Source organism: Drosophila sechellia, chromosome 3R, assembly GCF_004382195.2.
Source record: "Drosophila sechellia strain sech25 chromosome 3R, ASM438219v1, whole genome shotgun sequence".
Classification (NCBI taxonomy): domain Eukaryota; kingdom Metazoa; phylum Arthropoda; class Insecta; order Diptera; family Drosophilidae; genus Drosophila; species Drosophila sechellia.
Genome location: NC_045952.1, coordinates 14,686,911 through 14,747,858, shown reverse-complemented (window position 1 = coordinate 14,747,858; position 60,948 = coordinate 14,686,911). Strand labels below are relative to the sequence as shown.

The 60,948-nt window shown below is 43.5% G+C and overlaps 4 protein-coding genes and 1 long non-coding RNA gene across 5 annotated transcripts; all 5 read right to left on the bottom strand.

The window, feature by feature from the left end:
* Positions 1 to 2,443: 2,443 nt before the first annotated feature.
* Positions 2,444 to 6,268, bottom strand: LOC6606472 (vesicle-fusing ATPase 2). Its single transcript, XM_002031239.2, has 4 exons — positions 6,093 to 6,268; positions 5,668 to 5,992; positions 4,067 to 5,032; positions 2,444 to 3,935 (listed from the first exon to the last, which is right to left on the bottom strand). The coding sequence occupies exons 1-4, from the start codon at positions 6,200 to 6,202 to the stop codon at positions 3,078 to 3,080; spliced, it is 2,259 nt and encodes a 752-aa protein (XP_002031275.1). The 5' UTR covers positions 6,203 to 6,268; the 3' UTR covers positions 2,444 to 3,077.
* Positions 6,269 to 6,526: 258 nt separating this feature from the next.
* On the bottom strand, positions 6,527 to 7,926 carry LOC6606471 (vesicle-fusing ATPase 2). The gene has a single exon (XM_002031238.2). It carries the CDS (start codon positions 7,824 to 7,826, stop codon positions 6,801 to 6,803), a length of 1,026 nt encoding a protein of 341 aa, XP_002031274.1. The 5' UTR covers positions 7,827 to 7,926; the 3' UTR covers positions 6,527 to 6,800.
* An 8,535-nt stretch (positions 7,927 to 16,461) lies between these two features.
* LOC116801494 lies at positions 16,462 to 19,023 on the bottom strand. The gene is made up of 3 exons (XR_004362057.1): positions 18,380 to 19,023; positions 17,578 to 18,322; positions 16,462 to 17,438 (listed from the first exon to the last, which is right to left on the bottom strand). It is a non-coding gene; the product is annotated as an uncharacterized LOC116801494 (long non-coding RNA).
* Positions 19,024 to 22,246: 3,223 nt separating this feature from the next.
* LOC6606467 (calcineurin B homologous protein 3) lies at positions 22,247 to 23,422 on the bottom strand. Its single transcript, XM_002031234.2, has 3 exons — positions 23,242 to 23,422; positions 22,916 to 23,185; positions 22,247 to 22,801 (listed from the first exon to the last, which is right to left on the bottom strand). The coding sequence occupies exons 1-3, from the start codon at positions 23,393 to 23,395 to the stop codon at positions 22,533 to 22,535; spliced, it is 693 nt and encodes a 230-aa protein (XP_002031270.2). The 5' UTR covers positions 23,396 to 23,422; the 3' UTR covers positions 22,247 to 22,532.
* An 11,735-nt stretch (positions 23,423 to 35,157) lies between these two features.
* Positions 35,158 to 42,753, bottom strand: LOC6606466 (homeotic protein empty spiracles). The gene is made up of 4 exons (XM_002031233.2): positions 42,275 to 42,753; positions 40,993 to 41,946; positions 36,371 to 36,528; positions 35,158 to 35,814 (listed from the first exon to the last, which is right to left on the bottom strand). Exons 2-4 carry the CDS (start codon positions 41,870 to 41,872, stop codon positions 35,281 to 35,283), a joined length of 1,572 nt encoding a protein of 523 aa, XP_002031269.1. The 5' UTR covers positions 41,873 to 41,946; positions 42,275 to 42,753; the 3' UTR covers positions 35,158 to 35,280.
* Between the last annotated feature and the right edge of the window lie 18,195 nt (positions 42,754 to 60,948).

The window sequence follows — 60,948 nt, the reverse complement described above, 5'->3', positions numbered from 1 at the left end:
TCAGTTTGGCAATCACTTGAAAAAATGGGGCATATAATTAAGGCAAATCTAGGTATCCATAGGAATACATTTAAAAGAAATTATATTTCTTTAACAATATATATATTTCAAATTGCAAAAGTTGGCATTGTAGAAACTCAAACAATGAAAATTATCCATCATACCTGTTTTAATTTGTATTATTTTTTTTAGTGCTTTGACAATTTTCCGTGGGATTTGCATGTGGCGCCAAAATATCTGTAGATCACCACCATGTTGATACAAGCGAATTGATGCTAGGAATCTGCTGGAAAAGCGCATCATCTTCTCTGGACAGCTTGAGATGTCGCAGATGCGAGATGGAAGATCGCAGTTCGCAGTTTGGAGTTCGCATATCGATGATCGAAGATCGAAGATCCGAGAGCGAAAGCACAAGCTCTGCGAAAGAAAGCAGGTGAGAGCGGCGTCCGCTCGTAAAGAGCTCAAAACATGACACCCCAGATGGGCCGCCAGCTCCTCGGGCAAAGGGTGAGGTGGGGTGGGAGCGGTTAGGCGGTCAGGGGGTGGTCGCTGGTGCGAGAGGGCGCAAGAAGCGAGGGGGAGGGGACACCGTGCGAAAGTGAAATCGAACCTTCGCTGCCGGCGTTTGCGCTTTTAAGCAGCAACAAAAACAACTAAGCCGGTTTCAAAGTTTACGAGGGGCGCGACTGCGGCGCACAGTGTTTTAGGATCCAAAAAAAATATGTGTAGTGTGTGTGTTACTTAATATTTAGTATATTTCTAAGAATTTTTATAGCTATTTTAAGTTATTTATTCATTAAAAAAAAAAGAAGTAAAGAATATTTAATAAAGCTGAATAAAGACTTATGTAGCAAAATAATATATTATGACACACTGTGCGCCGCAGAATTGACTTTTCACAAGTGCAGAGAGTGCGCCGCTGCTGCCTTTAATTAATAATAACGTAAAAAAAAAACGAATTTGTAAGAGTTTCGCATTTATTTTTACAGGCGGTGAATGAAAATCCGTTTCGGTTTTAATTTTAATTTGGCTCCTGCTGCCGGCAGCGCAGCTTTGCTTTTTGGCCCGGTCGTTGATCTTTGTCCGACTGGACTTTCGTCACCAAGCGTTTTGCATACGTGAGCGACGGCTCACTGACGCGCTGGCCGGGCCCCAAATCCCGAATTATAATTACCCATCGATTGCCGGGTGGGTGGGTGACTTTTCCTGCGATTCGGACGCACTTGCTAAGTGCTAATTGCGGACAGGATCTCACTCGGTCACAGTCCAATGAGACATTAGACTAACATACCCTAGTAATCATGTTGCTTTACTATAGTTTCAATTATAGGTTGACTTACTAATAGTCCTAACATTTACTATGTATATTTGGCATGTGAAAATCTTTGCGTTCATGATGTCCAGAATTTCCCCTACCCTTTGGTCAAATCATGATTGTGTCGAGCAGTTGCCGGGGCAATTGGCAATGCAAATCAATTTTGAGATCTTTGCAAATATGCAGCTTTAATTAGTTAATAATGGCGCTGGCTTGCAGCTGACACCGTCGCGACATGGCCATGGCTTTGGGTGCTACCGTGACTGGTGGCTATGGCTATGGCTACCCAGGATTCCTCAGACGACTGCCGCTGATAAAGCTGGACTGGATCACAAATGGGCGTCGAGCGCAATTAGCGCCATATATCAATTACCGAGCACTCCGCTCCAGATTACGTATACGCAGACGACGCGCCGCTAAGGTGTTTTCATTATAAATCATTTATTCAAATTGCATATTACGCCGACCGACTGGCTGTGGTCAGCACCTCGGCCAAGCTGACCACTGCTCTGATTGGGTTCCGGCGTCGGGTCTTGTCGCGAACAGCTGATCGATTGATCGGATCGGATCGGGTGAGTACATGGTATGATAACCACTTGACGCCTCCCAAGCGGACAGCTGTCGGGCGACATTCGCCGAACATAAACAATATTTAAATTAATAGGAGTTTTCAAAGAATTCAAGCTGCTACAAGCTGAAACAACCAAGGGAACTAAGCATTTTTTACTATATAAGCATTCAGATAATGTGTCCTGGAACGAAAAGAAAAGGCAATCAATCATTTGCATTATACATATTTTTGACTAAAGATCAGCCGTTCTTATTAAAAAGCCCATAGTCTTTGGGAAAACTCGATTTATTTTTAGCTTTTGGGTAAATTACATAAATTAGTTTGTTGTTATCTCATTGGTACACAGCAAGTTTATATTATCCATAAAAGACATATCCATTTACAAATGATTCACACAAATTTTTTGTTTTTCGAAAAGCTTCGTTTGAGATCCACAAATTGTAGCTAAGACATGCACCTACTGTAGCTAGTTTTGAAACCTAAGTGATCTCACTTATGGATGTAAAGAAAAATATAACAAGAATACGAAAAAGTAATGTAAATAAAAATCACATCTATTCAAAATTGTGCGCTCATTGTAGTATAATTTTCAGAATTATAGTTCTTAAGTATAGGTATAATCGCTATATCGCTTAAGCCTCTTATAAACCTGGTTAAAATATTCAAATGCTTTAATTCAATTTTTATTTAAAAGATCAATCTATTAGGTCTGCATAATCGGATTTTTGTCGTTTTCAGTTATCTTGGTAAATGCAATATGCGTAAAATCCATATAAAATACATAATGTTTGTATCAAATTCTCTATGTAAATTTGTGCGCCCAAACTGCGGTTTTCATGGTGGACATAGACGGATTATCCTTAGTCGCTAATGCGAGTTCTTCAAGTTCGTTGGTACCATAAAATTCAAAACTTACATGTTACTTGACTATATCTCACAAGTTGGTCTCATTTACGCTTTATTATATTTTTTTAGTGGAACTTAAACGGAGTATAGCATAGTTAAGTAAAGCGTTAGAATATTATACTCAATATTTGATTTTATCTTACGTTCCCAAAACAATAAGATTTTTGTAACGACACATTTTTTTTTTGAATTTTAAAGACAAGCAACCGTTTTTCCAGTTTGCATCAATCAAATCGAACCACCCTGCTGTTGGATAATGGAATGTAAATTAATTTAAAGGCGTAGCTAGTGCCCTAGCACCCTATCCATTTCCAGACCGCCCTCCTCCTCCATTTTGCTGAGGAACTTGATAACCCGCTGGTGGGGCTCCGATTGCCGGATCATATCGATGAGGAACAGCAGCTTCTTGATGCCGATACACAATCGCTTACCCGCCATTTTCCTGGCAATGCTCTGCAGCTCCTCGGCACTGAACAAATCCGAATCATCCAGCACGGCAAGCACGTGCTCGGCAGTTGAGAGATTGGACACATGCAGGACGGACGTGAAAGCCGAGAGCATCTCCATCTCCTCGAGAACGTCCCGCCGGCTGGAAGTGCACAGGATCAGCAGTTTTCTACCCTTTGGCGGCTGCTTTTTCAGTAGAACCAGTAGCGCCTGCAGCGTGAGATTGGAGTACCTTGGTCCAATTGGACCGTAGTCTAGCAATCGCTCCACATTGTCCACCACAATGCAGCTCAAAGTGGAGCGATAGGCGTCGTCGAAGATCTTGCGGATGTGCAGGCACTTGGCTGACTCCGTAAATCCTACCATATCCTCCGGGGAGCAGACCTTAACGAACGGGAAGTCGCTCAACTGGGCCAGATTAGCGGCCAGCGCTGATTTGCCGGAGTTGGGAGCTCCTTCGATGAGAACAGACACCAGGCCAGAGCTCTCAGTGGCCTTTGCCTGCTGCACGGAGAGCATTCCGTCCTCCAGGAGTTCGGTGACCGGTGGGCCCCAGTTTATAATGCCGCGTGCCAACAGATTGTCCAACATCTCCTGGGCTGCTCCAAAGGCGGGCTTGATGTCGTTGTCCAATGCGTGCAGAAAGTCGGCCCGCGTAACACGCAGTTTTTCCATAGCCTCTGGATCCACGTGAACCTTGGATCGTAAAAAAGCAAATGATGATTGGGGTAATTTTAGAATTGTGGTATCCAATCGAACGTTAAGCGATTTCTTGGTTTACCGAAACAAAAGTACTCGAAATTATACGAAAACCGAGCATCATATACCTTTGAATCCGCCTTTATTAACCGGTTCATGGCCGTGGATTGGGCCGCTCTAACCAGGCCCTCCAACTCTGCGCCACTGAAGTTCTTTGTCCTAGCCGCGATCTCATTGTTGTCCACATCGTTAGCTATCTTGTTAAAGTCTCGCATACGCTTGGTGTGGATGTTCAGGATCTGGACGCGACCCTGCTCCTTGGGCAAGCTGATCTCCATTTGCACTTCCAAGCGTCCAGGTCGCAGCAGGGCCTCATCGATCATGTCGCGCCGGTTGGTCATTCCTATCACCAGGATGTTGTTCAACTGCTCCACGCCGTCGATCTTGGCTAGCAGTTGATTGACGACCGTGTCGTGGACACCACTATTACCGGCCACGGATCCGCGAGCCTTGCAAATGGCGTCGATCTCGTCGAAGATGATGATGTGCAGTCCACTGTTCGGTCCCAAGCGCTTTTCCTCCTCCTCGGCCTCGGCAAACAGTCGCCGGATATTGGCTTCTGATTCACCCACGTACTTGTCCAGGATCTGCGGTCCATTCACGATCTTGGGTTCGCGGGCATTCAGCATGGTACCTATTTGCCGGGCCATCAGGGTTTTTCCCGTGCCTGGTGGTCCGTACAACAGAATACCCTTCACGTGCTTGATGCCCAGTTGCTCGACAAGTTCCGGCGGAAAAACACGAGAGGCGAAGGCGCGTCGGAAAATCGCATTGAACTCTTTGTCTAGGCCACCAATGCCCATCTTGCCAAAGTCCCAGTCCGGATTTATGATGGACTGCCGCACGATCTTACCCTTGGAGCGACCCTGCAGGTTAAGCACAGAGTTTTCGGCCTTCTCGAACTGCACCACCGTGTTACCGAGGATGCGGCCGAAACGCACGTTCCGGGTCTTCGGGAGGGAATCGCCCACTGTTCGTGGATCCACTGCCTCCAACGTTTTTACAGCGAGGCCCAGGAACTTCTTGTCTTTGAACTGAAAGGCGGTAAACATCCTTATTAGCAAAATAACGATCTACATTAAGGAGCATGTTAAAAGAATTACTATTTTAAGATAGTTGCACTTCCTATAAGGGCAGCCTAACACATTATTTTTAGTTCTTACAAAAGGGGGACATTGTATGCTGAATTATTAAAAAAGATTTGACAGAGAGCCAAACAAATGATCTAAGGCAGGTCCAGAGTTACGTGTCTTTGGGTTTCTAATTGTTGGAGGTAAGCTACCTTGTTAATATTTGCATTAGGTCGCTGTCTAAATGTGGAATATGAGATTCAGCATCTTATGCGAATCAAGACACGTCAATAAATATAATATAACGAATATGGAATAACACAAATAACGAATATTCTCACTACCGTTATGCTATGAACGTATAAATCTTTTTGTAAAGTTAAACAAAACCAAAGTTATTACAAGTGCACACAATAAATGGTGAAATAACGAATAGGCGCGTCCGAGATAAGTCGAGAACCCTCATTGAATTGGCTAGTATTTTAACTGGCTCTGGCATATCACTAATCCTCTCCAGATTTCCACCTCCTTTTCAGTCCTATTGTATTTATTTTTCTATCCTGCATACATTTATGGGGGAGCCACATCCACACCAGTACCTGAAAGACGAGCGTTTGGCCGACGGTCAGCGGCATTCCGGCGAACTGCATGAGGAACTCCTTGGCCATCTCGTCGGAGTCGTAGGGCTCCTGCGTGGTGGTCTTCTTCTGCAGGAAGTCCGTCTCGAAGGAGACCAGTGTTATGATATCGGCGCTGGCGTCGAATCGGTACGGCCGCACGTCTATTTCCTGGTTGATGGAGAGCGTGGCCCACTTGCGCTGGACCAGCGAGAATCCGACGTGGCCGAGCGGCAGCTCCGTCCCGCTGATCTTCTCCAGCGCGAAGATGTAGTGCAGCCCCGGGCCCGGCGAGATGTCCACATATCTGCAGGGTATCAAGCGGTGCGTCATTAGCACAAGCGAAAGTTTCCATAGGCTCGTACGCCCACGTAGGAAGTGGAAAATCAACAAAAACCAACACTCACTTGACCTCCTCCGTGAAATCGGACACATTCACAATCGCCTTGTTCGTCAGGGACAGCTCATCCGTTGGGCATTTGATCGCTCTCATCCGGTGGGCTTTTTCAATTGACATTTTCGTTGCAATTTTATAATAAACTCCCGAAATTGCCTCAAACAGCTGATAGCCCGTTGCCCGAGTGCAACCCTGTTCGGCATTGCGTGTGTGTATGCTATGTGAGTGCGAGCAAAAGCTGCCTGCTACGGCACCGCCAGCGCAAATTTGAATTCAATGGCGCGCATTTGCGTTTTTCAAAAATACATATATCCCCCGCATTCAAGACCTCATCACTTTTGCTAAGCGGCTCTGCAGCACCAGGATTGGTGAAGAAAAGAATCCAACAAATTTGTTGTATCAAAAGCCAAATCCTCTGAGTAAATAACAATAAAATGGGTGGCATTTGCATTTAAAATCGGTTTATTTTTGCTTTTATAGCACAATGTGGTTATAATACTTATGCCAATCACATTATCGAGCTGTTCATTTTAGTCTTAAGAACATTGCAATGCAATGGAAGCAAATTCATACAAAAAATAATGTAATCTTATTTTTACATGGTTTTATATGGTTACGTGGTTCCTTAAAATATTATGCATAACTGAATTATTTAAAATTACTTGGAATTATTTTCCTGGAATTGTAGATACAATATTGCATTTCCTAACCTAACGTCTTAAATGTATTGAGGTACAAGTGGACTAGAATGGTTCCCTACCCATCCCATTGCTTCGCCCAATTTCTTCAGCAATTTGGCAGCTCGACGGTCGGGCTTTAGGGGATTCACCCACGCAATCAGGTCAAGCAACCTTTTGATGCCAATGGAGACGTTGCGGCCATCCATGGCGATCTCAATTTGGCGTAGCTCCTCGGGCTCAAATCGTTTTGAAGCTTCCACTATGGCCATAAGTTCTTTAGGCGTGGAAACATTTGGCACATTGTGAACTGAAGTGAAAACGGATAGCAAGCCCAGTTCCTCCAGGACATCGAGACGATTGGTTGTGCAAATGATGATGAGCTCGTGTCTGTTGGGCGGTTGTTTCTTCAGAAGAGCCATCAGCATCTGCAGGAACTCTTTGGAGTACCGCTTACCCAGGGCGCCGTAACCAATGACTCGCTCGAAGTCGTCAATGATGACGCAGCTGCGCCTGGAAACATAGGCGTCCTCTAGGACTTCCCGTATTCTCTGACATTTTTCGGAATCGCTAAGTCCCAGCAAATCGGCCGACGAGATGTATTTCATAAAAGGGCAGTCTGTTTTCAAAGCCATTTGAGCGGCCACCGTAGTTAGGCCTGACTTGGGCTTACCTTCGACCAGATGGCATGACCATCTTGGGCGTCCGGTGAACAGGAGATCATTCGGATCGAAAGCGGTACGATCCAGATATTCATATGGCATGAGCAGCTGGAGAGTCTCCTCCTGCCGGCCAAATCGTGGCTGAATGATATTTACCGCGGCCAGGAGATCGACCTGAGTGACTTGAAGGCCCTCCGGGCATCTGGTGACGTGAGTCCGGACAATGGCTTCATGGAGGGCTTCTCGGACCAGTTGGCACAGCTCGTCCTCCGTGAAATTTTTGGTTTTCATTGCAATTTCACGTGCGCAAACATCGCCGGCCACCCTAACGTCACCCAGCCTGTTGATGCGCGATTTCAAGAGGTTCACACGCTCCTCAGTCTTCGGTAAAGTGATGTTGACCATCTTGAAGTCCGTGTTGGCTTCTTTTATGGAGAAATGATATTGTATAGGAAATTGTATATCAGCTGTTCCTTACAAAATGGTTTTGTATATATTATGTTATCCACCTGAAATCGATTACGATATCTGCGATCGGTTTTAAATTTCAGGGACGGTCGAAGTTTCGATAAGACGGTGCTTCAAACCAATTCAAACCATTCTGTTGTAAGTTTTTATTATTTTATAAGGTAGCTTAAAATTAAAATAGTATTAATATTTTAAATTGCGATTATTTTCCGAACCAATGTCTTATCAGCTTCGTATTACAATAGTGTAACCAAATTTCCATTTGAAAATACTGCTTTTCCACATGGCTATTACAAAAGAGCGCGCCACTTTTTTAATTTAGCTAAGCTTAAAATTAGTAGAAAATAATTGCACACTATATTATTGATCAAGTATTTTAATGCCTTGACTTTAACTACATGAAATACAGCAAAAATCTTATCACACTAACATGTTTACTAAATTCTTTGTCACTTTAATACAAATATTAATATATTATTGTTTGTGGCTAATAAAAATACCGATAGACCGATTGACTGGCGGTTTCGATGTACTGCAACCGTTACAATTTAAACGACTTTGCTAAAACCTAGGCACACATTATGAATTCCCGCTTTTCGGCTCTTCTGCTGGGTTGGCTGTGCAATTACTTGCAATATCGCATTTTTCTTCTTTCCGTTGACCTCGAGCAGTTAATCATGCGCTCGATAATTGGATAGTGGATGTCTCTATTCGTTCTGGGTTGCCCCACAAATTTATAGCGTGCATTATAATCGGACAGTTTAATTGGGTATCGACATTTATTAATTTATCCGGTCGGCCGGCCTTAGCGTAATGCCGGTAATTTCTTGTCCCATCCGAATTTGACCACTCAAGGCTTTCAACACTCCACATTCGCACAGCATCCTCCTTCCCACTCCTTGCCAGCCCATTTGCATGCTCCCTCCAAAGGGCCGAGACTCGCGTCCGCTATGCACATTAATTAGGCCGCTTCATTAGACACATGTCCATCAAAAGTGGTCCAGTTCAAGATCCAGACTCGAAGCGAAGACTGCGCCGCCGGCGAGTGCACATAGTGCATATATATCCCGATCCGAGCCTGACTGCCTCTCGTGTTGCCTGTTTTGTGTAATTAAGCCAGGCGCTCACTATTTAAATTGCAGCCGGGTGGCGAGGGGATGTCGAGAAATCCAGGAGCGACACTGAAAAGAATTGTTTGCAATCCTAAAGTGATTGTAATATAAAGGAAATACAAGAAGTTAAGAAAGTTAGTTAAGTTAGGAAAATAGTTAATAATATAGCCACCTGTGAAAGATTGGTTAATAATAATTTTTTTAGCAACTCATACTTTGTTCGTTCGTTCAGTTACTATTTGTTACTGCAACTTTAAGAAATTAAATTCGTTAAAATGTATATAAAACAGCAGTAAGTCGAATGCTATTTGTGATGACCTGCGCTGAATTTCTCGCAGTGCAGCCCACATGCGCCCGGGTGTATCACGAATCGGCAATTGCCGGCCAGCTGAAGTGGCTCAAAGACGGGGCCATGGCCAAGTGCAATTTGCAGGCAGGGCAGCAGCCTCCGCCGCATCGAGATCCGCATCCTCGCGAGAAGATCGAGAGTCTCAAACTCCAGACGTTCGCTCGTCAGCGCTTGAGCCAATAATTATGGTTATTAATCGGCCTGGGAATTGGCTGCTAATTTGCAGTTTAGTTACAAATTCTGGCCGCCAGCGTGCAATTACCCGCTTAAATTATAGCCTCAAAATAAACAAAACACCGCAACGCCAACGATGGATGGTCAGTTCACTTAACTCCAGAACAGTTCAGCAGTCGGGAAAAGGTCACAGCACCAAAGGGGCATCCACACGGAAAAAATTGTGGCTTAAAAACATTGCATTTAGTTTAAGTTAGTCCAAGATTACGTGGCATCCTAAATATTCAAACAGCAAAGATACACTTTTTCGAATTAGTTTTATTAGTCAGATCAATATCAATATGAAGATATGTTTTTCGATTATAATAGTTAGATTTAGATAAATTACACTTGTCTTAATATTTTGTGCGTTTCTATTTTGTATTTTTTGCGAATTTTTGAATTTATTTTCCTGTGCAGCCATTTGGCTTATGCGTGTTTGCTTATCACGAGTCTTATCGCCGATTTGGCCGGGTCAATGCCGCACAGTGCGGCTAATGGCTAATGACGCATACAGATCGGCGTGGCCAGTCGTCCAACTCCTGCTGGCATTCGTAATTAGACGCCACTTCTGGTGATGGGGCGTTACTCAATCAAGAGTTGATGGCACATCCCCTTTCCGTCCGGAGCAGCGGCATCATCATCATCATTACCATCATCATCGGCGGAGGAGGTGCAACTACCCTGCCGCATGATCGGGCCCAACTACAACATAATTTCCAGACGTCGACGCGTCAGTCCTCCAATTTCGGAGGCGCGCTGGCAACACTTTCGGGCCACCAAATCAAATCGTGTGCTGTTTATTTAAATAACCATAATTTGGCGCACCATCGAGGACCCTGCTTAACCCGCTATTGCCCCGTAGCTCGCCGCTGCCGGGGCTATTTATTAACCCACACACTCAGCGCATCGAGACCGAACCAAGACGATCTGAACCGGAGCGATCCTTGGCTTTTATGGCCATGGCACATGATTTTCCCGCGCTGTGAGAACATAAAAATTCAATTTAATATGCTCCCCAAGAACTTCGTGGACTCCCCGACTTTCCTTTCCGCCGTCATCTGATTTGGCGGCTGGAAAGCGTTTTGTCTTTGGCCAGCATTCAATGAATTCCAGTTTAATATGCCGGGCCATATGAACCCGGCTATGTCAGTGCAACCAAATTTGTCGTGGGCGTTTGTTTGTGGCATCGTTTTGTCCATAATTATGGTTGCATCGATTCCAATCCGAAAACATCATAAAATCTGATTCGAATTGCTATACCTTATGTTGCATACTTTTCGAAAACTAGTCAAATGTTGTGGTTATTTAGCTTACTTAGCTTACTTTAAAGTGCAAAAAAAAAAAACACTTAAACCGAATCTTCTCCTTTCTACAGTTGAAATATAATATAATTAAAATTTAGCTAGCTTAAGTTTAAATAAACGTAACGTCATGTTTTAAGCAATCAATCAGAAGTGTTAAATCCCAAATTCCTTACTCTCTATATGCATTACATATCGTTTATTGGCCAAGTGCCAGGACATTATAAACAATTTATGATCCCACCGTCCGAGCGCCCGAAACGTCCAAATGTCCGAAAGTGGCCAAGTAAATTGGCCCGCTCGCTGGCCGGCTACGATAATCTGCGAAGATCTTTTGCCTAAGTGGATCTCTAGTTGGTTGGTTGGCTGGTGGACTCAGCACGTCAAGTTTAGAAAAATGAGCTTGTTAACGCTCCATGATGAGCCCAGTTAGTGTCTAACCCGGAGCCAGATCGATTCGCTCCGATCGTTCGCAGATGGAGATGGATGTGAATATGCTGGGACCCAGCCCATTGGTTACCATTCGAACCGAGCCGAACGGATCCTATCCCATCCGATCCGATCAGACTCGAGACTCATCATTAGGGCCCTGTGTAAAATTACAACACGATAACACGTAATCATTAGCGTTGCTCCGGGACGGTGTGAGCAAACAATTTTAGGGGCCACGCAGAGCCCGGTTCCGAAGCCAGACCCCCAAATAGCCCCCCACCTCCATTCGCCGTTTCATTATCAAACTGGCCAAGAACATAATTTGACTAAGGCCAAACATTTGGCAACAGCAACAGCGAATGCGAGGGCCAATTTGCAGTTCTCGACGAACTGCCAGTGGTAGTCGTCCGTCTATCGATCACGTTTCGAACTGAAAGGCACGACCATGACGACGGAGAAGTCGCCAGTGCACAGTGCCTGCGAATACGCCAAAAACATGGTTCTTATTTCACTTATATATTCATTCATTTGTGTATTTATGAACCAAATATGAACAGGAATAAAATGAAAGTTTTATTGAATAACTCATCAATAAATTGAATTTGCTTTAGAAATATTTATGAATGGTTTGTCCCCTCATAATTAACATTAGGCTTGGTTAAATTACTTTACTTACTTTTACTTTAAAATTCATTACATTTATATACGTAGTTAACCACGGTGCGATGCGTCTTTGTGGATAATGCGGCGCTTTGCGATTTGCAGTTGCAAAGTTTGTCCAAGACGCCAATGCGAGTGGAGGTGGGTGGATTGGAGTGGGGTTCTGGCTGACAATTTAGAACTTTTATGCAATTAATTGCAACAGTTTTGTGGCAGGAATGCGGCTCGAGGGCTCCACATCCCCGGCTCCCCGTTTCGCAGCCATTCGAAGCCATTCTGAACCGTTGCTGCTGCCGTTCTAACCACTTTTGGGCCGTTAATTTAAAAATTGTGCTCACGTTCCGGCAATTTGCCGACCACCCACATGCAAATCCGCCGACGAACCACTATATATCTTCCCGATCCTTCTCGGGGGGCTTTATTCGCAGAAAATTAGCAGCCCGACAGCGAGTGAGCGCAATGCAATTTGCAACGAGCATTTGATTTGATTTGATTCGAGTTGAGTTGTGTTTCTGATTTTCCGATTTTCCGACTTTCCGAGTTTGCATTGGGTTTGCATTGGCTGTTTGTCTAATTTGACACTTGGGGCTGTTGTGCAATTGGCCTTATAAGTGGGTGGGTAGAACGTACCCATAAGATATGTGGGTGCGGGGCTTTGTTAGCTTTCCGTACTCAAAGATTGGCTCTTACAATGGGTGCTAATGCTGGGTTTTGTCTCGAATTGGCCATCTTGTGTGCATGATTGAATCAACTTGTTGGCGGAATTATGAGCTGAGGAGCTTGTTAGTTAAAATGCCAAATGGATGATTATTTTTAATGAGCTGCATTGAATTAATGTTAAGCGGTTGGTAATCAAATTATGCATGGCTCTTTATGAGTCGAAAGTTGATAACTGACATGATATCCGTTTAATATGAAGTTTTAAGAAACGGAATGGAATGCAGATTGAAACTGCCTGACAAATTAGACAGAGAATGACCAGAAAGCAAAACGGGCCGGAGTCCAGATTCAAATTCAAATTCAGAATCAAAATCCGAATCGGATCCAGAGTCGAATCAAAGTCACAGACGCAGTCAGAGAAGCGACAACAGCAACACGAGCAACATTTACGATTGGCGGGCTTCCTTGTATGGCCTGTCACAGCTAGTCCAAGTCCAAGTCCAAGTCCAGGTCCAAGTCAAAGCCGGAGGAGTCGGGGCTTTAGAGAAGAGAGTCTCCTGGTTGAGTTGGCCAGTCTGGCCGGGCACTCCAGTCCGAGTCAATATATATTCCAAAAGGAATTCCGCAAATAATTGCAGAGCGGCCAAAACTTATGGCGATTGTGTGGCCGTTCGGCCAGGCAAAGCTCACTGAAAAAAAAAAGTTTTACAAAAAGAATTAATACTTAAGGTAGTTTGAAGCGGAATGTGTAAAACTTGTGGTTCGTATATATTAAATTTGAATGAATATTTCATGATCCCACCATTTTCCCTCTTCGTGGTCTGTTGGTTTTAAAACTTGTGCACTTAAGTTCGCACTCTTTTCTCTCAGTGTCGAGTGGCCTGTCCAGCGGGGCGGTTCACGTCGCATACATCACGTGCAGCCAGCAGCCGCGAACAAAAACAAAGCTGCAAAAAAGAGCATAAAAAACAGCAAACATTTCGAATGCAAATAAAAAGTTGCGCCAATAAACTAGACTTCGCGACGGTGGCGCAGACTCAGACAATGGCGATGCAACTGGGACTGGGAGGAGGAGTGTTGGCGGCACTGGTACCTGGCCACCGACCCTGCAAATCCGCGACGTCATGATGTCTCGCTGGGATTTGGATTTCAGCCGGATCGCGCCCCACCCACCCCCGGCGTCTTTCTGATCGCAAAATTGCATACAAATCGGTTGTTTGGTAAATTTAACATAAGCGCGTCAGTAGCGCCTCTGGTCCGTGTCCGTTCCTGGGGTCCGTGTGGCTCTCCGAGGCGAGCTTGGAATAATTTGGGGAGGCCAGGAGGCGGAGGCCACAAAGCCAAACAATCAGCCGACGGCACAGTGGTTGCACCACTGCAAAAAAAAAATGAATAGCATATGGATTTGATAAATTTGGGAAGTGATTATCTGATTACGATATATTTGAATTCATGAGTTTGTTTTATTTATAAAATTATATCATAAAAACTTAATAGTTGTATGGCCTCTACTTTATAAAACCACTCCAAATGAATATCTCTTACGAATGCCTTTTATTTAAATACATTTAATGGGTTTTGTATTATGTTTGTGTAGTTTGATACCACGGTTCCGTGGGTCTGGGGCTTATCTTGTTAGGACTGTCGGACTGCTGACTGGCCGCTCCTGTCCTGTCGTGTAGGCATCATGTAAAACGCATTCACTTGGCATCCCCCCTCGCCTACGCCACTGTCCACGATGGAATATGCGACGCATCCACGTCGCCGCGCCTGTTGATCAGTGTCGTTGTCGTCTTGGATGTTGCTGTTGCACTCGCAGTTGCTCTTGCTGTTGCCGCCGTCCATTTGAGTCAGGCGTTTGGGCGCTGCAATTTGTTTGAGTTACGGCGCTTGTAAGCACACTTTAAGGATCCATTGTATTCCAATCAATAAGCCGGGCATGACAATGAGACAGGGACACAGGCCCGGGTTCGCAACTCCGCAACTTCGCCAGTTCCATCTCGTGGCTCGCAGCTCCATTGAATGTCGCTAGTGTTTGTCATCCTCTTCGACTCTCTGGGCGAGTGGAGCGCCGTTGTCGCCGCCATTTAGGCCCTTTGGGTGTTTTGCGAGCACCTCGAATTTGGCATTCTTTCATCGGGAGTATTTCAAATTCTCTGGACTCGAATTGGAATTCGTTTATGGGCTGTTGCCTCATAAAGGAATGGTGGTGCCTAAATTTATTGTACTCAAATTGTTGTAATTATAGCGAGCTGCTTTTATCAATTATTTAAATACATAATATTTTATAAATCCCTCAGTGAAGTAATTCAAAGTTAATAGATTCCCTTGCTCCATTTATCAATTTGCAATTCTAATGCGTTGATGTGATAGTCGCATCGACTTCCTTGATCGGTTCAGTGATTAACTGGATTTGCATTTCCCAGACACTCAGATCCGAGCATGAGCAACGCCTTTGTGGCAGCGCCAATTGCCACCTCAGCAATCACTCTTGGCCCGGCCAATTGACTCCAATTAAATGTGTCAAACGACATAGACCGTTAACACGCCACGTCTGGCATTGAGACCACTAGCTCCTCCGATCTTGTAAAGGATGGTATTGGATGGTTCTTGGCCTGAATTTCATTAGCATATCGTGCGAGCGGAGCTGCAGAAGGAAGCTGCTCCAACAAAGACCACAATCAACAGTCAAATTTATGTGCAGCTACCAGAGTTGTCCAGGAACACTCAGAGAAATCTGTGTGACATTCTATTACAGTTTCGAGATGGGAATCATCATTTAGATTGTTGAAAAATTTTGGGTTAAGAATATGCTAACAAAATAGTAACTTGTGCGCTTGTCAGAATTTCATTCAAAATATATTTTTGACGGTGCATCAGTGCAGTTGAATGGATTAACGAGGATTAGTAGCCTTGGCAACCGCGCACAATTGGCCATCTCGACCTGGCTGACGAACTGACAAACTGACCGAATGCCAGACTGCCTGACTGAATGCCCAAATGACTGAATGACTGAATGACGGAGGGACGAACGTACGTGGAGGAGCTCAGCTCAGCCTCAACTACAGCTGATGGCATTTACGATAAATTTACGCAAGTCATTTGACAACGCTGCAACTGCAGCATCATTATGCAGCCGACTGCCAGGCTCAAATATGCACAAATATGCAAAGCAGCTACTGATTATTGTCGAAAGTTGTTAGCAGAAGAGCAAATGCAACAGCAACAGCAACGACAACAACGACAGGAAAGAAGGCTGCAAAACAAACAAAATGTCGCACATTAAGCGGCTGAACATATCTCAAATGTCACGTATACGTCATGTCGGCCGCTCTGCTGACGAGGCAGCGGCAATTAATTAATCCTGCACTCCGTGGCCAACTTAGTTGGACCGGCTAACTAACTAGACAGCGACTAGCAGGTTGCCGGTTGAACGTTGCACGTTGCCGGTTGCATATTGCCGGGTCCAGGGCTTTCAGCCCAGCCAAGTCCAGGCCCACATCTTCATTCAGATCCCGGCTGTTCGGCTCATTCATGACTCCTCGGCTGGCATATTAAATCGTGTCTAGGAACAGGTGAAGATGTTCACATAAATTACCACCTCTTCATTAGCCTGGGCTTTCAGAGAGCCCAGAACAGTGGGCTAAATCTTATTTGTTTTCTGAAAAGGAATTATGTCATTGTAAATGCATTTATTCTATTAAGTAAATTCTCATTAAAAATTAAAATATATAAATTAATGCACGATTTTATTGGTTTCAATTGATATTCATTTTACAAGTTTATATGCTATATAAAATTAATATATCTTAGTAAATTTATCATATATAAGTAAATAAATAGAAAAATAGGTAAATGAATAAAGAATTTGATTACTTTAAAATATTAGAACAATTAAAAAGAAATCATAGCATTGTCACGAAAAAACTAATGATCCTTAGCCACTGTGCGCCATTCTGAGCGGGCTTAATGGAATTTAATTTCTTGTTAGCCACAGCTAACTGCAACTGCATCGCGATAAGACCTGCGTGCCTGACCCCATAAGCCGAGATCCCCGAGTGGAGCTGGAGCTAGAGCTGGAGCCATTGAGCCACCAAGCCATCGGGCCATCGAGCCAGCTCGTTTCCTGTGACACAGTTCTGGCAATTAGTCATGGGAATCACGTATACGCCCTGCGTGTCTGGCAGCCATTTTATGGCAAAAGGCCTCAACGTCAACGCAGGGCTTTTGTAATTTTAATTACTTCCCCTTGTTGGCTGGCTGAGTTATTAGCCAGAAAGTGGGAGTGGGCGTAAGGAAGTCGCTGAAGGACCTGCTCCTCCAAAGTGACGGCTCGCCAGATTGTTTTACAACATAATTAAGCAGCATTGTTGTTGGCGTCGCTGCGAATTATGAAGTGCACCCAAGTGCATGTAGTGCGTTGTTCTTAGCCCTTCTTGCCGCTTGAGTCCGCGATAGGAACAAGCATGTTAAAAACGTCACTCGCCAACGCCCCTGTCATTGTGCTAACTCAACTGCCTTGCCAGGAGGTGAGAATCGAGAATCGACCAAGTTGCAACTTTATTTCCATGCCCCGGGCGGGAACGACAACAGGATCAGGCAGAAAAAGAACAAGGGAACAACAACCAACAGCGACAACTGCAGCAAGTCAACAACAATTCGACACACACTTGCTTGCCACTTGTCATTCTGGCCAAAAGTCCCTTTCCCGTTCCCAATACCAATCCCAATCCCAATCCAGCCACTTGGCGACTGCCTGGTGTGAAAGCGTGTTGCCAACCTCCGATCCAGATTCAGATTCCATTCGACACTTAGAGCACTGTTCAAAATAAGTTAATAAATAAAAAATGACAACTAAATGAAATTATTGAAATAACATTATTATAGTTTGTTAGTTGGTTAATTACATTCTGATATAACTCTATACATTATCTAAACTAAGTTTTAAATAATCGTACCAAAGTTTCTTGTAGTGCATCCAATTCGCAGGCATTTGGAGATGGGTTTGTGGTCTTGGGCCTGGTTTTGGGGTCCGTCTGGATTCTGTCCGTCTGCTAAAGCGTTCAGCATCGATTCGTTATGATTGCATGTTAAATGGCTCCCGCTGAGTTATTACGAGACAAAATCCTTATTTATCGCTTTCTGATTTATTTGTAAACGATTTTCATGCCCATCGCCCATGGACGTGGACGTGAATGTGGATGTGGATGTTGGCCAAGCTGTGGCTGAGGATGGCCAACAGGACCTGCAGCTGGACTTCGTCTGGCATCTTGATGGGCTGGCCAGGTTGTTTGCTCAGCAGAATCCCAGTTGGCTCTTGCCAATTTTTTACTGTTTTCAACGCCTTGTTTTATGGCCAGCAAAGGGTTTTCGATGCTCTCCTCCGCCGCCCCTCGCACTTTTATTACTTCTTGTGTGCGTTTCTTATCTGCCTGGAAATTGTTGCTGCTTACTTAATTTTGACATATTTATTTTTATTATGTGCTGGATACTGGCGGTGGGAGTTGCTTCCGCCTCTCCCCACAATTCCCCCTAATCCACAGCAACCCACACTCGAGATCAAGTGGGACTGTAAGGGTCAACTGGGGGTCAGCTTGGTTACTTGACTCGCAGGCAAGGAAGGTGTTCTTTCTTTATTTCCGTAATTTAGGCAATATATGCGGGAAATTCATTAAAATCCCAACAAGCCCTTGGGACAGGTGCCTATTCAATGCAATTTGCTATAATTTGTTTATATAGTTACCGTTTTGAAGTGCTTACACATTTTTCCTCCGTCGCCCAAGTCGCTTATCCTAAGTTTGGCATTCCATAAAACAGTGTCACTCAATTGGCCAATTTCTTGGCACTTTCAGTTCGCCGGACACCAAAACACCAGTCCATGTTCTCAGTTATGCACGAAGAATGCAGAAGACTAAAAAATGAGCAAAGACAGAGAAATGGTCGACGCCTTCTGTTAACAACCGAAACGAAAGAGCCGAACATGGCTTATTAAAACGCAAAACGGCTTTTTACGATGGCAATAAATTGGTGCCGGGTATGGAACTGATTCGAAACCCGAAGCGGTTTTCCGCAGCGGAATCGGGGAGTCGAACGAAGTCGAGGGTGCTGGACATCCCGAATCGGTGATCGGGGGTATGTATATGCAAAGGCAAAGAGGAGCTGCAGGCAGGCGGGCTTCCAGCGTCGGAGAGGCCAGCGTTTATGGCTTAAATTAATAAAATAAGCTTTGTCAGACAATTTACAACGCGTCTTCAGCGAGCAGATTACGAGCACGCGGACACGATCCAACTGCCAGCCAGAAAGCACGGCGCAAAAAGCATGCAGGCAAAAAGCAAAAGCAAAAGCAGCTCATCAGCAGCGAACTGAGAAACAAACATCCACTCGGCAGCAGCGAAAGCAACAAAAATCAGCGGGGATAGTAACAAGATGGAAAGTTAAGCTATGCGAATCGAACTACTAAATACTCTTACACAATCATTACCAACTGAATTCGCCATCATGCTGCTTAAGCCTGTTCTAGTTTTTAATAAGTGATTAATTTAAAGAACTAGAAATTCTTCAACCTAATTACTTACTATTATTCTCCTATTTATATCCTATTTATAAATGACAAGTGTATCCTATTAATTAAAAATATTGAACAGCTTCGTAATCTTTACAGGGTATCAAACTGAAGAGCTTAGCCAAGTGCGACATTGAATGCTGCCTGAGTGTCTGCCTGGACTTTGCTGGCTTGGAGGGATCGGAGGATTCTGGAAATGGAGAGGGGGTGTATGGAGAGTTGCGGTGTTTGTTCGTTAATTAGTGAACATATTTCGTATAATCGGTGTCATATTAGTTATAAATTGGATAAAAGCGCAAAACGACAACTTAATTAATTTTAAACTCCAATTTATAAACAAGAAATGCAAAAGTTGTTGCACGTTGCACGTTCGGTGTTGCTGTTGCTATTGCTTTGCTTTCGCTGCTGGTGATGATGATGATGGTGCGGCATTGATAAGGATTATGGAAGTACCCAAAGCAGGATCCAGTCGTGTTTGCTAATCATGTCCGAGGCATAGAACTAAGCCGATCCCCCGATACCATCCATCGTTGCTGCTGCATTCCTGCCACAGCTTCATTTAAATTTCGCTCCTCCTGCGCTGTTGGCCATCCCTTTTTGGCCAGTTCCGAGAATCCGCGAAACCGGCTCGCTGGGCCCACAATATTCGATTAGGAGGCCGTGTCTGCCTCCGCCGTTGATATATTGCCAACGATCATCAGCGATCATCATTTTGTTTTGAGCAGATTGCATTTCGTTCGCTGGGAACAGAGGAGTCTGCAGCCCCAACTGGCAACTGGCCAACTGGGGAACTGGCGACCTGGAGAGGATGCCGCGAAATTACCTTATAACTTAATTCATTAATAAATTTATGAATTGACCGTTGTAAATTGCCGTCCAAATTTATGGGACTCAGTTCTCTGTCATTGGAATGGTTTATTTAACCAGGTCTTGGCTTAGCTCAGCTTCCAGTACACGTAGAGAAATAATTTAATAAATTGCATATCAATAAGGTACAAAAATGGAAAGAACGAAGTGAAGTATTGATAAACATTTTTTTCTTTGGTGTAAGACATCTTCAAATGTCAAATGTCTCCTCAAAGACCCTGTAATTAATGTGCTATTTGGATTTAAAGACGATTTGCCTAATATATTTTGATAAATTTCAATTATTAAGTCATCATTATCAAGCTCTAGGCTCTTTTGCCCGTGAGCTGGTTGAACAAAGAATGCTTTCTGAATGAATCCCCGAATACTGTTTATTCACCGCGTCCATGAATGAATACGAGTTTCACTTCCTTCTTGGGGCCCATTACCAAATCAACATTCATAGGGGACAAAAAGACGGAATAACACAGTGTAAAGTCACATTGCCATTCGCTGAGCGCTTTTAAAATATTTTCCAAACCGTTGGGGATATCAATCAATATTTAGGTGTTTTTTCGGACTTGGGAGAAAAGAAAATGGAAATAATAACACAGGGGGCAGGGGAATGAACTACAGTGTCACCTTTGACAAGGGTTTGGATGAATGAAATGAGCTTTGTTGTCTCAGGCGGATCATTGATTAATGCGATGATTTTGGGAGATTATTATTCCAAAAATATGTAAGCCAATACATTCACATGTTGTGCAAATTTAAGTGGTGGATAAGTTAATTTATTAGATAACTATAATATGTTGTAAAGCACTTTCAAAATTTAAAGCATATTTTTATATATCATAAAATATATATATTTTGAATTATTGAATCTTCCACCTTTTCAGCTTGGTTTACCCCGCTCCCTTCTCCAACATCAACCGATTTTTTTTTTGATAAAGTGAAGACTCGAAGCGCTGACAGCTCGGGATTCTCAGCATCCAGCTTGCCGCATTAATTTTGCTAATCCTGTCCGAGACGATGATGATGGGGCTGACGATGATGATGGGAGGACATGAAGACAGCAGGACAGGAGGACAGGAGGAGTGGGGATAAAGACCGGGACAGGTCAGCAGCAACAGAATCAGTGGCCATGCCGACTGATTTTATATGGTTATAATACTTGCTTTTGACAGCAACAAGCCTCGTTTGTCGTTCCTCAGAGTGTTGGACCTGAACATCCCCATTCCCATTCCCCATCCCCATCCCCCATCCCATCCCATTCCCAAACCGCAGGCCTGATCCTGATGCGCATCCCATTCCCAAGGAATGTCAAATTAACACACAATGCGCCAGCTAATACATTAAACAATATGGGGGCACAGAAGATATTGTTAAGCCGCTGTAGCTGCGATTTCCCAGAAGTTATAGACACACGGAAATTTCGTTGGGGTCCGATCGTAAATAATATCAATCTTGTAAGTAGCTGCCAACATTTGAGAACAATTCTGTTAATCACTTAATTTATGCAAGTGCTACAAATCGCAACCTTGTTGCAACAGCGAGGGGCTTATCCATTTCGGCAAATTAAGCGAACCAAAACGAACAGAACAGAATAGTGGGTTAATAAACGATCATTTAATAAGCGTTTTAATGCCAAATTTACGATCGTTTTATTTGCATAAATTACCAAAGTTGCCAACTGTATGCACATTAATTTCGCAACCAAATTGCCAATAAAATGTTATTTATGTTGCTAAGCGAAAATACAACAGGCAGTTCCACGAGATTCCTTCAACGCGCCCGAAAGATCGGCTCAAAGGGAGTATGACTATATAGAGGCATATCCGCATATATGGACAATCAGCTGGAGTCAAAGGTAGTAAAGTTTATGGGCTTTCGGTTGGCATTTTGTTGGCTTACCTCATTTCCACGCCGCATATACGAATTTCGCCCTAATAGAGTCATAAAGTTTGGCATTCGGAGGCCGGGAATCGATGTGATTAAAACCTAACTCACGAACTATATTGTTTCGATATTCAGTATCTTGGCAAAGTCGTGATCGGTCAAATTTGAGAAGTTGGCCTATATATACACATGGTTTTTAGTTTTGTTTGATAGCTGCACAGCTATTTCGCTCTAGAATAACTCAAAAATCATGGTGACTTTTAAGGGAGCTCGTATCATATCCATATTTGTATATAAAGGCATATACATTGTTTTTTTTTAAAGATCTTGATTCTGCAAATAATACGTACATCTAAAGCTGCTGGACTCCTTGATTCTACAACTGGCACTACTGGGACCACATGTGTAAACAACTCCCTTTTGTCCAGTTTATCGAGCGCACTTTCAAGTCTTTCATCTGGGGACCTTAATTTGTTAACATTGTTGAGTCCCGCCCTGGTTAATGTTCTTAAACTCTTAACGCAGGTTTTGACGGCTCTCAGCGGCTAAATCATGTGTACATTTAATTTTCAAATTTGTGTGCAGTGGAATAAATAAACGAATTACTTATTGCAAATCATCTGTGGTTCGACCATGGTATTCGGGTATCCAGGTGACCACCATTTCGGTCATATCGAAAACTGCAAATGCTTTGCAGAAGTCTTGGAACATTATTTGGTTCGAATCCGTATGATCCATTTCCTTCATCATGGTATCCACAATGCGCATGATCTGCACGTGATCCAATAGATTTGAAAACAGCTTGTGGACAACTACAACTAAGTCATACTTTGTAATACGACCGTCCTTGTTGTTATCGTACATGTTGAAAATTACTGAAAGAATGAACATTTTACTTATGTCATACATCATCTTGTTGTCGATCTCACAGTCTGTAATATAGGCTTCCTAAATGGCTCAGAAGCATTTGACCATATTGTTGAACTTACACCTTAACTTCTTGTCCATCATCACATTTTTAAGCTCATTGGAGGTTTTAAGAGAATGGGCCTGAAAGGTGCTCAGAAACAGAGCGAAATCCACAAAGGTAATTGTCACTTTATCCCCGAACATGGAGTTCAATATGGTTGGCAGTAAGGGGTTTAGTTGCAGTAGTCCTGAATAGAAATTGTACTTGTGCAGATGACTTGGCGGATCTTTGCCTCCACCTGAAAACTGGTAGAATCGAATATACAGATACTTGATCTGACTACGACTTACTGGGGAGTTTTATGATATCAGAATTCTGGATTTGCACAGCTCCATAACCTCTTACGTGCTGTATTCATCTTGAGGTTGTTCATAATGTCCTGTGGAACTGAGGGATACGAGGCGAACTTCCTCAAGCACAGACATCCCATTCTGTAGGGCCTTCCAATTAAAACAGATTTCTTAAAATTAAAGTACTTAAAAATTTCCACTGACAGCATTTACTAAGAAGCACATACATATATGAGACACTTGCTACTTCATTTTCCATTTCCCATTTTTCTCGTTTTTGATAAACGCCGTTCAAGATCTGTTAAGATTAGGGTCTAGACCTCATTTTATGCGTCAGTTGTCTTTTACGATCGTGTACACCTATAAAAAAAAGATCTCCAAAGACAAGAATCTGCGACAAGTGACATTTTGTGCGCAAGAAGTCGAGCACTCATAAAGCATATTACTTCATTAAAAACAGAAATTAAACCGAATTCCGAGTGTTATTCTGATTCAGTTTGTGTTGTGGCCGACTTTAATGAGGGTCGATTTTGGTATTTTTTCCATTTCATGAAGGTTAAACGAACTTTAAAAAAATGCGTAAAATAGTTTATGAAATGGGCATCGTTCTAGCTTTTGCAGTTTAGCAAACAAAGATTCTTTATATTAAAATTATTTACAATATAACCCTGTGCCTTTAACTTGATATCAAAATCACTTTACTTGAAGGTCAGCTGGCAAATTTTCGTGGACCCAAGGGAAACATTGTTGCAACTTTGGCGGCCCTAGAACTTCAAACGCTGTGTGGTCCGCGTGCCAAGGGTCACGTCTCAAATGGTCGCATATCTGGTGGCCAATTTGCGGCTGAAATGTATGCCACATGACAAGCAATTAAGCGCGGACTGCGACAAAGTACGTGCCCAAGTTGGGGGTTTAGTGAACCCGGTCGCGAAAGCGATAAATTTATGACAAATTTTCAAAAGAAATGGTCTGGTCAGACTGCGTGTGGTTCAGATATCGCCGTGGCTGTGGTGGTGTTCCTGGTGTTTCTGCTGGTTGTTCTCCACCGAACTTTTCGACGTGGCGGCACTTAACACCACGCATCATTTTAATTATTTATTTGGCCATAAAACAGTCGAAGTAGAGGAAGGGAACGGTTCGGGGGCGAACTGGCCAACATTCGGCACAGTTTTCGTTAGCTGGCGGTTCGAAATCGTTAAATTTAACAAATTGCCAGCGATTTTTATCGCGCTCCAAGCCCACAGTCGACCAACCCAAGCCCAAACCAACCCGTTCAGGCTCTTTTCTGTCCTGTTTGGCCCTGCCCATAGATTGTTTTCCTTATACTCACTCGTGCTTTCTGAACTGGCGAACTTATTTATGACCAAAGGCCGAGAGATACAGTATTTTTAGTTTCAGTTTTCGGTTTCGGCCATAACGCATAATTGGCCAAAGAGTTATGAGGGAGGGAGATGACTCAGGTACTCGAAACTTTTCCCTAATTAAGTTGAATGAAATCGTCCAACGGAAAAGAATCCGCTGGTTCACTTTATGTGGTCGTTAAATCTTTGATGTTAGTCTTATCGCTTCCTTGATCGCAAATAACTATTTCTATCTTATTCTCAACAAACGGTAACAAACATGCCCATCCCGAAAGATAAGGTATTTACTATCCCTAGCGAAGTGTCATCTCTGCTGGCGGGTTCGTTGCCTAAGTCTTTCGTTTGCTTCAGGTTCGTTGCCTAAGCCTTATGCTCGGTACGTACTCGTTTAACTAATCGTAAGCAAACTAATTAGTGGACAAAAAATGAAATTAAATCGCATCAAACGACTTAATTATTATTGCAAAAATATATTTGGAGCTCGAATAGAGCCAACTAATTGGCCCGCAACAACAATTCTCACCACAGGCGAGTCACGCGGCAACAAGAACAACGGCCACTGCAAACATGTTAACTGAAAATAACCTGTAATTATAATAATTATCTGTAAATTATATGGCGCACTTACAATTGCACACGGATTCATGCGCTTGTCATAAAAATCCGAAGCGGAGTTTTGAGTTAACGTTGCCTTTTAATCTTGCTCGAATTTCATTCGAGCGTTCGCAGTTGGCAGTTAGCGGTTGCAATAGTTTACGGCGGTAAGCTACTGCCGAACATTCAGGCTGTGCACACTGCGAGAAAATTTGTGAGGTATAAGAAACAAGATGTAGACTCTTAACGATATATTCCATAAAATTATGAAACAATTCTAGAATTTATTTATTTTTTTGTGTATTCCAGGTAACAATTTTCGTTGCCATTGCAGTTTTATGCCGGCAGACTTCAGAAACGTGATCATAGCCTCCATTTAGACGAAAATTAAATCAAATTTCATTGGCATGTGTGAAACTGTCGCGCACTCGCATAATTTGTGGCTGATGTGTGTGTTTTTTGTATTATTTTTTAGCTCCATCCGGTTAAGTATCTCTTGTTGTTGCTGCAGTTGGTGTGTACTGGCTTGGTTCTTCGTAATTGAAACGAGTTTGCCACAAGTGAACATGTTTTTTGTATTTTTTTGGGGTAATTCAGCATACAACACTGTCAGATGTTTCGCAGTTGAGTGTCGGTTATAAAGTAATTAGCCTGAATTTAATGTTTATACTTTGTTGATTATGATTATGTTAATTATACGACTTTATGTGACGGTGAAAACAGGGAAATATTCCGACCGATTCCGGTTGCCCTGTCATCATCATCATTATCATTATGATCATTACGAATGTCGCGACTGACATTGATGAACTCGAAAGTGTGACAAGCCGGCGAATTGCTTAATGTCTGGGTAATATGGAAACTTTTCTGCCCTGAGGAGCACAAAGCTCCCGGTGGGTGCTTCCTGCTAGTTTGTTGCCTCAGTCTTTCGTTTGCTCGCTCGCTCGGCCTAATGGCGTTCTATTAAAAACCACTTTTATTAATTAAGCAAAACAACTTAATTCCCATGTAAAGCGCTGCATCAGCATCACATCATGGGCAGCTGCTCAGCCTAATTGCGCCGAGGCAAGGCATCTCCATCTGCATCTGGGATTCAGATCCCAAACCCGATCCCGATCCCCACAGACACCTGAACAGTTTGCAACGAAAACACGATAAATGGGTTTAATAATGGCGGCAATTAAATGGATACACCGCGTTCTCTACACATATTGTGAAGATGGGGCCCGATCCCGATCCCGGGCAGCATCTCAATTACCGCTGCTCTGCATGGCGCTTCACGGTTGAGAAATTCGACGCCACTTTCAAAAACGCATCACTCAAATGCTCATCTGCTTCTCATCCACGCGTATGCATTCTGCTGCTCTTTCTCAGCCGAGGCGTTGAATCTCCTCGTTTCTGGTGCTCATGTCAGCCAACTCATCGGCAATTTATTAAAACTCATCAATACTCATCAAAGGCAAAAACAAAGCAAACAAGAGGGTCTTCAAACTGCGATTCGATTTTTCAAAAAGAGAAAACCCAAAAAATTAACAAAGGAACGGAGACAGAATGCCTGCGGTTAATTTGGCGCAGCTACAGATATTGAAATAGATTTGTTTATCTTTTGGTTATTAACGGGGATTGTATATAAAATAGATATTTTTGTGTCCCTAGATCGGGATAATAGGCACCAGCAACTATAATACTTATGGATTCTATACACTGATTGTTCGCATATGGTATACTCACTATCTTCTACTCGTTTCACCTCATCTCAGCTTGAGCTGGCAGCTTTTTCACCTTCAGCGCCTGTGATTTGTCTGCATTTTCAGCTCATTTATTTGTAGACACTGGTATTTGAGCCTGTCTGTTTGTTAGGCCCCTCAACCGCCTATCCATTGTCAGGTTGGAAATGTGTATAAACAAAATGTTTTGCATATGTCGGAGGCACTCGAGCCGCTCGTAGCCATCAATCCCGAGGGCATCAATTTGGGAAATGCATCAGAGTTGGCAGCTCGAACAGCTTGATTAGTTGTACGACCACAGCCGGCACATCCCGGCATCCCAAGTGCATGTCGGCTCATTAGGCTCCTCCGCTGATGAGCATCTGGAAGTGGAAATGGTGGGTCGGGGGGAGCTGTGAAATCGGTTATCGAATACGCGTCTCATGTCTGGTGTCTACATCAAAATTAGGTTTTAATAATTGGCTCACATTTATTTGCCGCCTTAATTTGATTGTGCCGTCAAATGTTTTTCATGCAGTCGAATCATCAATTAATCACTGCTCATTGATCGTCTTGTGGTTGTTGGGGGCGTGTTAGCCTTAATGAACCTGGCTAATGCGGAGAGCGATGATGAAATATGAGCAGAGCTGTCTGAGAACCGGGCAAAAAGGAGGATTCTAAGGCTGATTGAATAAATTCGGATTCGCTTGTTCGAAGAGGTAAAATTAATAGAACAACAAAAGTAACTAAAAGTAAATGTTATAGTATTTATATTTACAATTGACTATTTAACCATTTAATATTAGATATATTACAGATTCCAATACCTCAAGCAAAACCAATTAAAATCGTTAGGAATTCAATGAGCAAATGGCTTATAAACACCTGGAAATTCTTAGTTAATCCAAAAATTACTTGGTGTCAAATCGCCAGCCTTTCCAATTCGATTAGCCTGCGTTTGGCCAGCACGCGCAGAGCATGCAACAAATGCCATGTGGGGAAAGGGTATAAAACTTCATTAACAAGTTGCCAAGACTTTGGCAGACCTTTTGTCGCCAGCCAGAGGTACGAAATTGAAATTGAGAATGTGCCCCGGACGCGGATTCCCGAACTCCAGCCGGGTCGCAATCTGTGTCGCCGGATCAGCGGCAAAAGTGTTTGGATATTTGTTTAATGAAAAGCGAAACGAGGTCCTCGAGACCTGAACACCGAACAGCGAAGCCCCAACCCTTTGGGATCCTCGACGGCATCCTATCGTGCGGCAAATATCAAGTCATTGGCTTTAGTCACACTTAACCCATGGCCAGCCAACGCGTCAACAAGCCAACAGGCTAAAGTCCCTTATCCCGGCATTTGCTGGGCAATTAATTAAGTTGAGCATTTTTAAATGTGTGTGCTGGCTGAGTCTTTGGCCTGTTACCATTTCAATGCCCGGCCAGAGAAACGCAGAGCCGCAGAAATCAGAAATCAGGGGAAGACTCCGAACAAGTTCTTTAACATGTCTAATTAGTTGTTGTGTTGCTCTGCTGCGTGCGATAAAAAAAATGCATGGCACTCATTTAGTGTTTTCTTAAGCTGGGACATAAATTTGCGAGCAGTTAAAAGGCTTTTGCCAGAATTGCTGAAATCGGCGGCCGCAGATAAACTCATTTGCAAAATGCGGTCTCCGTGTTGAGTGCTAACTGAATCTGGAGATTTGGCCTTGAACTGGAAAACAAAATGTTAACATAGTGAAGTACAAATTCATCTGGCAGATGGTCTGAAATATGCTTTAAATATGAAAATAACCACAACAATATTCATTATAATACATTTCTATGATATCGCAGCTTTTTTGTATTCATTATAGCTAGTTGAAAAATGAAATTACTGTCATTAACCATTAAAAAAAGGGCTTATTAACATTCATCAGGTCTAGAATTGCAATATACTTTAAGATAGTTAGCTAAATTTAAATTTATTCACGTTTACAATCAACGTCACTTTATGAGCACTTAAAACAGCTTAGTTATAGTACCAAATCTCCTAGCGAAAACATAAAAAAAATCCTTGTTCCCTACTGTTTGATATAAAATGGTCTATAGTGTCAATACAATTTGCATATGCATAAAATAAAAACAGAGTTTATACCACCTTAAAATCAAGTGTCGGATTCATTTACTACTTATCTTAATTATTTGTTACTATCCAATGAATACATTTGCAATCACCCTGCTCCTTCGAGCACCACCTGTAATTACATTATGCTAAATGAAGTTAATTTAGAGCAAATATTGACGCGTTTTCCAATCATTGAGCAGCTGCTGTCCTCTGGCAGGGAATAAATCCATTTGATTAGCTCTCGGCTAGAAGTTGGTGTCCATCTGCACCAGTGTTTGCGCTAATACGAATTTAATTGTCGGCCAGTCTGGAGTGCCGGGCACCAAGATCATTGGCGGACATTAACACATGCTGGCCAGGGCACCCGGTTCCCAGCTCCCGGCTCCCTGCTCCCAACTCCCTGCTCCTGGGTCCCCGGAGCAATGTGTTTGGGTTAAATATTGTGTGCCAGCAGTGGCCACGACTTGCCTCATACCCCGCATTCGTCCCTGCTCCCGGCCAACTGACTGCCTTCTGGAACTTCGTGCTTCGTCTTTTGGCTCTATGTCATTTTAATGGCCGGCGCTGCTGTTGCTCTTGCTTTTTTCCTTTTCGCTCTGGCTGCTGCTGCTGCAAATGACCAATGGCGTTTTCAACTGGTTGCTGCTGCAGCTGTACACACCGCCCCCTCTGCCCACACGAAACCCTCCTCCTCATCCTACCCCTCCATCGACGGCGATCGCCACCGCGCACCAAACGGAACTGCGTGCGAAATTGCGGCAGCGATGCGAATCGCCAGCACTGAAAAAAAGTATCTTAGCCGAAACAAAAATGGTGGAAAAACTCTTTTTATCCCGAAAAATGGGTGTGCGATATATATTACACAAACTATCTAGTTACCATAATTAATGTCAAATTATACCAAATATTTTGCATCATTTTAAACAGAATTAAGTATAAGTATCCTCCAATTTTTCTCTGTGCAGCATGCAGTTTGAGTTGTGGCAGCCGAGACGTCTCTGCTCTTGCCTCCCGGTAGCAGGCAACGCTGACAGGCCGCCGGCTGACGTGCCAACCACTGTCCACTATCCACTGACCATCGACCATCGACCATTGGCCACTTGCTCGATTCCGACCACGGCTCCAACTCCAACTCCGACTCGATCCGCGCCAGCTTTGGGCCTCCGCTTGGGCCAGACTTCTGACTGCGAGGCCAACATGGCAGGCAGATCGTTTTCGGGGTAATTAATCATGCTGCATAAATTAATGTTACCAGAAGTTAATTAACTTAAGTTTATTTGCACGGCTTTTGCTTAGAGGCACACTCATCATTTGCACAGCCAAGCCATTTCGCACAGCCAAATGTTTATACGGCGGGGTTCTATTTAGGTCTTGGAAGCAATTACCAACTTTATTCGTAATTTTAATTTAATTATAATTTTATTAAACTTGAGTTAGCTTATAGGATCAACAGAATGCAAGATCTTTTTTGAATTAAGGGCAGAGCTTGCATATAAGGTAGTAGTAGTAGAGTATAAGGTAGTTTTCTTATTTTCCAAAATAACTGAAAAATTACACCTTATAGGAAAACCATAAAATAGATGCAGGTGTTTTCCAACCCCTTCTAATCCCCACATCTTTTTAGCAATTTGCCAGATTTCCCCTAATGAGCGGCTGCACGGAAATGTGTTAATTAACTGGCTCAATGTGGCAGCTGTTGTTGTTTTGATTTGGGCTCAGCGAATGGCATTCACAGTGCAACCTCGCTGAAGTGGACGGGGGACAGGTGTCCAAGCACCCCGCTCCTTTCGTAATTCCCCCGCTAGAGAAAACCCCCGCCGCTGCAGCCATAAGAATTGTGAGGCGACCCCATAATTTAGCCAATTGTCAGCGTCGAAACTTGGCTAACTTCGGTTGCTGGGCCGCACCCATTAATTATTTTAAAGTAGTTGGCCGACGCTATGTTGCCTTTTCAGGCAGCAGATTTATCGACTGTGCCACAAAAACTTTTAGCATACCCACAGCAAACAGCAAACTGCAAACAGCGAGTGGTGACCCCGACATGCAGGGGGGACTTCAAAAAGGTTTTAATAGCAAATGTCGGCAATTTGTCGGCGGCGACAAAGCGAAATGGCTTTTAAATTGAGCTTCACTCATGTTCGGGGGCGTGGCATGCGCCCACATGCACTTATTGATTTTGTTGCAAGGGGCGGTTCTCGATTGGGTCAAAGGTTAATTAGTTAATTGGCTGGTCAGGTGAACCTTAGAAGTAACTTGGGGATGGATAAGTTAGTTTGATTAAGTGGGAGGAATCGGGGGATGCGTCAAAAATAAGGGGCGTATTTATTGATAGTGATTAATAAGACTTATTAATAAAGATCTTTGTACCTAATAGGTAATTGCAAAATGAGTCTAAAAGTAACATGCTAACAACGAAATCAATACCCAAATCAACTAGTTATATAATTACTGAAAGTGATCATTTTTCCCTAAGAAATGCTTTATTACTTTACTGAAAGTCTTTTACCAGAAAGTCTTTCTGGTTGTGAGTCATACTTCAGCTACCCATCAGAACTCATCATCATTAGGTCACGACCGATTTCAGATCTTTCCCCAATTTGTTACAAATTCATAAACCAAAACTTGCTCAGATTGCCACGCCCTCAGAACAAAGGGGTTTGGATGGAGAACATCAGAGATTCATGGCTAACACACCCTCTGAACTCGATTCCCAAAAATTAGGGGCCTCCCAGAAAGTAGACCGAAGCATTTAGCATGTTCCGGCGCCCAATGTGGTTCCCAAAAAAGTCGCTTGAAACAAATCACTTGCCATTTATCTCGGGCCATTAATTTATAAATATAACTAAGGCAGATTCTATAAACAAAAAGCGCGGAGAGAAACGAAAAACCAGAGAAACAAGGCTTGCGTGTACTTTGTGGGCGTGGCAGCGGAGTGCGCCAAATGGACGCTCATTAATTTCCACAAAATGAGAGGATTTTCAAAACAAAAAAAGAAGCAGGGAATGCATTAAATTGAATTTGTTGCCGTTTTTTCGTGCCTAATTAATGTTAATTTTCATCAGGGCAGCCACATAAATTTTCCACTTGGACAAATCCACAATTATACGAAATTAACAAATCATTTGTGTGGCAATCTGTCAAAGATTTTCCACGAACGTAATTTATACTTCCTTTATTTGCAGGAAAACTTTAACAATGGCTTGCTCTTATTGTATTCGCTTATAGATGCCGTGCAGTTTCCACTTTCAGTTAATTGGCAATTTATTAAAGTGTTTAATTAAGAGAGTCAATTAAAAGCGCAAAGCACTTCGATCTACTGTTGTAACGAATCATTATTACTCTGTCTCTACTTAAACACGCTTTCTTTGCTTTACTTGATGTTTTAAAAGAAATTAGTATATTTAAATTATTATAAACAATGCCTCGGGGCATCCTTTGCACACACGTATGTGTGAGTTGAAAAATGTTTGTTGAATTTTCGCAGACTCGATCATTAAATTGCAATTACGTAATGGCAAACCGGCATTTTGGGGCGTCATCAGCGTGCTGCTGTGCATTTCCAATTAAAAAAGCATTAAAAAACGTGGCTTCTGGCCTGCGAGGGAATTGCATTTGGAATCGAAACTGACAGCACCCATGCTCACCTGCCAGAGGAGATTCGCATTGCTATTCCAATTCCCGATCGGCAGATGGAGATCCTCTGATGCCTTCGATCGTGCCGTAGTTCCAGTCGATCAGGGTGTTATTTATGGCGGCGAGAAAATTAACTTTTCCTGCTGGCTGACATGGAAACCAATTTGCCAATTGACGCCTCCACCTCCGGCTGGCATCTTTGGCTCATTGGCTCTTGGGTTTTGGCCCAGTCTTTGGCTTTCTGGCCCAAACCCAGTTCCCGTCGAAGTTCCAGCCTCGATCCCAGTCTTTCAATTAAATTTATGTTCGAGCAGGAGGCGCCAGCCGAGACTGACTGAACAATCGCTGATTTACGACGTGGAAACGAAGGCGAATAGAAAACACTTTGCAATTATTAAACGTACTGTTTTTACTGCTGTATTCCAGGTATTGCAGTCGCCTATTTCTATCGACCGCCCACGATGTGCGCCAAATGAGGTTTAAACTGCAATTCCGTTTACATTTGGCAAACTTTTCCCATACAAATTGCCGCTAAATAGCTGAAAACCTGACACAACAATAACAACCCGGACGCCTACGCCGTTGCCAGCACGTTCGTATTCGGTTAACCCTTCGACACCCAATGGGCGAAATTTGACCCTTTCATACTAGGTACATGGATAATATGTAATATAATATAATATAAGATTTGCTCACAACGATAAGAGTCTAATCATTAAGGTGCTCTTATTTAACAAACTCGGACAAAAATAAAGCTCTGTAATAGTACTGAAGTCTTTTCTTTACACTCTTCACTTTTTTATTAAAGATGAAATAATTCTTCACAGTTTTTATGTTTTATTTTGATATATCCCAGCACTTTTACTTGCCACCTAAAGGGTTAATGCTGCTTCTGTGCTGTTGCAGTTGCAGTTGCTGCTGTTGCTGTTGCTGCACTGCAGCAAGTGTCAGGCCCTTCAATCGCCGTCGCCCCCACTCCTTTCACCTGTCAAATTTGCAGTGCCTGGGGAACTAATGACGCCCTTAATATGCTCCAAGTGGCTTGGCTGAAAGCCATTTCCCTTTCGCTTTGTTTTCAAAGTCATCGCCATCGTCTTTGTCTTCGTCATCGCGGCTGGCAGACACGCCAAAATCAAACGAAAGGGTTTGCCAACGGAAAAGCCAAGAAACACGGGGAAAGTCGATTATTCAATGCACTTGCCAGAGACCAGGAACTAAGTCTATTTAATACTTAATTTCCATGTGTATACGTAAAATTGCGATGTATAAGGTGAGATCTACAAAATATTAATTAGAAAGAAATATAATGTGTATTTATTAAACACAAGAGTGTTATTACTACGGCATAATAACTTATATTTAACGCTCGTTTACAATTTATACTTGCCACTTTAATAGTTGACCAACATGACCGGTAACATGTGGACAAAAAACCTGCAAAACCCACAAAGCTGCTGTCCAATGAAGGCACATATTTGCCAAAATGTGCAGCTTTCGAAGGGGCAAACAAAGTGCAGTGCCTGGTGACCCCGACCCTCCATTTTGGAGACCACCTTCCATTGCTCTGGAATTTCCAGTCGAGTGCCAGTCGAGCTGCTGAGACACCTGCAACTCGCAGTAGACAACTTCATTTTGTGGGTCGAGTCGAGACCTCATAAATTCGCGGCCCACAGAGGAAACGCAGAGCAAACCGACATATATAATTGCATGGGTGGGCGTGGGCCCATTCCATCTGCAATTAAGTAATTCTCACATCGTTTATGCAAAATACGAGAATTTTCCAGGCATTCTGGCGGTGGAGGAAGCCCGTGCTTTTTTCCGTCCTGGTGTTCTGGTGATTGCTCGCGTGCAACCTCAACACCCTTTGCTTGTAGTCAAGTGGCCCATAAATTGTTGGCCAAGTTTTCACGGTGCCCGCCCACTTTTCGTTGCGCAGCTTTGACAACGGCAATTACCTTGAACTTTTCGCCGGATCGCCTGGAACTAACGTGCCATATCAAAAAACGCGGGGAATTTATTTATATATATTTTAAGTTCTTTTTTTTCGGCCTGCCATTGCCAACGGGCTCGTATATTTTGGGCAACTCAGTGATCTCCTGCCGTTTTGTCAGTTTAATTTTGGGTTTAGCTCGCTTTTCGCTTTAAATGAGTCCAAATTGCTGGCCCAAATGCATATTGGTATGTGTACGTAACCCTCGAGCGATTTTTGCATAGTAAATATATTTTATAGGCAATCATTTGCATTCCGAATATCAATTTTTGCCATCAATTTTGGGCCTCTGCTAACTGACATTTATTTTTTGGCCGCCTTATGAGACCGTAACTCGTAATTGTTGATTGCACTTTTTACTGTCAACGTTTGGCACACAACATTTTTCGCCGGGAATGAGGACTTTCATCAACAACTCAATAAAGGAAAAGCCTTGTTAGCGGGTTTTTCTTCTTTTTGGCCCATTGATTGGTTATATTTTGGCAGCTGATCGATAGCTGTTGTGCATTGGTAATGAGTTTGCCAGTAAATGGCCATCATATGTGGCAATAACTTCTATATCATCGAAAACTTGATTTCTTTTTTTTATTGGCTTTGTTATTTATTTTTTATGTAGTAAACAATTAAAATTAAGCTATACAGTTGACAAATAATTTACATGAAATCAAAGGAACACAAAATAGCGGAGATAGTTGATGGCCAACTATTAGTTACTGATTTTCCCGCTCCCGCGACTTTTCCCGCTCCCTCTCCCTTTCCCTCTCCCTCTCCCTCTCCCTTTCCCGCAGATAGAGCTGCTGCTGCTGAATGAAGTGCTGCTGCTGCTGCTGGTGCTGCTGCTGCAGATGCTGCTGGTGCTGCTGCAGCAACTGGTGCTGCTGCTGCGGACTGAGGGTGGCCGCCTCACCGGGATTCTGCTGCATGAACTGCTGCTGGTGCTGGGCCAACTGCTGCTGGAACTGCTCCCGCAGCCGCTGGTGCTCCTCCGCATCCATTTCGCTGCCGTAGTCGTCCATGTCGATCACCTCGTCCTCGTCGTCCTCCTCGATCTCGTCCTCGTCCTCCGGATCCTCTGCATCCTCGTAGCTGTGCTGCGACCCATCGTGCTTGGCATCGTCCTCCCCATCGCCGCCGCCTCCGCCGCCGGAGGAGCTGCCCTTGTTGCTCTTGGTGTCGCTGCCATCGCCGCCCTCCTGCTGCATCCGCTTGTGCTTGGTGCGTCGGTTCTGGAACCACACCTTAACCTAGTGGGCACACAAAATTAGAAGATTCTTTAATGTTATATACAATTTGTCTTGTTATTCAATAGATTAGCTATTATTTTATTTAATTGTTCAATTTAGATTTAAAGCAACCATTTTGTGACCAACACTTTGAGTCCATTCTAACCCCTGTTTAGTATAAATATTTTCCTAAGCGCACTTTCAGGAAGCAATTGAGCTCTGAGTAGCCCTCTTGGGGGAGGTTCTTTAACCCTTCCATTTGGCTATCGGTGTTCGTACTCTCTTTTTTTTGGCAAGCCGTAAATAAGTTTAACGAGTCCTTTAATTCTATTTACGGCCTGCCTCCCAGTTATGCCCCCGAGGGTGCACAGTCAAGTGCCCCGTGCCACTGCGCGGCTCTTAACCTCTGCAAGGCCCTAACTGGAAGCGCTAATAACTCAGTAACTCCGGCACTTCTTGGGCTAACGACCAGACGACATGCAATCACTTAGCCCCTAACCGAAGGGGTTGAACTGGGGGTGCTTATTGAATTTGATGCGCATTAAGGGTGGCCGCCACCCGGCGTGGCCCATCTCACCTGTGTTTCGGTCAGGCTGAGTCCCTGGGCCAACTGCTTCCGCTCCGCCCCCACCACGTAGTGGTTCCCCTCGAAGGCGTGCTCCAGCTTGAGCAGCTGCGTCGGCGAGAAGGCGGTGCGCACCCGCTTTGGCTTGCGGAATGGCTGGAACAGGAAATCTGCAAGAGATCGGGAATCAGAGTGTTAATGACTGCTGCTTGGAAACTAACTAAAAATATGTAATGAAATGTAATAATACTTAATGATAGAAAGTGAATATAATACTAATTTTACACACTCTTAAAGGAGTGAAGTACTTAGGTTAACTAATATAAATTGATTTACCATCGAATATATTGATTTCATAAAACATTGTATTTATATACCCCATCTGAGGAGCCGAGCAGCGGCATCCTTCGCTGGCTGCTCTGCCAATTAGATGACGTTGTGCCTCAAATTGTTGATTATGAATTCCGCGAATGCCGCGGGCAAAGATGCCGCACACAGTGGCCACTCACATGTTGCACACGCTCATTACAAAACAATAAACAAATTTCCAGACATGGCCCGCCAAACACACAGCGAAAGAACACAAAGGGCTTCTGGTTCGTGCCGCTTTCGGCGCTGTGTTTTTTTTTTTTTGTTTTTTTGTAGCCATGTCCCAGAATCGCTGATAAGGCCAAAACAATTGGCCCTGGCCAAGAGGAGCTGGCTTTCTTCGGCCTGGACGCCAAGCCGAACACTTTAGCGCTCCTAAAAGCCGCCAACGACGCCTCTTTGGAGGACCGAGGACCCATTGTTCTTCCTTTCAGCCGGCACAACGTGATATTTTGACGTTTATCACGATTTCTGGAAGACCATATCCCCCATACCCATAACCATTCCCAGGCCCAATCCCCACCTTGAAGCCCAGTCCAGCTTGGCTTTTGCGTCTGCGAGTTAACAAATTTTCAATTGAGCCACAATTTGAATATTGATATGAGGCAGCAGGCTACTGTGCGAGATGCAACTGAGATTTCTGGTGGGGCACATGAATGTACTGGGCAAAAGGTAACGTATAGTGGAGCCTTACGAAGCGCCGAGTAAGCGTATTTCAGCACTATATATTTTTCCCGATATAAAACTAAATTAGTAGTGATTGTTATGGTTTTATAAACAATAGATCTATCTTCAGTGAAGAAAACACTTTGTATCAAACATTTAAAGATGTATAACTGTTGATATTTCCTGAAAAACAGCAAATCATAATCCAGTGGTTAACCAATTTTCAGATCGTTCTGACTGCCCCCAAAACTGTCATCTTAAAACTCTAGGTCTTTCAAAGCTGCTAAGTTGATCTGCCTAGCCAAACATTCAACCTAAACCAGCCGTTTGTTGTGATATAATTTAGTGAACAAGCCTAAGCTGAAGGATCTTTTGGCTGCCGCAAGGTGTGCCAATTACAAAATCAATATTGTTATAGCCAAATCGAATCGATTTCGGAGGCAGGAAGTCCGTTCATAGAATACGACACAAGCTATACAACAGAAGCTAAGCCATTGCAAAAATAAACAGCTAATAGAGAAAGGATACAAGGAGAAAGGGCGCGCAGCCATTAGATACAAGATACAACCCCAGAAATTTATCTTGCGACTCGAGCATTGTGCCTTGTTAGCACCGCCGGGCTGGAAAAAATAACAATAACAATGAAAAGGGAAGAGGGAATGGCATGGACTGGGAATGGGAATGGGAACTTGTCAATTCGACACTTCATAAATGCAGCCTTGTACCATTGATGGCCATGTATCCACGTATCTGACAGATGCAACTGACTCGGCGGACTGACTGCGTGCCTGGTTTTTGCTATGAACTTGACAAACGATTGCCAGGAGGTAGCATCCAGAGTGATCTAGTTCGGCTTCTTTTTTTTTATATAGCCCACGATCGCTTGACATTTGTTACATTTGACAGCTAACAATGTAGCTGCAAGATACAAGATACACGACTGTATCTTAGAAGAGGCTGTATAATTGATAATGCCGCCGCTCACAATGGCCACTTAATTATTTTTTCTAGCTCTGCAGCAGCTCTCAATGAAGTGTGTGTGTAGTTTTTCCCACTTTTTTCCTTTTTTCCTCCAGCTTTGTGGACACAAAGGAAACCGCCGTGCGAAAATACGCGCAATTGACAATTAATTGATGTGTCCGCTCTGCTGGCCAAGTTGTTGTTTTTTATATTTGTTTTTTTCTTTTTTTTTGCAGTGGCTCACACCCTTGTCAGCTGTCATTTTTTGTATATATAGAGATTCGAGTGTACCTTATTTTTTAGCCCATGATGGAAGTGCCGGATCGTTTCGTTTCGATTTCGTTTGTTCGACTGTCCTGGCCTTTTTGTGCGCCCTATTATTTATCACTTATGTGCAATTGTGTTTGCTTTCTTTTTTACCGAGCTAGGGCTTAATTTTTATGCTCTCATGATTTTTTCATTAATTTATTGCATTCCTCGCGTATGAGGACATTGACTTGGAATCGATAATTGAAATCAAATGAATGACAGACGGGGATGATGTGTTGTGATGATCGATTTGACGGGAATGGCCATTTGCAGTCGGGATGTATGAATGGAATTTTGTGGGTTTGTTGGGATAATGGTTTTGAACAGGGGGAATCTGTGTACTACTGAAATGGGCAATTTTATAAAGGGGCGAAGTAAAAGGTTTTACATAACACTACTTTAATATCTGATCTTATAGTTTCATGCCGCGGAGTATAAATACATACTTCTTTTTGAAAAATTATTTACATAAGATACCAATGAAATAGTGCAGTGATACTAAGGAATACAACTCAAATATCCTAATGCGTTAATTAGATTTCTAACGTTACATATTTATGAGGTATACTAATTGTTAGCTGCTAACTCCTAAGCCTTTCGAATGGAAATCCCGAAGCAGCTTGTCCAATTACAGTGCCCTCTATTTAAGCCCTTTTCAATAAGGATCTAAGCCTTGTTAATTTAACCCGTTTTCCCAGAACTTCAACGGCTGCATTAGAGGGCAACACCCAGAAATTGCAGCACGTGCAAGCTGAATTGAGTTACTGACGTATCATCACCGTCGCTATCGCGATGATCCCCATTATCTCACTACAGATCAGAATAAAAAAAAATGGAAGAAAAACAAACCCATGTAACCTGGTATTACTCACACGAGTTACAAAACAAACGGAGATGAAAAACATTTACAATTAATGAAATCGTTATGCGAAACATTGACATTTCACGTTCATAAATCAAGCGAAAATTACAGGCGGCGCGGAGAAAAGTGAGAAAAAAGAGAAGGAGCGGCGGGAAATTGGAAAACAAGTAGAAAGGGAGAAAATAATGAAACGGAGTACAACATAATTAAGGCGTAACGGGGATACATGTACACTTAAGCAGGTGAAAGGCGTGTGAGTGTGCCGAAAATTATTATTATATTTAACCGGCCGAAAAACGAAAAAAAAACATGGATACCAACATGGTCTGGAAATTCAAATGGTAATTATGAGAGCAGCGAATGGTAGGAAAAAGTGGTTAAACCGTAATAAATGACAATGTTTTTGAGATGCGCTTTGCGGTGGCTCTTCGCTTCTATCTGCCAGTTTTTTACCATTCCTCGGTTCTTTGCTTGGTTGCCCCAAAACCTCAATTAAAAACGCATTAACATTTCACTGGTTGCACTTTTCGTACGTTACACATACGCCGCATGGGCCCGCCGCATGAGCAACTGGCGCCGTCTGTCGGCCATTAATGGTAATTTCGAGTGAAGAGAAAAAGTATAAATAGAGTGAATAAATGCTAAACACACACTCACACACTTGGCTGGCCATTTAGGTACGCTGCTTGACCTAACGATGTGTGTAATGTTGTTTAAACAATTTAATTAAAATGTAATTTGTTTGGAAATAGTTATCAAAATGGGTTCGGTTCTCTCCACATTCCCCCCATCCTGTTCGCTCCCATTCTCCGTCCCGCTCCCTCTGATGATGATGAGCCCGATACACGTCTAATTAACTTGTAATAAATGTTTGCCATTTGCTTATTTAACTTTAATTATATGGAGCTGCGCGGCAACAACAGCGATAACTGAATAATTGCTTGATTGGGGTCCTCTCTACTATAATGGTGCTGTGCTTCGAATATGACTTTAGGTGTGGTTTCTTTTTCTCTGTGGCTCTCAGTGGCCATTTGAAACGGCTATAATGACTGCGGAAAACTAGTTAAAGCGAAAAATAACCAACAAAAGGGGTGGTTGCTATCTGCAGAAGATGAAACCGACCGTAAACTATCATAATATTCTAATGTTCTAATATGAAAAATATATATGTAAGAACGATCTTTCTAATAATCTGTTAAAGAGGGTTCTACTCCAGATATCAGAATCGGGTAAAAATTAAAATAAATTATATGCATTATTATAAACTTAAACTGTGGTTAAATTTGCCGTAAATTTATTAAAATAATTGTTAGCTTAGATGATTATGCATAAAAATTATATTTTTCAATTTAAAGAAACCATTTTTAGCGGTACTGCTTGCCAAACCGGTTATTTTTTCTGAACCGGTTATCTTATTGAAAATATTGTAATAAACAATAGATCTATTTAAAACAGTGTGATTACTTACTGCCTGGAAATCGTGGAAAAATGCGTCCGTGTCGGCTGAGCAGCCATGGATACAGCGGATAGCTATCCCGGATCAGATGCGGCGCACTCCCGAACGGATGGTGTCCGTGTGGAGGATGTCCGGCATGCGGTCCGCCGGGAAAGATTCCAATTGGAATTTGGCCGGGCGGCAGATGCGGATGCGGACCATGTGGCGGTCCAGTTGGCACGGGCGGAAGTTGCTGTTGCTGTTGTTGCTGCTGCTGCTGCTGGTGATGATGAGCCAGTGCAGCAGCCATTTGGAACTGGGCGGCAAGGAACGGCGGTGGCTGCGGCGGCGGGTGTGGCGGACCCGCCATGCGCACCGCCATGGCGTTCGGTGAGGTGCGGTTCCCGATTAAAGCTAGATTTGGCGCCGGCAGAGGCAACGGACGGATGAGGGTTGGAGGATTTCCCGCTCCCGACGATGGATCCCCAGACTTTGAAGTATTCCCCGCCGCTGGCGGATTGCCTCCTGCATTGGGGGGCGATGGCGACCGGCTGACCGGTGATCTCTGCGGACTGCGCGATCGGTCCAGCGAATCCCTTCTGCGGCAGTAGATATAGCCCCTGGGCGTCCGGCGCCCACTGTTGTTCGTGTTCGTCGGCGAAGCGGGACTTTCGCTGCGCGGCGGCGGCGAAGATATCACACTGACCCTTAGAGGAGCCGATCTCGTCGAGGATTCGCCCACAATCGAGTCGATGCTGAAGGCCAGCTTGGGCTTGCTGCTCGCGGAGGCGGAAACGGTGCTGCTGGCGGAAACGGAAGTCGAGGATGCGGCCACCGAGGAGCTGCTGCTTACAAAAGGACTCGTCGGCGCCATGGGCAGCATGTTGAACGTTTGCCGGCCGCAGGTGACCATTTGGTAGGGGTTTCGTTGATTGGAAAAACAAATGAATCTCTTTCCCTCCTCTCAAACTTCCCGATTCGAAGTCTCTGCAAGTCGAAGTAGATTATAAACACACTTGTAGGCCTTTAATTCCTATTGACCGTATCTCATTTGAAAAGAGCCAATGTTTTACAAAAGAAACATTTTGCAAAAAAAAGTTGTGTATTTTGGAACGGGATAAAAGTTGTAGGAATAAAATAAAACGGTAACAGTCCTACTAAAATCAAAGGGAACGGGAATTGAAATGTTTTAACCATTTAGAAACGGAAAAGGGGTTGTACTGATCGAAGCTCCCAATAAATGGGTTGGTGCTATGGCAACACGATCGCGTACATCGGTTAATGGTTACTAGATATCAGATAAGCACACACGCACTGTTTTTCCGATCAGATAGCTATAGCTATATAGCTACGTAGCGTTGTATCTGCGATGCTCCAGCGGTTGGCATCCGTCGGCGTGACATTGATAAACTGTAACTGTAACTGGAGCGGCGGCTACGCGGCGATTGGAGCGTGACCGTACCGCTTCGCTGGACGATTGACGGCGGCGATTGACGGTTGGCGATTGACTATTGGCGATTGACGGTGGCGGTGGCGGTATGGTCTGCGGTTATCAGTTAACGGTTAACGGTTATGCCGGCTACCCGGTAACGAAACGATTTCGGTGGCTGCGCTGCGATGATGATGAGCACTGTCAACGCCATTAGCATTATGGAGCGTCTAAAGGCGTCTAATTGTTGACTCCACTTCGCCGCTCGCACCCTCTCTCTCTCTCGCTTTCTCTGGCCCTCTCTTTCTGTCCTGATTTTCGGCGGGGGCGTCGGCGAATCGCTGCGTGGCTCTCACGCTGAGCGTTTTAGCTCGAGTGTCGCGTTGGAAAAAGCCGCAAAAAGTTTGTGGGGCCAGTTCATGTGCTTCTTCTTTCTTTCCTTGTGCTTCCAGCGCAGCATTACAGTTGGCGTCTCGCTCGCACATGTGTCTCCGTGCGCCTGCGCCAAAGCAGCGCAGCAATAGTTCAGTGGATATTCCGGAAACCTGCTTGGCTCCAAGTGGAGCCACCTCCTCTCTCGCTCGCTCTCCCGCTCTCTGGGCTTGTTGGTGTGTGGGTGTGTGAGGGGCCCCAAGCTCTCTCTTTTTCGCTCTCTCTCTCTCTCTCTCTCTCTGTCGCTCTCTTGGCCATTTTTCGCACCAGTTTATGACAGCGAAACAAACAATTTGCGCTAAACAAAACAGCATCATTAAAGCGTTTGTGGTTTTAGTGCCAAGCGGGTTGGCCAGTTCGTTGGAGCGTAGGAGGGGGAACGGGGGGTGGTGCACCCGAACACTGGGTAGGAAGTAGGTCTTCGATGATTTAAAATAAATATAATAAATATAACATTTAAAATTGAAAAGCAAACAATAAAAAAATAGCAATTTGCCTTAATTGAATTGTATTTATTTATTGAAATATATAAGGTTTACCTTTCATCAGTAACCGTCTTCAAATTGGTTTTACTATCTACTGGAAAATCGATATTAAAAAGAGTTAAACTTTTTACATAACTCATAGGTAGCATATTCGCATTTTCCGGAAGATATCGAAACGATTCCACTGTGCAGTGGAATCAACGTCATCGCTTATATAGCTTAGACGCCCCGTCGTCAGTGCTGGCTATAACCCGCTGTCCCTCCCCCGCCCCTTGGCCATTCTACCATTCTGAATTGGCATCTGCATCATGTTGGCCAAAAGCATTTGGACACGAAAATGGGCGGTAACTTGGTTTCTACACCTTCGGCGAGCTGCAACTGCGCGAATCTCACAGATCCAGATACAGCGGGCTGGGAAGGGAACGTATCTGCATCTGTATCTGTGCGTGGTCATCCGAGTATCTGTATACCCATCCCCATTCCCATCCCCTTCCCTATCCGCACCCTCATCCGCTGGCTGTGAGTTGTGAAAATAAACACCTCGTTAAAGATGCAGGAGGAGGCATAAAACATGCAGCGCCAACTTCGCAGCCTTCTCATAGGTAAATACGTGCGATTCTCCTCCTTTTGGCCATGAATGGATATGGATGTGGATGTTGGCCAGAAAGGAGGCGAGAGTTGGCAAATAAATTGACGTGCGCTTGGCTGGATTTGTATGCATCTAGATAAGGCCGTTGCTTGTCGATGGGGCAGCAGTTTTGCTGCCGCAGATGCACCCAAGTATACACGTATACATATATATATATATACATATATCTATATCTGTGAGTGTGGCACCTCTGGGTGCGGTAATTGTAATTGGTTTTTACTCTTTCCCATCTCCTTTCCAGCTCCTCTGCCTCACGATTCGGGATAAATCATTTAATTAGTCAGACAATGAGCTGGGACGAGAACTTTATGGGATGCTCCATCACCGCAAAAGGTTATCGATCGGCAATCAATGATTTGGGGGCGTATTTTTTGGCATTTACCGCACTTGATATATGACCAGAAGGAGGGCCCACAAAAAGATAAAATGCAGCAAATGCCTGCGATGCAAGTTTTGGGGGCTTTTTCTCGGTAGATGTAAAATTATATGTTTGAGATACATTTGTTTAATACTTGTGTAAATCATTTTTTAGTTTGAAAAGCTAATATAGGCATATCTGTTAAATAAAAAAGGATTTTAAAATTAATCAATTTATATGTTACACATCTGTTCATAGAATTTACTTTTTGTTTATATTTAAATGAACATATTATAATGTGAATGATCTTTATTCTGTTCATTTTAGTTAAAGAGAAGAAACAAAGCGCCTAATTTGCTTTACAATTAAGCTTCGGTTTATCCTCTAATGACTGTCCAGTAACAATTATAATGTTCTTCAAAAAAGGTTTACTTAGCATTTTAGCAAACTAAATAAAGTCGACTAAAATTAGGTTCTTCCAGTGGAAGCACCCTCTTTCATAGACCACTTCACACTGGTGTTTTTCTGTCCCAGTCTCTCTGCATGTGGAAATGAAATCCACAAGACGTTTCCATGTTCCACAGCCACTGAGCGAGATAAACCAACAGCTGGCGTTGATTGGCTGCAAGCAGTATCTGTGTGCGAGAGAACGAGACAACAGTATGACGCAGCTGCTAACAAGGGGTTGGACGCTCTGTTCGATTGGAGTGAGCGGGATAGGTGTTGGCAGGGGAGTTGGTTGAATAGGGAGGGGGCCACAGCGTATAAATCCACTTCATTTAATAATTGCCAACGAGATGGAGCTCATTATTACGAGTACTTTGCACGGCTTTGCCAGTTTCCAGCAAGGGGGGATTTTCACAAGGAGGTGGGTTTTCGACAAGGGGGTTCTTTGTGGGCAGGCTGTACTGGGTCAGGTTGGCTGGGTCACCCCATCTCATTTGAAATATAACTATCTATATATTTCCACTAGAGCCATTTAATATTTAGGATCATTTTGTTTTTAAAATTTACTACTTGGATTTGGTGTAAAAATACTCGATCTTTACGTATCTGAGTGTTCAAGATATCCAGAAGTATGTAAATAATTTATGAAATTGTGAAAAACATTTATGTTTTAGCATTATTTATTGTCATTTAAAATTATTCTTTGCTTTATGGGCATAGTATTACCAGATTTCCTATCCCCTATTTGACTCGCAATTATTGGTTGGAAAATAATTGTTCTGCGATAACCCTCTTACGTTTGTCCATCTGCCCGATTTACAGATACAGATGCAGAGTATCTGAGTATCTGTGAGCGCCCTCGCCTCGTTAGCGTTTTTATTGGACCCGCAAATGGAAGCCCACGGTGCTGATGAATCCGTTGTTGGGAAATCTGATGTGCGATGATGGCGACGGCTTTTCAGTGTCAATTAAAACAGCTTCTCGTGACGATCGAGAAGGGAATGGGGGGCTTAAGTGACAGCTGGGGGTTGGCGACGGAGATGGATGTTTAGCGAATGGATAATGGCCACCAGGGTTGGCCAGCCAGGAGTTTGCACCACCACTACTAGCTGCGCACAGCGCTTCGTGTTGACACAGCTAATTGGCTTTATTTGTTTTAATAATTGAGCATTTTCGGCTGCGGCCATGGGCACTGATTTAATTAAAAATTTCCACGGCCAATCGAAAGGGTTTCCTTCACTGAATTCGTGAAACTTTGTGTTTGTCTGGCTGAAAAGGAAACTTAAATTGGGTATAAATAAAGCGGATTTAGTGGGGGATATTTATTTATCTTCGAAAATAAATGAAAATGAAAGGTCATCACAGGAACTCACATTAAAAACCCAAATTATTTTTGTGCTTCCAGGCTTAATTTACTTCTAAAGTAAATAATCCAGTTAAAATAGTATGCGATTTCCGTTTTGGCTAAGCGCTAGACTTAATCAAATGCCAATAAATATTTTGCAACTATTTGGAATGCTTAGTCGCAGATCAGAGGATCGTGGATCAGCAGCGATCGGAAGATCCTCAGCAGAAGATCACGCAAATCCCCGAACTTAAACCAAGGAAAAGCCTATGGAAATCCGCGGGATCTGGCCGTGGAAATGGTCGGGCATCTTGGCCCGAGGATCGGCGCATTTAATCCAATTATCGATGGCCAGAAAATGCCTCGGGAAGCGGCCGACTCATCTAAATTGTGGGCGGGTGGCGTGGCTTAGTCCAGGTAATTCATCCGTTCCCAGAAAGTGCGATGGAGATCGCCACCGTGGGTGCGACAAAGAGGGAGAGAGTTCGCCAGAGCGGTCCGTTGATTAATTAAAATTTTGATCAGCTCGCAAACGAGGGCCATTATTTAATGAGTTTTTTATGAGATGTCAGGTGTGGCATGTTGCTCATTTGGCTGGCTACATGAAAAAAAAACCAGACTGAGTTGAATAAGCTTTTAAGCACTGGCTTTAAATATTATTTTACAAAATCAAATAATTCAAATTTAGTTAATAAAATAGCTGATAAATATAAAACAAATCTATATTTGTACCTAATTAAAACTCTTATAAATTTTATTAATTTTTATTATTAAAATAATTGAAAGTCATTCGAGTACTTTCGTTATGTTTAACTATCGATTCCGAATTCATTACACTTTTTTGGCACTGTGTAGCCAAGTGGGTGTGGCTATATATGGAATGGTGGGGATATGCCGATCGAGGCGCGACAACTGCCGCAAATTATCGCAAATTTGTGCGGTTCGTGGGATGCAAGCGAAATATTTTATTGCCTCATTATGCAAATGCGAATGGCTCTCGCCGCGGAGGAGGCGATCGGCGGGGGGTGGGGTCCAGCGGAAGACGGATCAACGGGATATATGTGCACTTAACGGCCAGGTAGATATCGGCACTCAATTAGATACGCTGGCCGGCGGAAAACCGCATTGAAATTACGCCAGGACCTGCCCGAGTTCGATAATTGCGGTAATGCCGATAATCTTTTTTTGACCGCTCGACCTTCGCCCTACGACCCTTCACCCTTGCCGCCCCCTAATGCCCGCGAGCCAGCCCCTAATTGTTGGCCAGGCCGAAAGGATTCGTCCTGTTCCTGTCGCGCGCTCTAAGCAGCATCGATAATTGGATTAAATCGCTCCTTTGGCCTGAAAGATTTCGCGCTAGTCCAGCGCTGATCTTTGGATTTCCAACGTGGCTTTGAGGCGCACAAATTCCGAGTTAAGTTTGTGGATTTGCCGGCCTAAACACGCGCTGATCATCTGTGTTGCATTGTCGTCTTGGTTCGCTGGAAAATATGAAGAGGATCGCAGGATTCACGATCCTGATCCCCAGCGATTAGTTAGTCCTTTTCGGCGACAATCCAGGCCTAGAATAGACTAACTTCTGCCTGATCCCCGAACTTGCAAATCCTAAATATTTAGTTGCACTTAATGGGGACAATCGCATCAACACAGTGGATCAGATTGAAAGGATGTGTTTCGGAATGAAATGACACTTGACACTTGAGAGCTTAGCAAAAATTTTAAAATCAAATATAATAATAATTTTCATTATAAAATATATTAAGCAGGAAATTATAAATAGCTGTTTATCTAAGTAAGTCCAATTTTGGTCTCATGATTCCCCCAGTTATTTTGGGAGCCGTCATAAATTTTGATGATTTTGATTGAGGGAATATTTTTCGTAATTAATGAAATGATAAACAGATTTTTCACATTAGGCCAGGCACTTGAGAATCGCCATTAGACAAATGGCCAGCACATGTGAACGGGGGAGTATATATCCCCCACATTTCCCCGATCCCATTACCCCCACGAAAATCCTTAGACAAATCGCTGCTCATTAATATATTCACTCATCATCGCCCGCAAATGCACGAGTCATAATTGCAATTGCACTTTGACGGCGCTGATAGATACAAATGGCCAGCAAAATGCGCTCCCCAATAATTTCTAGATTCCAGCCCCTAACCTCCAGTTTCCACCTCCGTGCTTCCCCGCTTTTCCTCGGGAAACGCCTTTGGAAATGTTGCGTGAAAATTACAAGCAGCTGTCTCGGGGAAAAAGGGACACCCACAAAACAAGCGTGTCACTGGAGGAAGGGGGGGAAAGTAGAAGGGAAAGGGAAAAAGGAAAAGTGTATGTGGGACCAATGCACAAAAGACATTTGTCAACACCCCACACTTAAGGAGGAAACTCCCCCGACATGACTTTCCCTCTGGGCAGTTCAATATTTTGACGCTTGAAGTTCAATCTTAAAAAAGGAATGTTCTTTCTGCCTTCGAATGGCATGTAAATCATAATTCCTGGGGCACCAAATAGAATCAGTACAGTGAAAAAAATTAAAATATTTCAGTATGAAAGAATTCATTGCATGAATTCTGTAAATATGAAACATATTCTAAATTTCGAAAAGTAATTAGTATAAGAGTAACCTTTTTTTATAATTCAACAATTTCACTAATAACTAAAATGAATAGTCGGATTTTCCTTAGTGTCCGCGTGATGATGCATCTGTATCTGCATTTGCATTTGAGCGTACATCTGCCGGTTGAAAGTGTTGATAGCTGCACTTAGCCGGCGGATTCAACCCGTTCGCGGCTAATTGGGTGCGAACGTGCGGCAATTAGTTGCACTTGGAATGGCTCACGAATGCAACAAGCAGCAACGAACAACCACAAGCAACAACGAGCAGCAGAATCCGAGGCACGACATCGTGAGGCCAGCTTCATAATCCCGTCGAGGCGCCATGCTGATCATCGATCCACCGAATCCAGTGATCCAACAATCTTCGATCCACTCAGATCTTGCGGCGATTATCGACACAGAAAAGCGTGTAACGGTGCTGCTTTTCTTCCAAAAGAAAGTGTCAGTTCCCGATTTGTTAAGTCAATTGTATCTGTATCTGGGCGCCATTGTAGCTTTTGTATCTCTGGACAGCTTCGGGTATCCAAAACTGTTAAGCTCTTTGGCGCCATGGCAGTGTAGCTTTTTCCCATGATTTATTTACGCACATGTATCTCATTGTGGTGCGCGCATCCCCCGAAAAGCTGAGATACAGATACAATTAATTCAATTTCGTGTCTTCGACATTTACAAAATGTTTTCTTAATTTGTTTTGTGTTTTATTTGGGGTTTTCGTTTGCTTTGTTTCGGTGGGGAGAACTGGCCGATTTGTGGGTGTTTCTTGACAGTTTTCAGGGCTTGTCGCTCATTAGTAGAGCTTAACTGAGGCCAACACACAATTTATATATATACACATATATATATATATGAGTTTTTTAAGGGGGAAACTCACTGGCAGAAAATGAGTGTGGTTCAGCAAGTGGTTGAGCTCGGCGGTTGAGTGGTGGGTATTATAATTTCATTGGGGGCGGATAAGGCAATCAAGCCAAACTGTTTGGCTCTCAAATGATGAGGGTTTCGGTTTCGGTTTCGGTGGGTGTGTTGCCCGTTTCAATATTAGATCGAGTGTTTATACTGTTACCTTCTAACTCTTTTATGAGAAAGGAAAGCATATATGATATTCTACATGGAAGATAGATAATTTAAAATAATATACCCTTCTCCTAAATCTTTAGACCAAATTTAATTCATTTTTGAGTTCCTTGGACATTTAATAGACATTTTAGGACAATTCCATGAGTAAATAGACGACTGACAACAATTCAGAATGCCCTTTCAATGTGAATTCTTTTCGAAGTCATGTTCGAGCCATCATTGCAGCCCAGAATCTCCGACAATCCCCGGACAGTTTCATTGTCACAGCCCTCGGGCTGATCCTTGACTTGGAATCGGACCGGGATCCGGGCATTTGATGTTTTCCTACCGACTTTCTGCTGCCGTGTCAGTGTCACCGTCACCGTCACCGTTGGGTATTATTCTTTCATTAGGTAGGTTGTTGCAACTGCCGACACACTCGAATTCGGATTTGCATATGTGACCCGGCGTGCAGACCTCATTTCTCCTGACAGCAGAGCCGCGAGCTGTGGAAAAGTATCTGGATCTTTTGGCCAGCAATGCGATGCAAATTATAGATCAGGTGCAACAGCGGTAATTGCTGCCATAATTGCAGCAAGTGGATTCGTTTGCCATATCATATACCCTCCAGTTATGAGCAGGTTAAACTGTAGCGTTTTCGCAGCCACTGGTTGGCCATCGGTTCGACTTGGCCATGCAACGTCAGTGGTCTCAGATCTCAGGTCTCAGATCGCAGATCTTGGATCCGATCTCCCATCCCGGGTCCATCTCATCCTGTCCAAATTGGAGCGGCAATTGCAGTTGCAGTTGCAATCTGCATGTGTAATAGAGTCAAGCCAACTAATTTTGCGGCAATTTGTACTTGGGAAATCCATGTGGAATGGAATGAAATGGATAAACGGTGGCAGCCAGGCAACCCGCATTCCGCACCTTAACCCCCTGATGCCGGCGCACACAGCACATGCAGAAATTAACGAATGATGGACAGACATCCGAGTGGAGTGGAGCTGGGACAAGGCTTGCAGGAGTAGCCCCCATCTGCATGCGAACTGGGGGGCGAGCTCTCTTTCGCTCGCATAGCGCGCTCTCTCTCTTGTCATGTTATTAGCAGCAATTTAAGCAAATAATCAGTGCAACTTGCCAGTCCAAAGACAGGGGCGTCTGCGAGGGGGGTTGGCTAGAGTGTGTGTTGCCTGCGGGGGGAGGGGCGGGTCAACGCGTGACTTGCAGGCAGACACATCACAAATTGCAGACAAGTGTGGTTCTTGATGCTGCTAGCCGAAATAAGCAGCCAAAGTTGGAGCCACATGCAAATGCCAGCGCCAGCATTAGTTAAGTGCACTGTGAGAAAAAATTGTAGCCAGTATATAATTTATAAAATTAGTGTTGAAGGCATCTTGCTAAAAGGTAGGCTTAACTATTCTTTAGAAATACTGATTTTAAGAAAATTATTTATATTTTCCAGTGAAGTATATTCTATGTTAACTTTAAACATACTTAGCTGCGCATTTTCCTCAGTGCACTTAAACTTAAAAGTCGAAAGAAGTGTGACGAGGGGACTTTACAGATTCTAATGCTGAGTGGTGGTGGCTCAGCTTTTTCGGTGCCGGGTAATTTGCATTCCGTTGCGGATTGCAACTGTTGTTTTGCGCCTTGCGCCTCTCACGATCTCAAGATCGGAAAATGTGCAGATCTGTGGATCTTAGAGTCTGCAGCTTGGCAATTTGGAACGGTTGGCTGTTGGCTTGCTGGGGCTGCGGCGGCTGCTGGGGAGTTTTCACAGTTGATTTACCCGGATCGAGGTGGCCGAGGTGCTGGTAGATCGGTAGTTTTATTTACAAAAAATTAGCACAGCTTTTGCTTGTTTACGGGCCCAAAATCGAGGAGGGGGGATGGGGGTTGGGGGAACTGGGACTTAAGTGCGACCCCAAGTCCAATTTCGGCATCTGAATCTGAAAACTGACTCTGAGGTGAGCGAGCGTTTTGGCTAATTTCGCAAATTGCTTTTATTAGGTTTCGTTTATTTGCATTTTGCGCTTTAATTTTATGCCTGATTTTGCCTCTCTCTAGACTTTTAACCCTCTGCTGCCGTTGTTACGTCGTTGCGGTTTGTAATTGCGAGCGTTTATTTTTAGTAGTTACGCTCCTTTTTTTTTTGGCCAGTGCGAAAATTAGCTGCCGTCCCTTTCTGCTTGGCTAAATGTTGCAATTTACGAGTCGTAAAAAATTTAAATTTCTGCTTAAACCGAGCACAAAGCACAAAGCTGGCGAAAAAATTGCAATAAAACGGTTTGGATATTATGCAATCCTTTTTTTGGGAGGCTAGTTGGTTGGATAACCGGTAAAAGGTTTTGCTTTGATTTGCTTTGGCATTGAGCAACTTTTGAAGAGGCGTGTTTTATCTTAAATGAGATCGCTCAAAAGCAAAAATTGTAATTGTTTAAAGGGGATCGGTGCCGATAATGATGATTGAGCTGTCCATTGAGTAATGCTCCAGCTCTGTTTGTCTTAGGATCAAAATTGTTTGACCTTATAAGTGATGCGATTGCCCAGCACAAATAAAAATCAACTTTATTAGGTTTGTTCATTAAAATATCAAATTTTCAACTTTTATTACCAATAATATCCGTGACTTCTTCCCCTGAAATCTCTGGCATAAACCACTGTCGTCTCCTGCTGCCCTTCGTTAATATGTCTGTCGCTCATTTGACTTCTTTTTTATCGTTCATATGCAATCGGCTATCTCAGTGGCTCAATCAGTTAAATGCCTGCCTGGCTGCCTCTATAATATTCCCCTTTCCCCGTTCATAAGAAGTGTAGGCATGTAAATCAACACATAATAACTTAATGCTTGATGCTGCAGCGATTGTGGCTGGATGAGTGCACTGCGGAAAATACTACATACTTTTATAAAAAGTTAAATAATGAAATGAAGCAAAATAAAAAATGATAACAGTGTTTTATTACAGCTTGTTCCCTTTCTTTTTACAATTTAACTTCTGTTTTTTCAGTGTACCTTCTGCCAGTCCCATCCCAAAAGCATCCACTTCAAACCAGAACTGAAAGCCAAACTGAAACTCGAACTTGAAGCGCGTGCGCTGTGACTTAATTGCTGATTACAAATTAGCGATAGCAGCGGAGGATAAATACGAGTCTAAGGAGAAAAAGGGCCTTTGGCAGTTAATTAAGACATTAACCACTGCCTGCAGACCGATTTCCCGCCCCGTGATCGGTGGCGGAGAAAAGCCCATCGAATATGGTAGCCAGGCCCAAATCGCTGACATCCGCCCAACTTGGCCAAATCGTAGGTGCTGGCCGCTTATCAGCGCCCACGTGTCGCCATTGTCGACCACTTTCCGGCCATTAAAGCAACGCTGGAAGCCGTTGAGCACTTGAACTTTGGGCTTGTGCCGCAATTACACCTTCCTCTTCATAATCGCACCCGTAATTGTCACGCCGGAGTTATCGATTACCTGCGAGGCTTATCCGCCAGTCCATCGATAGTCGACGGAAGTTCGGCTGTCACTTTCGATCCGTAATTATGATCGACGCCATATACGGCGTGCTCATAAAGTAATTGTCCCCCACACGAAAGTCATGGAGGTGTTCGGTATTGTAAACAACTCGAAATTATAAATTCAGTGCGTGGCACTCGAAATATTTTAATTATTTCCAATTTTAAGCCAGACAATTGCTGGGTGGGTTCTTGAGGAATTCATTGTCTAAGTTCGTGACTGCAATCAGGTAGGCAAAAGACCAGATCGATTCTATATGATACGGATGGTTGATTGACATAATTGATAGGGTATGCTGGAATTTTCAGGGGACTCATAAGGAGCGCTGTCTTATCAATCATCGAAGTTTTCACTTTAGGCATTAATTTGCATTAAGGATTGGAAAACTGTATAAATTTGATATTTACAAAGAAAGGTTACTAATTATAATAGCTTACATTGCACACCATTCTTAAGAATGAGTTTTGCCTTGAAAGCCAGCTTGATAGCCTTAAAATCGAGATAACTCAATTGCCATAAAGTGGCCTACACACACTTTAAGCCACATAAGGCACCATATGGCCCAGAATCACAGTAGTATTGACACGCGCTCCCTCGATCAGAACGACCATAAAAATCAAACAGCTAAGCCAATTGGTAACTCGATATTTTCGCTGTATTGCCAGCGGAAAACGATTTGCCGAAAAAGTCCAATCAAACCGGTGAGGTCGATAAAATTTGCAATAAAATAAATTGCCGCCAATAATGGTACAATGGTTGAAGCAAAAAAGATAACAACAAATAAACTTAGACACCTACAATGTTGTCTCAGGAATTCCCAGCCTCAGATTTGCACTACAAAAGGGAGGTGTAAGACAATTTTCATTTTAGCGCCGCACATAAAACATTTTTTATGGCTTTAAAATCGGCGCGGAGTAAAAGTTACACTTTCGCAATAGAAAGCCGGCCAAGTTGAACTGCTTCTCTGGGGAGTGCTTAGGGCCCAAGTGCTAATGTTTCGGTCGGTGGGTCATAAACCAAAATCCGAAAACCGAAACTCGAAAAGCCAACATAGTCGCAACCCCTCGACAAATGATGCGCCCAGCTACAGTTACAGTTACAGATCCCAGCGAAACGGGGTCAAAATTTATGGCCAAAAGTGCAATATGTCTCCGGGAGGCGGTGCGCTGCGTCCACCCAGTGAAACTGTCAAGACATCGTATTTTAAAACAAATGCGACGAAAGTAAATAAAAACTGGACCGTCTTGGATTTCGCACACGCAAAAGGTCACCGAAGATGGGGGGGTTTTCCCATTGGTATGGCCATGGGCATGGGTGTGGGCTTGGGACTGGGACTGGGAATGGGAATGGGTGTGAGGAGGGGTTCCGTGCAACTGACATCTCTACATGACTTTGGTGGTGTTCAAAAGTCCAGCTGTGTGGGCAACACATCTCCTCGAGTCTCGAGTCTTGAGTCTTTTACATTACCTCAATTCGACAGCCATGGCGGCCCCTTGGGCAACTTTAATTGGATCGCTCGGAACCGGAGACCAAGACCCCGAGTCTTACCGATCCCCATCGCCATCCCCAGTCCATGCCAACATCCCGAACCTCTGGCTGCCATTAACCCGCTGCAATTGCAAATTTACGAGCCGGGCGTCAATTAAGTATCGAATTACAACTTGTTTAATGTCAATCTGTCTCGCCCGGTGCCAGTTACAGTGAGCTGTCCAACTATCCGTCCCCGTGTCCGAGCTGCAGTACTTTCGCCCTCTTTAACCCATTGGCGAACATAACCCTTTAAAGACGAAAGTCATTCGGGATATGGAAAAAACTTGAAGGTGCCTTTTAGATTAAAAAAACATCTCATAAGCTAAGCTTTAGCGTATCAATGGGTTAAGGAACAACCCCTATGGAAGGGACCGATTGGGATCTCATTGGAGCTGTCAGAATTCGCACAATTATCGCACAAATTAGCTTGTCAGTGGAGCTGGTCAGCGTCGCCTTGTCTGCTCCACTGCGCCCGCTCCCCTCCCTGCGCCACCTCCACCTGACCCCATCCTAACCACCTCCATGCCAGGTTAACCCATTAATATGCCACACCAGATCCAATCCAAATGCGTGGGCTGCTGACAGTCGAGTATGCGAGTTTTGACAGCCCGTTGGCTACCAAATAATGTCGGCGGGTGAAAAACTTATTAACTGCATACATTAACATTCAATTTGAGGGGCGGCCATTGCTGGCCCTCTGTGACATTTCATTTGGCTGTGGTGGACTCGTGGGCATAAATCAAAATCATCGATGGAACCCCTCCGTTCGTTTATGAATTGACAATTGAGACAACAGCACCTGGGTTGGGCTAGGGGTATTCCCCTTCTTCACATCTGTTGTCACGTTTCGACTGTTAACGTGTTTCGGTGAGCGATCGACGACTCTGCGGGATGAGGAGCTGGTATGGAACTCTATCCGAGGGATCTGGGACCTGATCGAGTGATGATGCCAGCCGATTGACACTCGCACTTGTACAATTTTAATTAAACGCCACTGGTATTGATAACTTATCTCCGCTCATTCCATTCGATTAGTATGCTCATACAGTGGGAATTTTGAAGTTGGTAATGGAATTGAATTATGGAATTCATCATAGTTAACTTGTATCAAACAATCATCTATTGCTTGTGTGACATGGCTAGCTTCTGTTATATATATTATTACTTAAATATCGTGTGGTTTTTCTCTCAGTGCACATGGTTTACCATTAACCCCACCCACACACATTTTTGTCTCTGCTGAACACATATGTTTCCCCACTTGCATTGGCTTTCGATTCTAGGAAACTTTTTAAGCCACAATTTATGCTCGTTTAAGGCGATAAATATAACAGAGCCCCAGTGATTGAAGCTGATTGCATTCCAGCGGACCGTTGGCTGACCGCTCGCCCTGCCCCACCCCCCTGCACACCCCCTTACCCATGACCATGAGTCACTAGCCACGAGCAGCTGCAGCGGACGTAATTGAATGCGTGTCAATTGAATGGCGTCGCTCGAAACTCGCGCCCATATTCGAAACTCATATCGGAATCGAAATCGCAGTCGGCGGCCATAAATAAAGGCTAAAAAGCACGCAGTGGCAATTAATAACGCTGCAGATTTGCAAAATGGCCGCCTGCAACATTACGAGGCAACAAAATAAAGGGAAAAAATGCAGAAAAAATATACATATATACTTTTATTTTATTTATAATAAGACATATTGCTTAAATATTAAGTTAAAATTCCTCAAATTATATATATAGCGAATAAATCGAGAACAAGCCATCCATTGATTTATGCATCCCGTTGGCCATCGAAACTCGAGTTCGAAATTCCAAATCGCAATCGCATTTACTTTACACTCTGTGCATTATGAAAAATGTGAGGCGGTTAATGGCGGGGGGTGGGGGAAAACTTGATTGATAGACTGCAATTAAAAGCGCATTTTCCTCAAGTCTCCAAGGTGATGGAAAATGTGGAGAGGGCGGTGGAGAGTTCAGAGGGTACTTGTTTCCATTAAATAGATTTTTAATTGGGTGTAAAAGGAATGTTAGCATGATTGATAATGCTTGCAAGAATGTGAACTTTTGGCACAGAAATTAAACAATTTAATAAAAATTTCAAATAATTTGGAAAGTACAATAATCTATTTGGTAGTAGAACTTGTGAATATTGAACCATTTCTTTAAAATTGCATTATTCATCGCAGACAAATAGAAAGCTGTCAAGCATTTTGCACACCTCGAACCCATTTCTTGCAGCTTTCCACGATTTGCTCACCAACTTACTCACCTTTTTAAGCTTTTTAAGCGGTGACAAAACGAATTTCAATTAAGGTCACAGAAGCTGACTTCGCTGTAATCCCTTGGACAATCATAAAGCATAAGAAATATACGAAGAGCAAAATAAAACCTAAAAACTGATTAACATCTGGCGTGGCTCGGTCAGCGAAATGCGAGCCATTAAAAATTCGCACTACAAAGAGCCGCATCCGCATAAGTCACATCCACATCCTAAAGATACATAACCATGGTCAGCAAGAGGTGTGAGCCGCGCTGAGTTTCAATTCCATTCGGGCAGCTAATTAGCCGCCATATGTCGCGGGGTCAGGGGGAAATTATTCAGTGGAAATGCTATGACAAAGTGGCTGGCTGACTTCTCCACTCTGCTCTTTACTTTAATTTTTATATTTGTATTTTTTTCGGGGGCTGCATTTTGGCCCTGTTGATGCTTATCCCGCAGATGAAATATTCGTGCAGACGACGCGTTGGTAAACGCTTGTCAACTTTGCTTTGATTGCGCTGCTGCCAACGGCGAGTGGAAAATTAATTTTTATTGCAGCCCACAGGGCGTATCAGCGATGTGTCCAAGTCGGCCAACTCGGCCAAGTCCACTTCCTCCGACCTTTTTTTATTTCCCGCAGTGCCATTCGCACATCTCTTAGATTTCACTTGTCAGATTCCCCAGCGACGCAGCTGAGGTATGGCTTCCGTTAGTGCGAGGGGCTACTGTGGAGCTTGGCTACCGTGGCACCGGAGGAGCCAGAGCAGCCAGCTAAGAAATAAAAATGCAGAAAATAAGGAAAATAAAACTGAGATGCACAGGCGAGGCCGCATTCAAATGCAGCCCGCCTAATTAGCCAAAACGTTGCATGTGTTTTGCACTTTAGTTGCCGGCAAAATCTTTACCAAATTGCCACAAACTGCCCAGCTACTCCGGCCTTTATTTCCACGATGAAGACGGTGGACAGGTGGAAGTGCTGACACAGGTGTCAATGGGCTGTTCACTTTGCGCAATTAACGAAGATTTTGCACAGGTCAAGGCGAATGGGGAGAACTTCAAAATGTACAGATAAGATTGCACATTTTTTGATTTAAGTTTTGACAAAGTTTGAAGAGTCTTATTATCAAATGTAGTTATATGATTACAAGGAATATCTATGGCATTTCATCTCATGCTTCACTTATTTACCAACCAAATTTATTGCATTGAATCACCTATTATTTTTCCAATTTATTACCACCTTTCACAGAAAACCCACAAGAGTTAATTTCCTTTAAATCAAATTAGAAATTACTGAAGGGTTCCTCTTTATTCTCATGCAACGAAAATTCCTGCTCATTATGGACCCAAAACAAATGCTCCAAATCATTTACGAAGAAAGCGAGCCGGAAAATGTTCTCAGTTAATAAAATGCAATTGAGTAATTGCCTTTCACATTTCATCAAAACGCATCGAATGCATCGAATAGCTCATGCATTTTATGGCACTTGCAACGCGTGGAGATCGAAGCCATCAAAGAAGTTCCCCTGCATTCTCCCATATAAATCACAATTGAAAACCTCAGGTCGGCGCAATAAAAATTGTAATTAATTGCGGCCTGCAATGGACATGAGATGCGCAGAGTAAACAAATAAATAAATACACAAATATTTTTAGGGGAGCAGGGCAGCCCAAAAGTGGAGCGTTCGTGCCTAAAAATATGCCCAAATTAATCATGCAACGAGCGCTGGCAGAGTTTTCCCACAGTTTTAGTAGGGAAATCTTGCGGTGGCACAAATATATTTATAATGTCATGCAGATGACCTCCCAAACGAAACCCCAGCGATTACAAAACCATCCGACTAACGCTGAAATTTACCAACTAAAAAGCTAACTAGCCGCCAATTATGCCCGGCTTATCTGTCCTACGATTTCCGCGAAATCACACGGCCTTTGATGCCGCCGCGCCACGAAATAAGCGATATTATGAAAAACAATTAAAATTATGTGCTGACCTTAATGAGTTGATTAAATCGCGATGGCTTTTGCGCGACATCTCTGAGTCACTTACAAGCTACACTTGGACCTTTGTGCGATGCCCTGTAACGTGTACGGTGTATGGTGTACAGTGTACACCCCCTTAAGTGGACCACACACACGGCACGGATACTTGACGTACGTCAGCCCATTTGTCGCAAATGTCAACGACATGACGCCGGAGGCGGACCACCGCCGAAGAAGCCGCTTAGACGGGCCTATAAACACGTCTATCGGATGCTATCCACCGACCTCAAACTAACCCGAAAAAAACAAAAAACATAATATGGCGCAGAGCGTCGAGTTACTCATATTTCTGGAATGCCAAATGATGGAGGGAAAACCACACGAGTGCTGGCAAAACTATTAAAAAATAACTGCGACGCGTCGTAATTCGCTCGAAACTGTGATAAGTCACTGGACAGTCTCGGCGGATCCTCCGGTGTTCGGGAAGAAAAGAAAACCCTCATCAAGCAACGAGTTCATCATCTTTTTGACAGCCAAACTAATTGACGAGGCGCGCATGCGCCGTGGCCATAACAAGATATATGGCCCAGATGACAACCCATTGGCATGGGCATCGCTATACTGTATGTGGGATTGGGCATCGGCATCGGCATCGGATACTCTTCAGCATCAGCATCCAATCTGGACTCTTGTATAATTATGAGCTTAGCGCCGGCCACGGATCAGCTTAATTAGCTCTATGCTCCATGCGGAGCGGTACCAAAAGTCTGGGGTTGTATCGGTTTCAGCAGAAATATCAATCAAAATGTGAAATTGAAACGATTGGGCAAATGATTGGCTCTCTGAGCGACCAACTGTCAGTCATCTCAGTCATCTCCGCCGTTCGAGTGGCGTGACGAACAATGCGGCTTTGATTCCAAACCCAGTCCCAATTCCACAGCGACTCCGATTCCGATTCGAAAACAAAACTCGAGCTGAAAAGTGTCAGAGAAATCAAATCAATTTTAATTAGGCACTCGGACTCGTCCCGTCCCGTCTCGTCTCGTGGGGTCGGAATCTGAATCTGAGTCCAAATCGGAATCTCTTGGCAAGTGGCAGCTGATTAAAAATCACAAACTGCCCGCTGGCTATGCTTAAATCGCTTTAAACACATGACTCGACTCTCTAATGTACACTGCGAGAAATAACAAGATAAATGCTCCATTGGACTTTCAAATGAATGTTTTTCTCCATATGTATTCTTTACATTTACATCTTGTATATCCTTGCTGATATAGTTTTTTCGTGACCAACAACTTATAAGATAGTTTCATAGGCTTCTGCTGAGTTTCCAACTATTTTCAAACTTATTTCCAGAGTGCATAGAAATACCCAAACGTGCATTGACACCCATTGCATGCAATCGAGTGACATCGAATTGATTCGAATTGCTCCGAACTGAATGCCCCGGAATTGTTTGATTTTATGCGGAGGCATTTTGATTGTTTTCCGAGGCCGAAGACAGCGGCACGGGCCGCGTCTTTTGTCGGCCAATTAACTTTAATAAAAAGTATTTCAATAAATAATGCTGACAGTGGCGAAGACATCATAATAATCGCAGAGGGCGTTTGCATTGATAAGGCCGGCGGATCGCTCGGATCTGAGGGGCCGCCGTGGAAAGTAGCACAAATCTAATTACACGGCCAAGTGGCACAACAAAATGTTGAAAAGAAACCAGCATAAAGAAGCCGCTCCCAGAAGAAAGCAAGCCGCCGCCTGCACATGCTGGGCAAATTAGATAATGGCATGCTACTGGAATGGCATACTAATGGAAGCTACTGTTCACATTCGGAACAAATCGGAGGCCATCGAAAAACAGGAGCACTCCGGATTACGC

Excerpts from the sequence above, each read along its gene's own strand:
- LOC6606472 (XM_002031239.2), bottom strand. The coding sequence starts at position 6,202 with ATGTCAATTGAAAAAGCCCACCGGATGAGAGCGATCAAATGCCCAACG. Across the intron at positions 5,993-6,092 it reads GATTTCACGGAGGAGGTCAA|ATATGTGGACATCTCGCCGG; the intron begins GTGAGTGTTGGT and ends GATACCCTGCAG. Across the intron at positions 5,033-5,667 it reads GCCAAACGCTCGTCTTTCAG|TTCAAAGACAAGAAGTTCCT; the intron begins GTACTGGTGTGG and ends ACCGCCTTTCAG.
- LOC6606471 (XM_002031238.2), bottom strand. The coding sequence starts at position 7,826 with ATGGTCAACATCACTTTACCGAAGACTGAGGAGCGTGTGAACCTCTTG.
- LOC6606467 (XM_002031234.2), bottom strand. The coding sequence starts at position 23,395 with ATGCTGTCAGTGGAAATTTTTAAGTACTTTAATTTTAAGAAATCTGTT. Across the intron at positions 23,186-23,241 it reads CCTCAAGATGAATACAGCAC|TAAGTCGTAGTCAGATCAAG; the intron begins GTAAGAGGTTAT and ends AAAACTCCCCAG. Across the intron at positions 22,802-22,915 it reads GATGGACAAGAAGTTAAGGT|TAATTTTCAACATGTACGAT; the intron begins GTAAGTTCAACA and ends TCATTCTTTCAG.
- LOC6606466 (XM_002031233.2), bottom strand. The coding sequence starts at position 41,872 with ATGGTCACCTGCGGCCGGCAAACGTTCAACATGCTGCCCATGGCGCCG. Across the intron at positions 36,529-40,992 it reads TTTTCCACGATTTCCAGGCA|ATTTCCTGTTCCAGCCATTC; the intron begins GTAAGTAATCAC and ends GATCTCTTGCAG. Across the intron at positions 35,815-36,370 it reads TCAGCCTGACCGAAACACAG|GTTAAGGTGTGGTTCCAGAA; the intron begins GTGAGATGGGCC and ends TGTGCCCACTAG.